The sequence below is a fragment of the Salmo trutta genome, chromosome 6 (genome assembly GCF_901001165.1).
Source record: "Salmo trutta chromosome 6, fSalTru1.1, whole genome shotgun sequence".
Classification (NCBI taxonomy): domain Eukaryota; kingdom Metazoa; phylum Chordata; class Actinopteri; order Salmoniformes; family Salmonidae; genus Salmo; species Salmo trutta.
Genome location: NC_042962.1, coordinates 24,847,181 through 24,919,047, shown reverse-complemented (window position 1 = coordinate 24,919,047; position 71,867 = coordinate 24,847,181). Strand labels below are relative to the sequence as shown.

At 41.0% G+C, this 71,867-nt stretch overlaps 3 protein-coding genes across 14 annotated transcripts; all 3 read left to right on the top strand.

The window, feature by feature from the left end:
* Positions 1 to 14,777: 14,777 nt before the first annotated feature.
* LOC115195722 (uncharacterized) lies at positions 14,778 to 30,177 on the top strand. Of its 6 annotated transcripts, none has more exons than XM_029755886.1 (18): positions 14,778 to 14,809; positions 15,495 to 15,713; positions 15,945 to 16,037; positions 16,215 to 16,445; positions 16,582 to 16,728; positions 17,001 to 17,237; positions 17,439 to 17,543; positions 17,776 to 18,027; positions 18,436 to 18,531; positions 24,491 to 24,715; positions 25,966 to 26,077; positions 26,315 to 26,338; positions 27,383 to 27,432; positions 27,576 to 27,809; positions 29,041 to 29,166; positions 29,425 to 29,661; positions 29,748 to 29,852; positions 30,038 to 30,177. In XM_029755886.1, the coding sequence occupies exons 3-18, from the start codon at positions 15,951 to 15,953 to the stop codon at positions 30,071 to 30,073; spliced, it is 2,304 nt and encodes a 767-aa protein (XP_029611746.1). In that variant the 5' UTR covers positions 14,778 to 14,809; positions 15,495 to 15,713; positions 15,945 to 15,950; the 3' UTR covers positions 30,074 to 30,177. The 6 variants fall into 6 exon arrangements, with proteins under 6 accessions (XP_029611746.1, XP_029611745.1, XP_029611744.1 ...); XM_029755885.1 differs by lacking the exon at positions 14,778 to 14,809 and adding an exon at positions 14,836 to 15,401; XM_029755884.1 differs by lacking the exon at positions 14,778 to 14,809 and having other exon boundaries at positions 14,836 to 15,713; positions 15,948 to 16,037.
* A 10,001-nt stretch (positions 30,178 to 40,178) lies between these two features.
* LOC115195721 (eukaryotic translation initiation factor 4 gamma 1-like) lies at positions 40,179 to 44,235 on the top strand. Of its 7 annotated transcripts, none has more exons than XM_029755878.1 (10): positions 40,179 to 40,828; positions 40,930 to 41,025; positions 41,484 to 41,717; positions 41,869 to 42,028; positions 42,297 to 42,343; positions 42,433 to 42,672; positions 42,797 to 42,937; positions 43,294 to 43,512; positions 43,664 to 43,768; positions 43,957 to 44,235. In XM_029755878.1, the coding sequence occupies exons 1-10, from the start codon at positions 40,229 to 40,231 to the stop codon at positions 43,966 to 43,968; spliced, it is 1,854 nt and encodes a 617-aa protein (XP_029611738.1). In that variant the 5' UTR covers positions 40,179 to 40,228; the 3' UTR covers positions 43,969 to 44,235. The 7 variants fall into 7 exon arrangements, with proteins under 7 accessions (XP_029611738.1, XP_029611736.1, XP_029611739.1 ...); XM_029755876.1 differs by having other exon boundaries at positions 43,267 to 43,512; XM_029755882.1 differs by having other exon boundaries at positions 40,426 to 40,556; positions 43,267 to 43,512.
* Positions 44,236 to 47,405: 3,170 nt separating this feature from the next.
* Positions 47,406 to 64,507, top strand: LOC115195720 (ADP-ribosyl cyclase/cyclic ADP-ribose hydrolase 1). Its single transcript, XM_029755875.1, has 10 exons — positions 47,406 to 47,671; positions 48,936 to 49,066; positions 49,171 to 49,294; positions 59,724 to 59,850; positions 60,079 to 60,217; positions 60,727 to 60,809; positions 60,988 to 61,061; positions 61,153 to 61,245; positions 61,556 to 61,642; positions 64,228 to 64,507. Exons 2-10 carry the CDS (start codon positions 49,012 to 49,014, stop codon positions 64,322 to 64,324), a joined length of 879 nt encoding a protein of 292 aa, XP_029611735.1. The 5' UTR covers positions 47,406 to 47,671; positions 48,936 to 49,011; the 3' UTR covers positions 64,325 to 64,507.
* The last annotated feature ends 7,360 nt before the right edge of the window (positions 64,508 to 71,867 follow it).

Here is a 71,867-nt window from a genome sequence, read left to right as displayed (position 1 = left end):
TTTGGATGTGGCGTGGCTTGCAAACTATCACGAATTACAAAAGGAAACCCAACCGAGAGCTACCCAGTGATGCAAGCCTACCAGATGAGCTAAATGCCTTCTTTGCTCGCTTCGAGGCAAGCAACACTGAACCAGAATGCTGAGAGAATGCTGTTCATTAAACTCTATAGTGCCTTCCTAGATCTTTGCTAAAGTAAGGACCCTGGGACTAAACATCTACCTCTGTAAATGGATCCTGGACTTCCTGATGGGACGCCCCCAGGTGGTGAGGGTAGGCAACAACACATCCGCCACGCTGACGCTCAACACTGGGGCCCCTCAGGGGTTAATCATTTTATTATTATGTTTTTTACTTTTCTATTATTTCTCTATTTTCTTTCTCTCTGCATTGTTGGGAAGGACCTGTAAGTAAGCACCTGTTGTTTACGAAGCCTGTGAAGAATAACATTTAATTTGATCTAAATCATGTTTTTAAATCTGATTTTCTGGTGCTCCTGAATTTGAAATTGTGCTCCTAACTTTTTTAAGTTGGGAGCACCAGTGCTATCTATGAACAATTCTAATTTAGAACCCTGTCAGCACATCACTAAACACTCAACATAAATGCAGATACCACTACACACTCAACATGGTAGTCTTGGCTTTCCCATGTCTCCCTTTGGTTACGTTCCAAATGGCACCCTATTCCCTATTTAGAGCATTACTTTTGATAAGGAGAATAGGGTGCTATTTGGGACACAAGCTTATAACTTTGAGCTTCTAGCCAACCTATTTGAATTGGTATGAGGTTGCAGATTGCCCTTGAGGACCACAAAGGAAACTATACCACCAATGATTTGACTTATCCTGTTGTGTTTTTATGGGTTTTAAAATGGTCTTGGAGGAGTTCACATACCGTATCACATGTTCAGAAGGCTGTGTACCCAAGCGGAAAAAATATATATTTTTAAAATGATATACTTAAATCATACTTTATTAACATATTTTAATATATTTAGAATTATCTAAATATAATTTTTTTAAATACATTTAATGTCAATTTTATTTGTCTTTTATTAGCATTAAAATACACGTATAATTATCTAAATTGGGAGACTATTTTGTATTTAAGTATAGTCTTAGTGTATTAGATAAAGAGCAAAACAAATATACTTTGAATTACACTAAAATGGTATTTGAATTAGAATTTCTGTATTTTTCTTTACAATAAAAAGTGTATTTATATTGTGTTTTCAGTATACTTTTACAAATACACTTCTACTAATTAACCACATCAGCTATTGTAATTAGCCGTGTAAAGGTTAAATTTATTGACCAAGGCATTTTCTCAACCAACATTAACATGCTATTTACAAAGCAGTTGACCCCAGGGCAGCAATTTGCAATTAACACTTTTGAGAACTGTGCACCATTGGTATTTCACACTTTAGTTGTTCACATTATGGTAATAAATTAACATTTAAATAAAATGTGTAATTAAAAGTTGTCACGTCCTGACCAGTAAAGGGGTTATTTGTTATTGTAGTTTGGTCAGGACGTGGCAGGGGGTGTTATGTTTAGAGTGTTCCGGGGTTTTTGGTCTATGTTCTCGGTTAGTGTTTTTCTATGTTAGTTCTAGTCTTTCTATTTCTATGTTTAGTTAATGGGGTTGACCTTCAATTGGAAGCACCTGCTCCTCGTTGCTTCTAATTGAAGGTCTTATTTAAATGGGGTGTTTTTTCTATGGGATTTGTGGGTAGTTGTCTCCTGTTTTGTGTCTGTGCACCTAACAGGAATGTTTAGTGTCGTTTGTTGTTTTGTATATGTGATTTGTTTGTTTTTCCTTCTTCACAATAAAAAGAAGATGAGTATACACGTTCCCGCTGCACCTTGGTCCAATCCTTACGACGCCCGTAACAAAAGTACATTATTCAGTTTGAAAATTAACATCAAAACATTTGACAGGTAAATATGAGGAACAATATCATATTATTAATCAACCTCAGCTGCAGAAAAGGTGCTCGGTAATATGCAAATATTTGTGCACATGTGTTTTTGAAAATATACTTTGCGGGCATTTACAGTTTTTGACAATTGCTTACACATGATTTCTGAAACTATGGCTCCTTTTCTCTAGACTCTACACACAAAACCCCAAAACACACACACAACATGCAAAATGTCACATCTCTTGCAAAACCAAACGTTTAATTCAAAACTATTTTAACTCTTCTCAAAATGTTGTTTTGCATCAAAACTCTACACACAAACCATCAAATGATTAGCTCTAATACACGCCAACTACACACGGATGTGACAAATGTAAAACCCTACTATCTTGTGTCTTTTGCATGTTCAGTGGAGTCCTCGGCAGTTTGTACATGTATGTACACAAATATATACATTATGTATGCTTATTCAGATATGCAAGGGGGGGAAAATTAAATGTATTTCTTTCTCAAAACATTGTATTTTCATCCAGATTTAGGGATGAACAGTAACAGACAAAACAAATACAGCAGAAGATAAACAAATAGGCTTGTCCTCGTCCTCCTCCTTGTCCTCGTCCCGCTCTTACTCCTCTCTCGCTCCAAAATTGGCCTCCATTGTTGTCCAAACCAAGAAAGCCAACCTGAAGCTTATTTATAGTGCTCAAGCTGATTTCTAAGTGAAGAAATGAGCTATAAGTGTTTTCACATGTGAGCACTGGGTGTAGGTAATCGGTAAATGAGTGTAGCATTTGGAATGGCAGCGTTTTCCAAACAAAACACAAGACCTGTTAGTTTTGAATGATGTGTCTAATGTAGAGAACTGTGTTTAGTGTTTTGCAAGAAGTGTGTTTTTCAATTGCAAACTGAGTGTAAAGCAGATAATGTGCTTGTAGTTTTGCAGACTTGGTCTGAAGATCAGGTACATGAGTTAATGGTTTCACTGAGTGTGACTCAAGTACCATTTTTAGTGTGTAAGCGATTGTAAAAAAAACTGTGTTAGATATACTTTTTGAAAGTATACTGAAGTCTATTTTCTTAAGATATGAAAAAATGTACTCTCAAGGAAGCATGTTCCTAAGCTGTGCATGACTCCTTATGTGGAATAAACAAACATTGTCAACTTTTTCTGCACTCTTCTGAACAGGAATTCAGAAAGTACTTCAAAACTCATTGTTTGAACTCAAACTACTGTGCCTTGCAAAAGTATTCATTCCCCTGGGATATGTTCACATTTTATTCTTACAAAGTTGGAACAATCTACACAAAATGTTCTAATGTCAAAGTAGGAGATTTCTATAAATAGTTTTGAAAAGAATGATAGAAATGTATATCATGAAAAGATGGTCGTTGCGTAAGTATTCAACCCCCTGAGTCAATACATGTTAGAAACCCCCTTTGGCAGTGATTACAGCGGCTCCTCATTTGTAAGAGCCAATTTATGCTTGATCCGACAAATGTTGCGGTCGGAGGCACCGTATGGATGGTGTGACGCAATTGCGAAGCCTCTGGAGGCACACAAAGGCCCAACTGAGCTCCGTACTGCATCACCGTGCACCTCTCAAATTTTGTAACAATGCGAACTGGTCCGTATAGCTCCGCATCGGCATGATTGGTTGACGGTAGTTGAGGGCGGGAGGTGGTTCTGTAGAAACACAAACTCACTTCCTGGACAACTTCCTTCACAACAGCTCTGATCAGCTCTGTAAAGCACAAGAAGTATGAATGCCCTGACTTCTGCAGAGGCTGAATCACTGTAAATGCTGCATGGCCAATGCACACCACAGATTGACCATTCAGTGCCTTATAGTCTGTAAGAGCTTTACAAACATGGATTGTACAATATTAGCTCTTTATTGTCTTCATAATTCAACACTTTACATGTCGGGTTAAGATTTCTGTTCAGTTTATTATATCTGTTTGGGTTTCTTGCGATCAATATGAAGTCTACAAATTATTTGTAATTTAGTTCCGGCCCCCCGACCATCCGCTCAAAAAAAGAAATCGGCCCGGGGCTGAATCTAGTTGATTTTTTATTTATTTATTTTTATTTCACCTTTATTTAACCAGGTAGGCAAGTTGAGAACAAGTTCTCATGATCCCTGTTCTAAGGCATTAGCCTCTATTAAGTGAAAGTTAGTATAGTCATTCCACGAGGAGTACACAAAAACTCTCACCTCCCTGACCAAGGCCCTTCTCCCACTTATTGCTCAGTTTTGCTGGGCAGCCAGCTCTTGTAAGAGTCTTGGTGGTTCCTAACTTCTTCCATTTAAGAATGATGGAGGCCACTGTGTTCTTGGGGACTTCCAATCCTGCATAAATGTTTTGGTACCCTTCCCCAGATCTGTGCCTTGACACAATCCTGTCTCGGAGTTCTACGGACAATTCCTTCAACCTCATTGCTTGGTTTTTGCTCTGACATGCACTGTCAACTGTGGGACCCAAGTGTGTCCCTTTCCAAATCATGTCCAATCAATTGAATTGACCACAGATGGACTCCAGTCAAGTTGTAGAAACATCTCAAGGATGATCAATGGAAACAGGATGTACCTGAGCTCAATTTCGAGTCTCATAGCAAAGGGTCTGAATACTTATGTAAATAAGCTATTTCTGTTTTTCCTTTTTAATACATTTGTAACAACAAAAAAATCTACCTGTTTTACGCTTTGTCATTATGGGTTAGTGTGTGTAGACTGATGAGGAAAACAATAAATGTAATACATTTTAGAATAAGGCTGTAACGTTGTAACCGTATTGTTAGAGAGGGGTAAAGATAATGATTTTGTTCAGGCGCCGGCAGGTATTAACTCTGCCAAAAGGAAAGGAGTAGGATAGATAGAGTACCACTACCAGACAAATACACATCAGCAAAAGACACTACTTAGAGTGTAGCCTGTTTGCCAGATAGCCAAAATGTGGAAAAGGGGTCTGAATACTTTCCGAATACACTGTATATTGCTAACAATGCAAGCGTAGGGTGACTCCCCAAGTAGGTGTCGAACCCAGGCCACCAGGCCCAATTATGAACGCCCTAACCACTTTCCCAATAAGGAGATATCACTACACAAAGTGCTTATTAGGCCAATACAGTTAATCCCTGTCCAGAAGCAAACACTAACCCCTTCTCCCTAGTGCCTAGGCACGTGTGTTGATCTAAAACAACTTGATCTGTGTAAGCAATAGTCCCATTGAGATTTAGATGTATTTTACAAGGCAGCCCTGCATATACACAACGTATAAATACAACATAATATACATATTGATCATAGTGATTCAGAAATATCATTAAAACAGGTTAATATGCCCCACCAACACTAGACAACTATACAGAAAGCACTTAAATTGCTGAATTAAGAAAATCAAATCAATGATGAGAGTATAGTCAGATTAACTGATACCTGGTGGCGTAGCAGGAACATCAGAGTACCGTGAACCAAGAGGTTCAAATCCCAAGTGAGGACATGCTGAATAATAATTACTGTATAAATGAACATGCACAATGAAATTATATATGTCAAAGTGTGTGAAATATGTACGTTAAAAACACTATGTTAAAAGCACTGTGTGTCTGTCCTTAACACAGACAAAGAGCTGTGAATGGATCAGTGGATCACCAATCAGTGCTTTGATTTGCTTGGCAACAGAAACAAGGCATTTTCCTAACCCACAGAAAGCTGAAAACATGAATGTTCTTGCAACGTTCCTATGAAACGTGTCTAGAACATTAATATCTTATATTCTGAGAACATGGCAACAATGTTCTGCGTATGTTTGGTGGTACGTTGATGGAATATTCTCCTAACCCTCAGAAAACAAAAGTGCAGCATCATATGATGCAAAATGCATCATATAGGGATGATTTCTGTATTTTGAAAGTCACATATCTTGAAAACCTGATAGTTTTTTGGGTGGAGTTTTCCTGTAAGGGAATGGCCTCTTGGAAACAGTCGTTGCACAGCACTGGAACATTCCTATGAAAACGTTAGGTAATTACCTAATGAGACTTAAGGGAACGTTCTCTTATGTTGTGGTAACGTTTGTTGTTTGCTGGCGTGTGCGTGATGGTGTAGTCCTCAGTGTATTCCCTTCCTTCAGGGGATTCTTTGAATCACCTAGGAGATGCACTCTGCAGTGATTCTACTGCTGGCTATGATCAGCTTCCTGGACATTAGGTTAAATGGTCCTCCAGGGTAGGAGAACAATAAAAGATAAAGATGTTATAGCAAGTGGTCTGCAAGTAAAGCAAGTACAACAGTGTTTTACTCACTTGGGAGAACTTTAAGATGGTGGAAATATTACTAAGATCAATAAAATAATTGACTCACTGGAGGCCTTGATCATGTACCATCTACAATCCACACTTCTTCACAGAAGCCCGCCACTTTCTAGTTACAACTCAATGTCCAATATGTACTATCATGTAGTAGATCCTGTAGTAGCATGGCCGTAGTGCACAGTGACTCACCTCAGATGTCTATGATATGGCTGCAGTACACAATGACTAACCTGAGGTGTCCATAATGGTACCCCCGGCCTCTCTAATGATGGCAGCTCCTCCAGCCATGTCCCAGCAGTGGATGCTCATGTGGTAGTAAGCATCAGCCGCCCCGCACGCCACCAGGCATATGTTGACCGGCGAGCGGATGCTATGGTAGTGTAGTGTAGCTGTGGGACAGCTTGTAAGGGATGACGTTAATAAACAAATTTCTCACACCTGTGCCTGCTTGCAAGACTCTGCCCGGGACTCTGAGAAACTGATATAAGGCAGAGCCGAGAGCGCAGGCAGGTCTTGCTGGGGTAGTTGTGCTTTGATGAACGTTGGGCTTGTAGCCTTTGCTAGTATCTGTATTGCACTCAATTTAACGGGGATGTTGTCGTTCGCAGCTGGGTAGGGCAGCCGGCGACGAAGACAGGTAGTGAGGGGGAATTTGGGGATCCAGATAAGATAGCTCGCACTCCTAGCACTATCTCCCCGGCTTTTGGGAACAGACCATGCTGCGTGATGTAGCATGCTCTTGGACATGCAAATTATTTAGCTAAGCTTTATGTGTTGGTAAACAGAGCGCACCGTGAGTGTAGTGCACTCCTGAATTATACATAATTAATCAGGCTAAAACCTACGGTGATCAACCTGAATCCGAGTATAGCCTAGTTGTTGTTCCTGTCCAGTTCAGTATACTGTGGATATTTATCCACCGCCGGTCTGCCACTAGCCATACTGACCTGCCCAAAAGTGGCGCACATGCCCAGACCCCATGGGGGGTCCCGTCAGCTGGGAGAGCTAATTGTTTTTAAAAGTTACATTTAAATGTTCAATGTTTTGTCTATGTCCTCTTTCGTTGGCCTAGTCTTGTTAAATGTTTTTAGTGTATAGTTAAATAGTGTGGTTTTTGCGGGTAGAACAGAACGGGGATTGCAGACTGTCTAGCTCAGTGGAGGGGGGGGGGGGGGGGGGGGGGGGGGGTTGCATTGAAGTAGTAGTAGAACCTTGAATGTTCAGTTCTCCTTAGCCGTATACTTCACTAGTCTGTAGTGTCACTTTTAAGTGCGTTATTGCACTTGATAGCCTGTGTGCCTTACACCTTCTTCAGTTCATTGCAGCACTTCTGATTGGGTTACAGAGATTGCAGGTATTAAGTAGGTCGCCTAGCATTGCATGCACACTGTTTTATGAAATGGTGTAGTTAATAAAGATCATTGTATGCTATATCTGTATTGAGTTTTACTGCCCTATCCTCTGACACAGGACAATTCCGGTCAAACAAAAGTGACGGCAGTGTCACGCTACTCTGCTCCATACAGCACTTGCCCGACCTCCTGGATGGTCTAGCAAGCATTATTACGTTGGAAACAATAGCATGCTAGCCTTATATATATCTAAACCACTGTAAGTCATCAGGCAACATCCTGTGTTGCTCAGTTTGTAGAGCATGGCGCATGCCAGGGTCGTGGGTTCGATTCCTGCTGTATGGATGCACTACTGTAAGTTGCTTTGGATAAAAGTGTCTGCTAAATGATATATTATTATATTACATCTCTCTTTTTATGGCCTTATTCATGTTTGATAAATTAGAATGGCTCCACCTAGGGCATAGTATTTGAACTCCAACACAGGTGCTCAGCCAGACAGACAAGGCTGTACAACATACCTTCTTGAACAGACACTTTGATGGGTTTCCTGTTACAGAATGCCCCTTTCCCCTTCCATGATATGTACATCTTGTCCTTCTGGCAGCTGTAGACAATGCCAAACTCTATCTGAGTTAAATACATAGCATGGAGAGGTTAACTTAAAGTGCAAAGTTTCATTTTCTACAAAGTCAAACTTTCTACTACAGAAATAAGCCAACAAAGCCTGCTGAATTCCTGCTACTGAGTTATTACTGTGTTATTATTGTGTTATAAATGACATGTTCTGCAAAACTTTACATCACACCAAAACAAATTGACACAGATGGGAATCTCAGTTAAAAGAAAATACAAAATGTGTTAAGGCATTAAATAAGTGAACTCCTATAGGAAGTAAGCACATGACAATTCCAATTTCTATAAAATCCTAATTTTTCTCCAACCCTTGAGGTCACTCCAGGAAGGCTGTAGCTGCTCTGGATATGAGGACATTAGATGCTTCCATCATATGCAAGACTACAGTGCCTAGCAAAAGAATTCAGACCCCTTGGTTTTCTTCATATTTTATTGTGTTGCGGAGGAGGATCAAAATTGATTTGTCATTTTTTGTAACCCAAAATATTCTGTAATGTGAAAGTGGTAGGAACATTCTATTTCTTTTATTAATAAAAATGTAGTAACTAAAATATAGTGCTTAAGTATTCAGCTCCCTGAGTCAATACATGTTAGAAACACCTTTGGCATCGATTACAGCTGTGAGTCTTTTTGGGTAAGTCTTTAATAGCTTTGCACTTCTGGATTGTGCAACATTTGCCCATTATTATTTTCAAAACTCTTTAAACTCTTTATATGGCGGTTGGTTGCCAACCGCCATATAAAGTCCAAAGAAGATGAAGCCTGAAGGAGGAGAGATTACTAGAAGCAAACTCAGTTTACCCTTTTATCTGTGGATTAATTGTCGGAGTAGAGGACCTTGTGCATTTCAGGTAAAATAACAACCCAATGTTTAAATCTAGGACAGTTTTGTCTTGAAGAATGGGCAAAAATCCCAGTGGCTAGATGTGCCAAGCTTATAGAGACATACTCCAAGAGACTTGCAGCTGTAATTGCTGTAAAAAGTGGCTCTGCAAAGTACTGACTGGGGGGGTGAATAGTAATGCACGCTCAAGTTTTCAGTTTTGTTGTCTTATTTCTTGTTTGTTTGACAATAAAACATATTTTGTATCTTCAAAGTGGTAGGCATGTTGTGTAAATCAAATTATACACACCCCCAAAAAATCCATGTTAATTCCAGGTTGTAAGGCAACATAATAGGAAAAATGTCAAGGGAGTGAATACTTTTGCAAGCCACTGTAGGAGAGATATGCGCAAACATGACAGATATGGAAAGCCTGCAACTCCATATTTGGAAGCGCTTAGGTCACCTGACATTTGGCAGGGATATGACAAGAAGAAAAAGACAAAGTTCTCATGTGTAGAATTTATTTTCTCACACATAGAAAAAAGTTATCACGGTAGAAAAAAGTTATCATACGTGAAAGAGATTTGTAGTCAAAAAACTTTTTCGTAACCATAGAAAGTGATTTCTGTAAATCGCTGGCAGCCTCTCGTTCGGCCATGTTGATGCCTGCCTTTCAAGGCTGCAGAAATTATATTATGGTAACCATAATATGTTAACCATATGTGTAACCATGGTATGTCCAACATAAATAACCCTAGCCCTAGATTACTCTATATTTGCAACACTATTGCGGTGTACACCCGTTCATCAACCAAATAGTTGAATTAGCTGGCCAATGTGATAGCACCACTAAATGTGAAGGATACTGTATGTCATACATTGTAAGTGATTATAATCCATCCACTACTATCATTAAGACCTTTAGGAAATAATGTCTGGAGGGTGAAAAACCCAAAACATTCTTATTTGCTCTGAGTATTATTTATATCACCTCCCCTGTCTGATATCTGAACTTTCTCTATGTCACAAAATCTAAAGGTAGAAATGTAATGTTTTAGGACATTAATCCTCAGAAGGATTAGCCCCGTTTTTTCAATTTTCACCTAAAATGACATACCCAGATCTACCTGCCTGTAGCTCAGGCCCTGAAGCAAGGATATGCATATTCTTGGTACCATTTGAAAGGAAACACTTTCAAGTTTATGGAAATGTGAAAGGGATGTAGTAGAATATAACACAATAGATCTGTTAAAAGATAATACAAAGACATTTTTTTTGTACCATTATCTTTGAAATGCAGGAGAAAGGCCATAATGTATTATTCCAGCACAGATGCAATTTAGATTTTGGCCACTAGATGGCATCAGTGTATGTGCAACGTTTTAGACTAATCCAATGAACCATTGCATTTCTGTTCAAATTTTTGTATCAAGACTGCCCAAATGTGCCTAATATGTTTATTAATAACTTTTCATGTTCAAAATTGTGCACTCTCCTCAAACAACAGCATGTATTATTTCACTATAATAGCTACTGTAAATTGTACAGTGCAGTTAGATTAACAAGAATTTAAACTTTCTGCCAATATCAGATATGTCTATGTCCAGGTAAATTTCCTTGTTACTTACAACCTCATGCTAATCGCATTAGCCTATGTTAGCTCAACCGCCCCGTGGAAGGGACACCGATCCCGAAGAAGTTTTAAAGTGTACTGCAACTGGATAATCCCTCTCGTTTCTCCTAATTTAACTTTTATGTTCACTGATTCTCTGTTTGAGAGAAGGAGAGGTTTTACCTACAGTTGAAGCTGGAAGTTTACATACACCTTAGACAAATACAGAGTTTAGACAAAAACAGAGTTTCACAATTCCTGACATTTAATCCTAGTAAAAATTCCCTGTCTTAGGTCAGTTAGGATCACCACTTTATTTTAAGAATGTGAAATGTCAGAATAATAGTAGAGAGAATTATTTATTTCAGCTTTTATTTCTTTCATCACATTCCCAGTGGGTCAGAAGTTTACATACACTCAATTTGAATTTGGTAGCATTGCCTTTAAATTGTTTAACTTGGGTCAAACGTTTCAGTTAGCCTTCCACAAGCTTCCCACAATAAGTTGGGTAAATTTTGGCCCATTCCTCCTGACAGAGCTGGAGTAACTGACTCAGGTTTGTAGGCCTCCTTGCTCACACACGCTTTTCAGTTCTGCCCACAAATTTTCTATAGGATTGAGATCAGGGCTTTGACTTTGTTGCCATTTTGCCACAACTTTGGAAGTATGCTTGGGGTCATTGTCCATTTGGAAGATCCATTTGCGACCAAGCTTTAACTTCCTGATTGATGTCTTGAGATTTTGCTTCAATATATCCACGTAATTGTCCTGCCTCATGATGCCATCTATTTTGTGAAGTGCACCAGTCCCTCCTGCAGCAGAGCACCCCAACAACATGATGCTGTCACCCCCGTGCTTCAAGGTTGGGATGGTGTTCTTCGGCATGCAAGTCTCCCCCTTTTTCCTCCAAACATAATGATGGTCATCAGGGCCAAACAGTTCTATTTTTGTTTCATCAGACCAGAGGACATTTTTCCGAAAAGTACAATCTTTGTCCCCATGTATAGTTGCAAACCGTAGTCTGGCTTTTTTATCGTGGTTTTGGAGCAGTGGCTTCTTTCTTGCTGAGCGGCCTTTCAGGTTATGTCGATATAGGACTCGTTTTACTGTGGATATTGAAACTTTTGTACCTGTTTCCTCCAGCATCTTCACAAGGTCCTTTGCTGTTGTTCTGGGATTGATTTGCACTTTTTGCACCAAAGTACATTCATCTCTAGGAGACAGAACGCGTCTCCTTCCTGAGCGGTGGTGTTTACACTTGCATACTATTGTTTGTACAGATGAACATAGTACCTTCAGGCGTTTGGAAATTGCTCCCAAAGATGAACCAGACTTGTGGAGGTCTACCATTTTTTTCTGAGGTCTTGGCTGATTTCTTTTGATTTTCCCATGATGTCAAGCAAAGAGGCACTGAGTTTGAAGGTAGGCCTTGAAATACATCCACAGGTACACCTCCAATTGACTCAAATTAGGTCAATTAGCCTATCAGAAGCTTCTAAAGCCATCACATCCTTTTCTGTAATTTTCCAAGCTGTTTAAAGACACAATCAACTTAGTGTATGTAAACTTCTGACCCACTGGAATTGTGATACAGTGAATTATAAGTGAAATAATCTGTCTGTAAACAATTGTTGGAAAAATGACAAATGTCATTTCATGCAGAAAGTCCTAACCGACTTGCCAAAACTATAGTTTGTAAACAAGAAATTTGTGGAGTGGTTGAAAAACGAGTTTTATTGACTCCAACGTAAGTGTATGTAAACTTCCGACTTCAACTGTACATAGCACAGCCCACATGGACATTTAATAATGTAGATAACATGGGTGGTGGAGCACGTAAGAATGTAATTTATTTGGAAACTTTTTCCTGTATGTGGATGGCAGAAATATTCACACTTCATCATAGTGTTGCACTGTGCGGAACCTCTGAATTTATAGCTACCATTCGGAAGAGGGCTTAAAAGAGCCTGGCTGATTTTCTTTTGTGGCTGGCAGTTGGCATAGACCAATTTATTGTGTACATTGTGACCTCTCCTATATACAATAAGTGGTGGATTCTTACATTCAGCCGGCAAAGCTGGGTCCGATGATAAAACATGCAAGTGTTTCTTGACAGCATCTCCCGCTTTTCGCGAGTTCAAAGTATATGTGGTTGTGAACATTACAGAGTGTTTTTTAGCTCTAGTGGGTCTTTTTTGTACCAGCTCATCTCGTGTTTTCCCCAATGCCAAATTAAGAGCTTCATCCACACATTGTGGAGAATAGCCTCTTCTTAGAAACCTATTGCGAATCTCCGTTGCTTTTTCCAGATAGTCCTCTGTGGAGTGGCATATATTGTGCAGTCTGAAAAACTGGCTTCTTGGAAGTCCTCTTTTTAATGGCTCAGGGTGGAAGCTGTCCCCCTGTAATAGAGTATTTCTGTCGGTTTCTTTTCTATACAGAGTTGTAAACAGGGTTCCAGTCGATTTCTCAGTCCACATATCAAGGTAATGAACACGTTTAGTGTCACATTCAATAGTGAATTTGAGATTGGGGTCCATGTCATTGAGTAATGTAATTCGATGCGTGGAACGGATGTGGGTGGGGCTAGGTCTACATAAGGGTGCTAATTTTAAAAACTCACGAAAGGAGATAGTATTGAGTCGAGGGTCATGACATTTCGAGAAAGAAGGGGAAAATGGAGTCCCTAGAGAAAGCAAGAACAAGATGGGTGTCAGGAATGGAACAGCAGTATTATCATAAGAAGACGTGTACTTGGAACACAGAGGAGGAATGGAGGGAAAAAGAGAGGGAGAAGAGCCCTAAGAGAGAGAGGGAAAAAGAGGGTGAGCATGAGTCGGATAAAAATGATGGAAAAAAAGAAGAATGGTAGAAGGTGTAAGCAGAGGGAGCTGAAGACAGGAGGAGAAAGGGAAGTGAATGAAGGGTGAAGTATCAGAGGTGGTAGGTGCGGTAAAGTTAGCGGAGACCGAGAAATGTACTGAGGATCAGGATGAAGAAGAGTCTGTGACAGTAGGGGTGAAGTTTATGGGAAAAGTGGACTCTTGCCTTTTGGCTGATCCATTTGTGGTTTCACAGTGGGTGAAAAAAGAGTTGGGTCATGTGGAATCGGTGAGGGTAACTAGAAGTGGTCTAGTGATAATTGTTTATGTTTCTGTTGGGCAGAGGAAGAATGCGCTCAAAGTAAAATGAATGGAGGTAAGAAAAGTGAATTGTTTTGTTCTCAAGAAAAGGGCACCAATGAAAGGAGTGTTAACCGGGGTGGCAGTAGATATAAAAGTTGCCTAGCTGAGGGCAAAGATTTCCGGTGTATGTGATGCTCGTCATTTGTTGCGACGCGGACAGGGTGGTGAGAGTTGGGAAACAGAAGATTCATTGTCTGTTCTTTTGAGTTTTGAAGTTGAGTCTTTGTCTGACAAAGTGAAGTTAGGATATATAAGTTACGAGCGTATGTGCCGAATACATTAAAATGTTACAGTTGTCAAGCTTATGGGCATGTGGCAGCAGTGTGTACAAGGGAGGGTCCAAGGTGTGAGAAATGTGCAGAAGTGCATGAGACAAGGGAATGTGTAGTATTGGGGAAAGTAGTGGAATGTGTTAATTGTAGGGGTGCCCATGGAGCTGGGGATCAGAAATGTCCCGTGCGACAGAGGCAGGTTGAGGTTTCCAGGGTTACAGTAGTGCAGAAGTTGTCATATGCTGAGGCATTGAAGAAAGTAGAGGAAGATGGGTTAAGGGGGAGGAGTGGTGAGAGTAGTAGGAATATACCTGTATAGAGGGATAGGCCAAAAGGTGATATAAGTTTCAGTAAAATGGGATTTTTAGCATTTATAGCAATGGTTATTAATTGTACTGCAGGGATGGATTGGAAGTCTCAGAAAATTGAGGTTGTGGTGGCAGTTGCAGAGAGGTATTTGGGTGTGCGAGACTTGATAGCAGAAGAGTTACAGGGTGTGTTAAGTGGTGATGTCCCATCCTTTCAGGATGATGGCATGAGGTAGGAATACATTAAATGTAATGGAGTTGTACTCTAGTCTAGTAGGTGGCGGTAATGCAACAAATTGGATGCCAACCACCGTTAAACCTCATAGAAGAAGAAGAAACTCACAAAAGCCTTGACGAACGCCGTGAGGCCGATACGTAAGCTCAAATCGGTCACCATACACATGGTTAGCGGATGTTATTGTGAGTGTAGCGAAATGCTTAATAAAGAGCAGTGATACTATCAAGAACAGTGTGCGGGTTCCTCCTTGTTTCACTGTTTCCAAAACTAAAATATGTTACGAACAGAGTGGACAAAGTTTTTTTTTACTTTACCCTTTGCCAGCGTTACTAAAATGTTGTTTAGAAGGAGTGCAATGGCGAATTGAGTTACTGTACACGTTCACTTCCGAGTCGTTTACTAACGGCAATACGCAAATATATGCTAGAACGCGCCAATAGGCTCTCGCTAGCTCGTGCTTGGCTCTGCCCACCTCGTTTGTTTTCCCCACTGGGAGTCATTTGCTCACATTGGAAACTACAGGCGGTGGTCTATATTGTGCTACGCTAGCAGTACAAGAAACAAAACCAACAACTGCGCTGTAGTAGTACAGTAACGTTTTTTATTACATTGCACCGGAAATATCGCACGTTAGTAACCTGCAGTGACTCAACTACTGTGGCTCAAACGATTGATATTTTGAATCAGAAAAAATTAAGCTGTCTAATCTGTGTGGGTTTACTGAATCCGGTGAGAATTCCCTGTGGACAGAGTTACTGCAAATGATGTATTGGTAACTGGGATCAGGATGACCAAAGTAATCCTTACCACATATGCTTCCAGTGCAGAGAGACCTACACCCCAAGACCTGTACTAGACACAAACACCAAGTTTGATGAAATTGAAAAAATAAAGAAGACTGGATTGCAAACTGATGACACTGGATCTGGAAACATAGTCATATACTCCAAGTCATATACTGAGGAAATACTGAGGAAACATACTGAGGAAATACTCAGAAAACATATCCTGAGAAATCAGCACCTGTTTAGCAAGGAAACGGTATGGATAATAACATCTGCAGTGACTAAACTACATGGAGTATCATTGAATGTGGCACAGTATGAAATTAGCCTACGTGTACATTGTTGAGTGAATTAAACAGGCCCCTCCCATCTACCAGAGAGGGCAAAGACACATTTCTATTTATCACAATATAACATTCAGGAAGAGTGTATAATGTTGTAATACCACGGTAGTATTGCCTCAGTACCAGTGCATGTTTGTCCACAGAAGAAGATGAGTGGGACCAAGAAGACATGCAAACAAGAAACCCAGTCATCAGCTCCCTCTTCCAGTGGACAGGCTGTGGAAAAACAGGACTTGGTAAGTCCAGAGTTTGTATGTACACAGTAGGTACATGTGTGTTCAGTGATACCCTCCTGATGAAATTGTTGGTGATATCATACTGCCCCCTAATTGTTTCTCTGACCTCCTTACCCTCTTTAACTTTGATGTCTATGTCACTGCCTCACCTGTCCCCCAATTTATAACTTGAATAAGGAGTTTCAGGATCCAGAGCCAGAGAAGACACAGGAACTGTATGCTCAAATGGATTACATCCTGGATAGGGTAAATCAAAACAACTTCCAGCAATCGATGAAGGCAATTACTGAGTTCACCATTAACACAGAGGCCAGACTGAAGGGCATCATTCACCTCATATATGAGAGGGCCCTGGCACAACCTACCAGGTCTGCGACCTATGCCAACATCTGCCGCTGCCTCATGGGGGTAAGTCTTGTCTCTCAGAGGTGATTGCTATTTTTTGTCAAATGCCAGTGACCACACACCAAGAACAGCAGGAAATCATACATATTGTGCTTTTAACCTGAGTTTTTTTCTCCCTTCTGCATATCCTCCTCCTCAGCTTAAAGTACCCACCGCCAAACCAGGAGTGACAGTAAATTTCCGCAAGCTGTTTCTGAACCGAGTCAAAACAAACTTTGAGAACATGGTGACAAACAGTTGCGAAATCTTCCGGCAAAAACAGGAGATGGTGGATGCCGTCACCAAGGTAGCACATCCATCCTTTCAGACACACTGTCCACTACATTATAGACCAACATTTTGAAACATGTTTTTGAGATATTCTAATCTGATCTAAATTATATTCATTCCTCTGTATGATTTTAATGTTTTGGTGTGCGATTGATTATGTTGTCCTAACTGTGCATTGGTAATATATTGTGGTGCTATTCCCTTCAATTGATAATTGGAACACGGTTTGTTATCTAACTAGTAACAATTTGTGTAGTTTAACTTGTTAACTTTCCTGATTCCTTCCAGGTGGAGGAGCGCCAGCGAGTGTGGGAGGAGCTGGAGGAGGCCAAGACCAAGGAGCAGAGGCAGTCGCTAGGCAATATCAAGTTAATATGTGAGTTGTTCAAGTTGAAGATGCTGACTGAGCACGTCATGCACGACGTCATCGTAAGGCTGCTGAAGAACCAAGATGATAACTCTCTGGAGGGTCTCTGCACATTACTCTACACCATCGGCAAGGACTTGGACATGGAGAAGGCCAGGGTACAGCATTTTGTCTGTCCATCCATCCGTCTGTTTGTTTTTGAACAAAATAAAAACATTTTATTTTTTATCCATGACAGCAAAATCAATGGCATTGCATCAATGGCATTTTTATTCCACATTTTGGGATTGAGCAATCCAATAGATTCAGATCTATAAATCAGTCAACTACATTCACCTGGCCTGTCTATACTTCCACAGCCCAGAATGGATCAGTACTACAACATGATTGTGAAGATTATGAAGAATAGGACAACCTCCCCCAGAATCACAAGCATGCTGCAGGATGTGCTGGACCACCGAAAGGTATGACCATTTATTCGTCTACCTCTTTAAAACACCCGTATCTAACCTATTAGTTGTTTAATTTTCTTGTTCTATGCTATTAAACCCATAGTATGTAGTTTATATGCACCAATTGTAGGAATTACAGTTCTATCAATTCTATAGTATTACAGATTATTGCATTGCCAAAATGTAATGTTTTAGATAAGTGATGTAATGTTTCTGTTGTGTGTGTGTGTATTTTTCTCTCTAGAAAGAAACGGCCCAGCTTGGTAAGTTGGTGGAAAAGATGGAGAAGACCAGGCTGCAAGCTGACAATGATGCTGAGAAATACACTGGACCTGGAGACACAGAACCTGTTTTGCGTCCTCACTATAAGTCATTAGCCATGAAGAATCAGAAGCTGGTCAGCACATCTATACCACTACAGGAGAACACATGTCCTCATCATGATGATAAGCTGAAAGCTGAAGACTCAGCTGCTGCTCGGGGGGCTACCAAAAAGGTATGGATGGGATACCATTATAGGCTTAGTATAAGAGGTACATAGATATGTGGCAGGCTGTTAATTGAAATGCATTCATGACTACCTCATGAAGCTGGTTAAGAGAATGCCAAAAGTGTGCAAAGCTGTCATCAAGGCAAAGGGTGGCTACTTTAAAGATTCTCAAATATAAAATATATTTTGATTTGTTTAACACTTTTTTGGTTACTACATGATTCCATGTATGTTATTTCATAGTTTTGATGTCTTCACTATTATTCAACATTTTAGAAAATAGAAAAAATTAAGAAAAACACGGGAATGAGTAGGTGTGTCCAAACTTTTGACTGGTACTGTATCTATCAGAAAGGGTTGTGTTTTGATCCATTGTGTGATGTCAATTACAACTGTCTGTATGTTTGTCCACAGAAAAAGGTGAATGTGCAGTTGAAGACATGCCAACAGATAATCCAGGAGAGAGAGGAGGAACTACAGAAACTGAGACAGGAAGTGGAGTCTCTAAAGGTGCGACATTAGCTGACTGATGGAGTCATGGGTAACTGCACACATGGAGTGTGTCTGAAAGTGGTCACGTCAACAGAAGTGGGAGGATCAACAGAAGTGGTTGTATGGAAAGCGAATCATCTAATTGGGCAGATTTGTAGCCACTCAAGACCATTTTGCGTGGCTGATTGGGCTGCACGATGAGTCAATTGTTGACAACTGTAGCATTTTAGCTAAGCTTAAACCTTTTCCTAACCTTAACCTCATTCTCCTAACCTGCCACGTTAATTACTCTAACCTGCCACGCATTTTAGCTAACCCTAACCCTTTTCCTAACCTTAACCTCATTCTCCCAACCTGACACTTTAATTCTCCTAATCTGCTACGTTAGTTCTCTTCACCTGCTATGTAAACATTAAGCTGGTCTAACTGATAGTGGAGCACTAATGTTAGACCCATCACAGTTGATCCTCACTTCTTTTGCAACACCCACTTTCAGAAACACTCCCGAGTATGCAGTCACCCACACCATGTGATGAGCTGTTTTAGGGCTCGTCTATGGGTGAATCTCAATTGTGTTTGCTTTTTTTATTTGCATTTATTTTGGGTAACCAACATACAGTGCATTTGGAAAGTATTCAGACCTCTTGACATTTTCCACTTTTTGTTACGTTACAACCTTTTTCCCCTCATCTATCTACACACAATACCCTATAATGACAAAGCAAAAACCGTTTAAAAAAACAACAACATTTTTGGTAATTTATAAAAAAGTAAACTGGAAATATCAAACCCTTTACTCAGTACTTTGTTGAAGCACCTTTGGAAGCGATTACAGCCTCAAGTCTTCTTGGGTATCATGCTACAAGCTTGGCACACCTGTATTTGGGGAGTTTCTCCCATTCTTCTCTGCAGATCCACTCAAGTGCTGTCAGGTTGGATAGGGAGCGTCACTGCACAGCTATTTTCAGGTCTCTCCAGAGATGTTCGATCAGGTTCAAGACTGGGCTCTGGCTGGGTCACACAAGGACATTCAGAGACTTGTCCCGAAGCCACTCCTGCGTTATCTTGGCTGTGTGCTTAGGGTCATTGTCCTGTTGGAAGGTGAACCTTCACCCCAGTCTGAGGTCCTGACCGCACTGGATCAGATTTTCATCAAGGATCTCGCTGTACTTTGCTCCATTCATCTATCCCTCGATCCTGACTAGTCTCCCAGTCCATGCCACTGAAAAACATCCCCACAGCATGATGCTGCCACTCCCATGCTTCACCGTAGGGATGGTGCCAGGTTTCCTCCAGACGTGACACTTGGTATTCAGGTCAAAGAGTTAAATCTTGGTTTCATCAGACCAGAGAATTTTGCTTCTCACTGTCAGAGTCCTTTAGGTGCCTTTTGGCAAACTCCAAATGGGCTGTCATGTGCCTTTTACTGAGGAGTAGCTTCCATCTGGCAACTCTACCAGGCCTTATTGGTGGAATGCTGCAGAGATGATTGTCCTTCTGGAAGGTTCTCCCATCTCCACAGAGGAACTCTGGAGCTCCGTCAGTGACCATCATGTTCTTGGTCACCTCCCTGACCAAGGCCCTTCTCTCCCGATTGCTCAGTTTGGCCGGGCAGCCAGCTCTAGGAAGAGTGTTGGTGATTTCAAACTTCTTCCATTTAAGAATGATGAAGGCCACTCTGTTCTTGGGGACTTTCAATGCTTCAGAAATTATTTGGTACCCTTCCCCAGATCTGTGCCTTGACACAATCCAGTCTCGGCACTCTATGGACAATTCTTTCGACCTCATGACTTGATTTTTGCTCTGACATGCGCTGTTAAATGTGGGATCATATATAGACAGGTGTGTCCCTTTCCAAATCATGACCAATCAATTGAATTTACCACAGGTGGAATCCAATCAAGTTGTACAAACATCTCAAGGATGATCTATGGAAACAGGAAGCACCTGAGCTCAATTTCGAGTCTCATAGCAAAGGGTCTGAATACTTATGTAAATAAGGTATTTCTGTTTGAATTTTTTAAAATAAAAATCCAATTTGTAAGTCGCTCTGGATAAGAGCGTCTGCTAAATGACGTAAATGTAATGTAAATGTAATTTGCAAAAAATGTAAAACCTTTTTTCGCTTTGTCATTATGGGGTATTGTGTGTAGATTGATGAGAAAAAAAAATATTTCATTTATTTTAGAATAAGGCTTTAACGTATCAATGTGGGAAAAGTCAAGGGATCTGAATACTTTCCGAATGTACTGTATACAACAAAATGTACAATGTGGACCCAGAGGGTATCTCTTAAAAGTATTAATTAAAAACGCTTGTTTCCAAAATTACAAGCAGCCATAAATACATTCATTTATTTTGACATCCTAGAAAGTGGCACTATTTTCTGCACTTTTCTCTGACATTAATTAAGAATCAACCATATTCATTTCACATTTCGACCTTAAAAAACAATCAAATCAAACTTATTGTCACGTGCGCCGAATACAACATGTGTAGACCTTACCATGAAATACAGTTCAATAAGAGTTAAGAAAGTGTTTACCAAATAAACTAAAGTAAAAAATAATAAAAAGTAACACAATAAAATAACAATAACGAAGCTATATACAGGGGGTACCGGTACCGAGTCAATGTGCGGGGATACAGGTTAGTCGAGGTAATTTGTACATGTAGGTAGGGGTGAAGTGACTATGCATAGATAATAAACAGCGAGTAGCAGCAGTGTACAAAACAAATGCAGGGGAGTGTCAATGTAAATAGTCCGGTGGCCATTTGTCACACTTGTCGTCGTAGAGAGAAAGGGACCAATGCGCAGTGGGTTTCGTGCTCAACATATTTATTTATAAAATAATGCGAACACCACGGAAGAAAACAATAAACAAACTAACGACTTGAAACAGTGAAAGCAGGCTCCACAAAAAGCAGTGCTCTCAAACAACTACCCACGAAAAACAAAGACAAACATGGTTTTTCGTGGGTAGCCTTTGATTGGGAGTCCTACTATATAGGACTCCCAATCAAAGGCAACTCAACACACCTGCCTTCAATTGAGAGTCCAACCCCAATCAACTAGACATAGAAACACAGACATAGACCAGTGACAAACCCCATAATACATACATCAACTACCCTCTGCCACGTCCTGACCAAACTACAATAACCAAATATACTCTATACTGGTCAGGACGTGACACCATTTGATTAATTGTTCAGAAATCTTATGGCTTGGGGGTGGAAGCTGTTCATTCTATTCATTGCACATCATACCTATCATTCAAATAAATACACCTGACCAGCAGTAGGGAGCACAAGGGGCAGTGGAGTGGTTCATCTTACTTAGACAACCTTGTCCAAAGGAAAATCTTTGCCTGCTTTTTAAAGCAATTTTCTACTTTTTTCTTTGCTTGATCTTCAACGGGAGGCTATTTCATAGACAAATGCCTGTATAGAAAAACCTTCTCATTGCAGTACTATTTAATATTGGTATTTTACAAGACATAACACTAGCACTGGTATTTTAACTGTGCTGGTTATAGACCATATCAATGTATTTTTTTTATATAAGCCATCCTCCTGTAACTCCTGTACCCCTATGTGGGTCCTAGGGGGGACATTAAGCATATACCTGATAACATTATTTTGCATGACCTGCATTCCCCCTTTTCAGCTTTTTTGATAGCCCACTATACCAAGAAGAGCAGGCATAATCAAAATGACACTAAATCAAGGTTGAAACAAGCGGTTTCTTAACTTTGATGTTAACATATCTAGTGTTACGATATAAACATTAACATTTTTTGAAAGAATTTTAGCAGCAATCAGTTCTCCAGAAAGGGATTGATTTAGGGACATACCAAGATAAGTTACACTTGTTTTAGATTCAATCTCCTTGCCTGCACAGTTTACCTTTATCTTGTCAGCCCAAAGCAATCTATGTTTTGTTCCACACAAAATCGATTCAGTTTTTCCCAAATGTAGCGACAATTTGTGGTCAGTCAACTAATCTCTAACAAATTGCAATTCCTTACTCAGGGTCTCCTCTATGTAAACTGTATCTTTCCCTGATACCAGTATGGCTGAGTCATCAGCGTAAAGCATGAGCTTGCACTTTACTGTATCTGACATATCATTGACGTACAGTACCAGTCAGACGTTTAGACACACCTACTCATTCAAGGGTTTTTCTGTATTTTTAGTATAATATTGAAGACATCAAAACTATGAAATAACACATATGTAATCATGTAGTAACCAAAAAGTGTTAAATATAAGAGGCAGCTCTAGCCTTTAGCTCAGTGAGGATGCTGCCTGTATTCCATGGCTTCTGGTTGGGATATGTGCGTATAGTCACTGTGGGGGGGAGGTCGTCCATGCATTTATTAATGAAGCTGGTGACCGATGTGGTAAACACCTCAATGTTATCAAATAAATCCCGGAACATATTCCAGCTTAGCATCCACTTCATCGGACCACTACCGTATTGAGCACGTCACTGGTACTTCCTTTTTGAGTTTTCGCTTGTAAGCAGGAATCAGGAGGATGCAGTTATGATCAGATTTGCTAAATGCAGGGTGAGGGAGAGCCTTGTATTTGTTTCTGTGTGTGGAGTAAAGGTGATCAAAGATGAGTTTTGTCACCTCTAGTTGCACAGGTGAAATGCTGGTAAAAGTGAGCTGAAACGGATTTCAGTTTCCCTGCATTAAAATCACCAGCGACCGGGGGACCCGAGGCACCGCACAATTGGCCCAGCGTCATCTGGGTTAGGGGAGGGTTTGGCCAGATGGAATGTCCTTGTCCCATCGCTCTCTAGCGACTCTTTGTGGTGGCCGGGCGCGTGCACACTGACTTTGGTTGCCAGATGTACAGTGTTTCCTCCGACACATTGGTGCAGCTGGCTTCCGGGTTAAGCGAGCAGTGTGTCAAGAAGCAGTGTGGCTTGGCGGGGTCTTATTTCGGAGGACGCATGGCTCTCTCGACCTTCGCCTATCCTGAGTCCGTACGGGTGTTGCAGCAATGGGACAAGACAGTAACTACCAATTGGATGTTATGAAATTGGGGAGAAAAAGGGGTAAGAAGTACCAATAATAAATACAAAAATCACCGGCCACAAGAAGCACTGCTTCTGGATGTGCATTTTCTTGTTTGCTTATTGCCCTATACAGCTTGTTGAGTGCGGTCTTAGTGCCAGCATTGGTTTGTGGTGGTAAATAGACAGCTACGAGGTATACAACTTAGAGGAGCAAAAACTAGACTTCCTCAACAATAGAGCTCACGCACCAGTTGCTGTTAACAAAGAGACACACCCCTATCCCCTAGTCTTACCCGAGGCTGCCGTCCTGTCTAGATGATGCATGGAGAAACCCACGAGATATATATTATCCATGTCCTTGTTCAGCCAAGACTCCGAGAAACATAGGATATTACAGTTCTTTCTGTCTCGTTGAAAGGATAGTCTCGAACGGAGTTCATCCAGTTTGTACTCCAGTGACTGCACATTCGCCATCAGAACAGAGGGAAATGGCAGTCTATTTGTTCGCCGACGTCTCATTAGCATGCCACCTCGCCTGTCTCTTTTTAGCCGCTGCTTCCTCTTTCAAGTCCCAGGGATTAGGGCCTGGTACAAAGTAAGAAGAACGTCTAGAGCTGCTGACTCGTTGAAGTAGAAATCTTCGTCCAAATTGAGGTTAGTGATCGATGATCTGATCTCCAGAAGTCGTTTTCGATCATAGGAAATTATGGCGGAGACATTATGTAACATAAAGTTAAGATCAGCATTAAAAAACACGAAATAGCAGTATTTGTCAGGAGCCCGTAAAACGTCAGCTATCCACCGCAGCCCATCAATCATGACAGGGAGTATGCAAGTCAATACTTTGGGAGAAGTGCGGATAATTCGGGACGCAGACAATGCTTACCAAAGTTTCTGAGCCAAATGTGTCACCAGACACCTCTTTCTCTCTCTGTCTTTTGATAGTGCTTATCACAGGCTACAATGGAGGACAGTGAGAGGTTCTTCACCAAGCTGATTGAGACAAGGTGCTCAGAGGTGAGAGAGGTGATCCAAGCTAAAGAGAAGGAGATGGTGAGTGAGGCTGAGGGACTCCTACAAACACTGGAGCAGGAGCTTGATGAGCTGAAGAGGACCGAAACAGAGGGTAGACAGCTTCCACACATAGAGGTCTACCCCCATTTCCTACAGGTAAAATCAATAGCGCTCGAATAAAGTGCTACAGATGTTTACAAGAACATTTTAAGAGTGTAACGTTTGAACACTGACATTTAAAACGGGAAATGTTTGTATCAGTTTTGAACAAAGGTATTTATTTTCTCTCTATTGGTCGGTCAATATCATTCAGCACTTATAGACATATATATATAGACAACTTCAGCTGGGGATAAAGACCCATTTGGGAATACAGGAATACTTAACCCTATATCATCATTTACACTAGACCTCTTGTTTTGGATTGTAAAACACAACCTGGAAAAGGAAATCAGAATGTTGAAATGGTTTGCGTTTGATTCAAAATTTAAACCAGGTATCTACGATAAAACATTTAAGGAATGTGCTGAGAGAGGCATGACAGCATTGTGTGCCATTGTAGAGGATGGACAACTCTGTTTTCATTTCAAGGAGAAATATGGGATGGAAAACCAAGGTTTCTTCAGATACTTACAGTTAATGGACTATTTTGAAAAAGAGAAAAAAAATGACAGAACCTTCTTTCAAACCAAATATGACTATCATTATGGGGTATTGTGTGTAGATTGAAGATTTGTATTAATTTAATCAATTTTAGAATAAGGCTATAACGTAACAAAATGTGGAAAAAGAAAGGGCTCTGAATACTTTCTGAATGCACTGTACTTCTTCAAACTCCTAGAATCAAAAGTCAACAGCTAACTATACAACAGCCATGCTGGCAGCTGTGTGGCTATGTGGATGCCAACCACACCCATTTGTTTTGTCCCAGAGAATGTGATGGGCAGTCACAAATACTTGTTAAAAGTCACCTTGCTGCAAGTAAAAAAGCCATTACCAGGAACTGGTATAAAGTAAAAGCCCCAAAATGATAATCCAAGATATATTTAATATGGAAAGCTTGACATACATATACCTTAAGACTCCAAAATCCTTTATTCGAAAGTAACTGGGAGAAATGGATATTATTCACAAACCAGGAAGACTTGATTAATTAATATATTGTGAACCTTTAGTTTATTGTTTTGTTTGTTTTTATCCGTTTTTGCTGAACTTTTTTGAAAAGGTATTATAAATATATATTTAAAAAATAATATAGTAAACTTCTATCTCTGCTCACTACATATAACTATTTATATGAACACCTTATATGTTGACTTTTACCATGTTGCGGTGTATTAAGAAGTTTTTCTGAAATGGATTTGTGGTATGTCTGATGTCCTGCATGTTTCCTTGTCTGTTTGTAGAAATTGCCCAGCATCACTGAGGCTTTTGAAGAAGTGAGGACATGTGCCTCTGAAATGCAACAGCAATTTGAAGACTCCTCCAAGTTGCAATTTCTGGAGTTTTCTAAATCAGGTGCTTATTTTAGGTCTGCAAAATTCCAGTAATTTTCCTAACATGCCCAGATTTTCCAGAAATCCTGGTTAGAGGAATTTAGATTCCCTGCTTATTCCCTCCTTATACAGGGAATCTTCCAACCTGGGAATATTGGTTAAATTACTGGGATTTTTGCAACCCAAGGCCTACTATTTCTGTGCACAAGCCAAATTCCTTCATACATGAACACTTTTTTTTCTCTATTTCTTTCAACAGTTGAAGAAAGTCTGGGACCATACAGTAAGTACCCAGCTAGCACAACGTTCTGAGAACCATATGTTTCTTAGAGCTTGTTGAGTGCGTGGTTGTCCTACGGTTATTTTGCATACAACCTTCCCACAACGTTCTGGGAATGGTGCAGATTACACAACTAGCACATAATGTTCTGATAACCATATGTTTCTTTGGTGGGCATTTCAGTACTTCAGCTTAACATTTCCTACAGGTTTCCTCATGGTTCTATTTCAAATAATGTTCTCAAATTGTTCAGAGAATGTTTTAACAAACAACGTTTTTCTGTGGGAATTTCAGTACTTCATGATAAAGTTTTCTACAGGTTTCCTCAATGTTCTATTTAAAGTCATGTTCTCAGAACATTAAGACAACTTTCTATAAAAAAACACGAAAACATTAGTAATGTTTAAAAAAGGTTCTAAGAATTCTATTTAAAAACATATATATCCTATCATGTTAAGTGTGTTCTTGGCCACACCCACTAATTGGCCACACCTGATTTTAATGAGTGATAGCTCCGTCGTGATGACACTGTGGACTAATTCCATGGATAGACAATAGAAGATCATAGGTTCAAGTCTCACTGACGGCATGCCACAATTAAAAATAAAAGCTTAAGCAAAACAATGTCCATGTGTCCTATCTGTGCTTGGAATTAAAATCAGTTAAATTAAACTAGCAGTGTTGAAACATTCTCGGAATGTTATTTAATTACCTATAATTTTAGTTCTCAGAATGTTAATACCACCTCCCAGGAAAACTTTCAGGGAAACATAGTAAAACGCTCTCAGAACCTCCCTGAAACATTAATGTACGTTCCCTGAACAGGCTACGTTTTCACTTCCATTCAATACTTATGACTTCGTTTCCAGAACCAATGGGAAACCAAAAACGTACGTTCCCACAACTTCCAAGGAACCAAATGTGCTAGTTGGGTAGTACCATCACAGCACAATTACTGGCATAAAGTAAAGGACCTAACATACAGGACTGACATACAACCTCCTCTTCCATCTTGTTTTCATTTCCTCTCTCTCTTCTCTCTCTCAGCTATCAGTTCTCTTAGCACTAGCAGACAGGCAGTGGACGAAAAGGACTTGGTAAGATCTGGTCAGATTAATATGTACATGTGTATACGCTCCTGGTTGAATATCGATGGAGATAATATCTGTTGGTGATGCTGACCCTTTATTATTTAACTCTGCTTACTCCCTCTTCTGCCCCCTTAACTTATTACTTGAAGCAGGACTTTGTGGACCTAGAGACAGTGAAGACAGAGGAAATGTATGAACAAATGGATAACATCCTGAACAGCCTGACTGCCAAGAACTTCCATCAGGCGATGAAGGTAGTGAGTGCATTCACCATTGACACAGAGGACAAACTCAAGGGCATCATTGGCTCTATATATGAGAGGGCCATCTTAAACCCTACCAGCGCTGAGGTCTATGCCAAGGTGTGCCACCAACTCAAGGGGGTACGTATGCATCTGTACAAGTCTCCATGTGTGTATTTGTGTTTGCCTGTCACCAACAGCTGTGTATTGTTTTTAATACGATTTTACCAACTCTTAGGGCAACATACACTGAGTGTACAAAACATTAGGAACACTCTTTCCATGACATAGACTGACCTGGTAAAAGCTACAATCTGTTATTGATGTTCTTGTTAAATCCACTTCAATCAGTGGAGATGAAGGGGAGGGAGGGATTTTTAAGCCTTGAGACAATTGAGATGTGAATTGTGTACGTGTGCCATTCAGAGGGTGAATGGGCAAGACAAAAAATGTAAATGCTTTTGAACGGGGTATGGTAGTAGGTGCCAGGCGCACCGGTTTGAATGTGTCAAGAACTGCAACGCTGCTGGGTTTTTCACACTCAACTGTTTCCTGTGTGTATTGAGAATAGTCCACCACCCAATGGACATCCAGCCAACTTTGTACAACTGTGGGAAGCATTGGAGTCAACATTTTCAAGTATTGTGGTGGCAACATGTTATGGCTATGCTTGTCACCGGCAGCGACTGGGGAGTTTGTCAAGATCAAAATACATTTGAAAGGTTTAAGGAAAACCCGCCGTAGTCTTCTAAAAACTTAACCATGGGATAGAGTTCCTTTTTAGCGGGACAGTTAAGCACATTTTAATGCAAAAAACACACCAAACTGGCTTTCCAGTATGTATTGAGTGTTTCTGAGTGGTACAGTATCAACCCCCTGACCTAAATCTGCATGAAAAATCATAGCCAAGGTTTGAATATTGCTGTCTATCAATGATTCTCAACCAAATTTACTGAGCTTAAGCAATTTTGACTAAAAACAATGCCCTAAGAGTTATGCAATGTTGGTAGAATCTTATTCAAAATAATTCACAGCTGTAATGGCTGCAAAATGTGCTTCCACCAAGTATTAGGCTAACTCTGCGGTGTGAAGACATACGTAATCAATATGTCTTCACATTACAATTTCTATTAGATTTTAAACCCTTTTATTATTTGAAGGCAGCAAAATGTGAAGACTGTGTGCAACGGGTGTAGACCTTCACTAGTGACTGTATATATAACAAATAAGTATCCAATACACTAATGTAATAGTGGTCAACGTTCAGAATCTAATCCGAACTAATTAAAATCTAACTCTCTCTGTCTCTCTCGCTCCAAAATCGGATAACCCGTCAATGAGTTTTTGTCTCCTACATATCCTGCCCTTTCAGCTCAAAATACCTGGAGTGACAGTAAATTTCCACAAGCTGTTGCTGAACCAATGCCAGAAGGGCTTCGAGAAGGATAATAGTAAGATCTTAAAAGAAAAACAGAGGGAACTCGACACCACCACTGAGGTAGCACATCATACAGCAGCATTTTATCTCTGAGATGTCAAAATCCACATTACATAAACTTAATTTCTCTTCATAATGCCTTATTCTTTATAAACAATTGTAATTGATTAAGTTTCCCTTAACTTTACATTGATATTACATTCAAGTATTCCCTTCAACGGATCATTGTAACGCTTGTAACAACTTGTACCTTGTTTAGTCCAATGAAATTTGTATTAGTACAAGGCAGGCTGAACAGGCATCCCGGTTTCCTTCCAGGAGGAGGACCGCCAGCGACTGAGGGAGGAGCTGGAGGAGGCAAAGGCAGAGGGGCAGCGAGAGTTGCTAGGCAACATCAAATTCATCTGCCAGTTGTTCAAGTTGAAGATGATGACCGAGGGCCTCATAGACTACTGCATCGTAAAGCTAATAAAGGATGGGGATGATGATTCGCTAGAGGGTCTGTGCACAATACTCTTCACCATTGGCAAGGACTTGGACTTTGAGAAGAACCAGGTCTGTCTGTCTGTATAGATTTATTGATGTGCGTCTTTTGTTTGTCAGTCAACAGCATTCAATTTAGCCTGTCTATACATCCACAGCCCAGAATGGATGAACACTACACACAGATTAATCTGATACAGGAGAGAAGGAGGACCTCCCCCAGAATCCGCTATATGCTTCAAGATGTGCTGGACCACAGAACGGTATGACCAGCTATCCCACAACCTCCACTACCTGTTATGTTGGTTCTGTGTCTTTTGTTGTCTGTCTGTCTCTCTTTCTCCCCCTCCCTCTCTCTCACCTATCCTCTAATCTTAAAGCACTGATATTAGATTCTTGTTCAAGTCTGATGTAATGTTTCACTCACGGTTCCACTTTCTCTCTCCAGCTCCATTTGTACAAGGGCCAAAAGGAAGACCGTTGAAGACCAGGACCATGTGTTTTTACAATTCCTCTGTCCTGTGTCTGTGTTCTTTTGTCCATCTTAATCTTTTTTCTTTTTATTGGCCAGTCTGAGATACGGCTTTTTCTTTGCAACTCTGCCTAGAAGGCCAGCATCCCTGAGTTGCCTCTTCACTGTTGATGTTGAGACTGGTGTTTTGCGGGTACTATTTATTGAAGCTGCCAGTTGAGGACTTGTGAGGTGTCTGTTTCTCAAACTAGACACTCTAATGTACTTGTCCTCTTGCTCAGTTGTGCACCGGGGCCTCCCACTCCTCTTTCTATTCTGGTTAGAGCCAGTTTGCGCTGTTCTGTGAAGGGAGTAGAACACAGCGTTGTACAAGATCTTCAGTTTCTTAGCAATTTCTCGCATGGAATAGCCTTCCATTTCTCAGAACAAGAATAGACTGACTAGTTTCAGAAGAAAGTTCTTTGTTTCTGGCCATTTTGAGCCTGTAATCGAATGCTGATGCTCCAGATACTCAACTAGTCTAAAGAAGGCCAGTTTTATTGCTTCTTTAATCAGAACCACAGTTTTCAGCTGTGCTAACGTAATTGCAAAAGGGTTTTCTAATGATCAATTAGCCTTTTAAAATTATAAACTTGGATTAGCTAACACAACGTGCCAATGTAACACAGGAGTGATGGTTGCTGATAATGGGCCTCTGTACGCCTATGAAGAAATTCCATAAAAAAATCTGCCCTTTCCAGCTACAATAGTAATTTACGATATTACCAATGTCTACACTGTATTTCTGATCAATTTTATGTTATTTTAATGGACAAAAAATTTGCTTTTCTTTCAAAAACAAGGACATTTCTAAGTGACCCCAAACTTTTGAACGGTAGTGTATAGAGTCCAATCACAAGAACTGAACATAGCCTGTGGTACACTCCTACTCTGTTGGAAAGAGCGACTGGTATCTTTGTCCTTACCGTTTTGCATTGAAATGCATGTTTCTTGTGGGTTACCAGGTTTCAACTCAACCTTTTTATGCAAGTAAAGTACAGATGTAACTCTCGAGGGTCGCAGCAGTCTAAGGCACTGCATCTCAGTGCTAAAGGAGTCACTACAGACCCTGGTTCGATTCTAGGCTGTATCACAACTGGCCGTGATTGGGAGTTTCATAGGGCAGGGCACACAATTGGCCCAGCGTCGTCCGGGTTAGAGTTTGGCCGGGGTAGGCCGTCATTCTAAATAAGAATTTGTTCTTAATTGACTTGCCTAGTTAAATAAAGGTTAAATAAATAAAAATAAAAATGTAGGATCTTAATTTGAGGCAGTTTGTTACAGCAGGAAAATAATCCTGCAGCAACAGTAAATGTGGATTATAGTGGATGTTTTTTGTTGGGGTTGCTGCATTTTACGTTAGGGCAAATCAAGTCTGACATTTTAAAGTGGAAATTACAAACTTTAGAAAGCTTTTTAAACCTTGAATACGTTACAAGTTTGCATTTCCTGCTGTGCAAGAGAATTCTCATCAACAAGAGGGATCAAATTAAGATCCTACATCTGTACATGTCACATAAAAAATGTCACGACAGGCCTGATGGAAACAGCTAGTTTGTTTTGTAAACTTTCCAAAGTTTGACAAAACAAGGTGAGCTTGTTTTTTGTCGGTAAAATGTATTATGTGAGAAATGGCAGTGGAAATGCATTACTGCTTAAATATTGATATAACAAGGCAATATTAAACATTTTGTCCCCCACATTGTCCGATTTCAAAAAGGCTTTACGGCGAAAGCATAAAATTAGGTTATGTTAGGACAGTTCCAACACAAGAAAAACCACACAGCCATTTTCCTAGCAAGGACAGGCGTTACAAATACCAGAAATTCAGCTAAAATTATGCACTAACCTTTGACGATCTTCATCAGATGACACTCCTAGGACATTATGTTACACAATACATGTATGTTTTGCTCGATAAAGTTCATATTTATATCCAAAAACAGCATTTTACATTGGCGCGTAATGTTGAGAAATGTTTTCCCTCCAACCCCCCGGTGAATGAGCACAATGAGCACACATATTACAGAAATACTCATCATAAACTTTGATCAATATAGAAGTGTTATGCACAGAATTATTGATACACTTCTCCTAAATGTAACCGCTTTGTCAGATTTCAAAAAAGGTTCACGGCGAAAGCACAATTTGCAATAATCTGAGTACAGCCCAGAAGACACCAATAACAAGCAAACAGAAACCCGCCATCTTGGAGTCAATAAAACTAAGAAATTACATTATAAATATTCACTTACCTTTGATTATCTTCATTAGAAGGCACTCCCAGGAACCCAAGCTCCACAATAAATGTTCGATAAAGTTAATATTTATGTCCAAATAATCAATTTTGTTCGCGCGTTAGGTTCACTATCCAAATCCACAACACGCATGCTTACTTAGTCCAGACGAAAAGTCAAAAAGGTTATACTACAGTTTGTAGAAACATGTCAAACGATGTATAGAATCAATCTTTAGGTTATTTTTATCATATATCTTGAATACAATTCCAACCGGACCTATCCGTTCTCTTTAGGAGTGAATATGAACTCAGCTCGCTCCCAAGTCATTGCGCGTGACTGAGCCCATGCCTTATAATGGGACAGCTACTTCCTTGTGCTGTAATCCCCATCAAATTCACCATAGAATCTTCAAACACCGTTCTAAAGACTGTTGACATCTAGTGGAAGCTTTAGGAAGTGCAAAATGAACCCTAAGTCACTGTATGCAGTCAAGGCAATCACTTGAAAAAACTACAACCTCAGATTTTCAACTTCCTGCTTGACTTTTTCTCAGGTTTTTGCCTGCCATATGAGATCTGTTATACTCACAGACACCATTCAAACAGTTTTCGAAACTACAGAGTGTTTTCTATCCAAATCTACTAATAATATGCATATTCTAATTTCTGGGCCAGAGTAGTAACCTGTTCAAATTGGGTACGTTTTTCATCCGGCCGTGAAAATACTGCCCCCTAGCCCCAACAGGTTTTAAGCCGTGGAGCTAAAATCCTCTGGTGACACAAATGTAAAGTTGTGTATTGTCTGCATAGCAGTGAAAATCAATGCTGTGCTTTCTGATCACGCTGCCAAGGGGTAACATATATAAACTGAATAGTACCAGACCCAAAATTGAACCCTTGTGGAACGCAACATGTGGTATGTATTTTCTCTGAGTTATGTTCACAAAGGGTGACAAAAAACTCTTGACCGGTTAAATAGAGCCTAAACCAATTTAGAACAGGACCGGAGAGGCCGTCTCTCCAGAAGGACATCATGGTCAAGTGTCAAATGCAGCACTTAAATATAAGAGTACAAGCACAGAGGTGATTGGTATCTGGGTTGGCTCTAAGATAATTTACCACTTTAACTAAGGCTGTCTCTGTGCTGTGGTGGGCACGAAAACCAGATTGGATTTTTTTCAAAAATGAAAAAAAGTGATTAACAATAGATTGCACTTCTTTAGATATGCAATTAAAAAACTATTTTGAAGGTGGTGGGAATAGGATCGAGAAGGCAGGTAGAAGGCTTAAGTTGTGATATTACTTTCCTGAGCATGTCTGTGTCAACCAGGGAAAATAAATCCATAGTGCCTTTGTGTGGTAGGCTAGGGTACATATCAAACTTCTCATCAGGTCTTGCTTGTGAAAGCTTGATTAACTGGCCCAGTGAGCTTGGCAGATGTTGCCGGGCCAGCAGGCAGCCCTGGATGTTGACCGCTGCAGTCTCTTTTGCTAATCCACTCCCTGTACTCCATGTCATGTGCTAAAGAAAAAACACCACCTGCTGGAGAAGACACATTTTGGGTCCAGTTATCACTCTAACTTCACCTCTTCCTCATTTCAGTTAATTAATATAGCTTCCGCCTTGGGCCAATCAGTGTAATTTTGTAAATGCTGGATCTCTATCGCAGGACACATCATTCACCCAAGTTTTGTCGAAATTGAGCCAGTGGTGTCTGAGATCGTGTGTGACAAATGGACAACTGGATTCAGACCAATCCAGTCCCCTTCTCGGTTTCATCATGGGGGACAATAACCATCATATCGAAGTAAACTTGGAGTCACAAAATGACATGCTGTCTGGTCCTCCCACTACGACTCGGGAAAGCATTGAAGTTTATTAAGCTACAGATTAAATCAATTATGGTGAACTTCACAGGGAGGTGAAAGTGCGAAGTGATGAACTTGATGCTCCTTTCCAATCAATATCCAGGGTCTTTTTCTGACATGATGATCGATGCTTGGCTGCTTTTTGAGGAATAACATCTCTCTTTGGCAAATAATAATCTCATCATGTAGGCTATACCCCCACTGTATCTTCGAGCGGTTGGCTACAGTGGATACCAGAGTGGGCACATTCACTCTATAACGCAACATATTTTGTGACAAAACCATCAGTAGAATTGAAAATGCAATGGAAACCCATTTTACTGGTATTTTTCATTTGGTACATGCAAAAATGTAACTGCAAAAGTTGTATTTATGTGCACTATGTCATCACCCACAGCCTTTTATCGGCAACAAGTCAATTTGATGGAAACATCTCTGGTGGGAAAATGCAAATTTGAGAATATGTGCATGAAAATCTGTCCCCAATTGAGTGGAAACCTAGCTTGTGTTGTAATATGACTTATTTCTACTTTAATATGCTAACAAATAAAGTACCTGATGATATAAGCATAGTGGATACTGTGACTAGTCATTTACAGGGGTGACATCAATGTTTATACAGATTAATTACAGGCATCAGTTCCAGAATTAACCTTCTAGTTCCATCCTTTAAAAATGACTTGCCAGGTAAGACCATCTGATAAAACAGTATTTTCCTTTAAGCTATTTTGGCAAAACCTCTACATAGTAGAATTGGATAGAGGGCAAACTTGCCCCAAAGTTTGTTTTAGCATGGACTAGTCAATTGGGTGGGACTTCCTACGGTATTTTTTTTAGGATCCCCATTATCTGTTGTGAAAGCCGCAGCTACTCTTCCTGGGGTCCAGGGGCCGGATTAACAAAACTTTAAGAATACATTTCTTAACTGGCATTTTTTCCCTTATCTTGAGACTTAAGAAGAAAGTTAAGCAAAGTGCTATTCCTCAGTGAAGTTATTAGAAATGTTCTTAAAGTTTTTCCTAAGTTTCTTCCAAAGAAAAAAGTTAAGAAGAAATGGGATTCTTGAAAATAATGCTTTAGGATTTCTTCCTGGAAATGTACTTAACTTTAGGACAGCTAAACCCTTGTTTTGAGACGAATGGGTACTTTTGTAACCATTCATGTTTTCTTGCGCCACAGAAACAGTTGGCTTCAGGATATTTAAATACAGCACGAATACAAATTAAACACGCATTATCTGGCTAGCTAGTAATTAACAATATATTACAATATTCTAGAAGTGTTAAATAGCTGGCGCTATCTCGTCAATTTGCAAAGAAGAACTTAGCTAACGTTAACGTCGTTAGCTATGTTGGCTATAATGTCTTTACATGTTAGCTAGCTAAGGTAGCTAACTAATTTAACGGTCGCGCAGTCCCTCTACCACCATCTCTGATGGATGACACCTTCTCCTCCAGCTGGTCCACATAAATGGTCTCTCAGCTCCCTTCTCCTTAGCAGCCGACTTGATGTCGGAACACTTCTTTTTTACGGCGTCACTGTCCCTTGCCATCAGGGGCGGATATCCCGGGGGGGACACGACCCCCCCATCCTGGGAAAAATATGATTTGTCCCCCCCAATATATCACTGAAACATAACTATGTAATTTTAATAATATTAATAATACGCAATGAAAGCAATTGTGCTGATTATAGACACTTAATAGCGCGTTTTTAAGTTTCAAAAGATTGCGACCCCCCCCACCCTTTGCCTCACAATGGTTTGATCCACTGCCAGTTCCTTAGTTTGCTAGGTAACAGAGAGGTCGTATCTACTGTCTGAGAGGCACTCAATGCATATAACTGACTTGAGGTTAATCCAGTCAATCGCGTACACACACTAGCTGAATATGCAGAGCTAGCGCGCAAATATTAACTATTAAGCTAGCTAGTACCTATTCCATTTATGAGGCGTCGTCAAAGATGGTATCTTTGCTATCGTCAATTTTTTCCAAGATCAGCATGCAGATGATGTAAATTAGTGCTTCAAAGTCCCTGTGATAAGGTTAGCGATAAACTGAAATCCAAACTGAACAGAACTACACTCTTCTACCATTGTCTTAAATATATTTAATGGTCTCGTTGCAAAAGCTAAATTGTCGCAAGGGGACTTTTATTTATTTATTTTATTTCACCTTTATTTAACCCGGGTAGCAAAGATTATAGCAAACACCACTGAAACTGAATTGGTGCTCGCTAGCTTTGCAAATTCAGCTATTGTTGAAAGCCAGCCAATATGAAACAAACTATTAAAATTACAAAAGGTTGCAGCATATGTTGTGTAAATGGTGAACTCATACAGCTGTCAACTCTTGTCATTTTAATCCATTTCACATTTGCTAGCTACCTTTTCGATCGAAGCCCAAATAGAATGATTGAAGATGATAGAAGCCCATCTCCTACTGTAAATAACCTACACACTGTGTGTGTAGCCAGCCAGCCAGTCAGGTAGAAAAATGGCAGAAAAATAAAAGACCAATATCAGAGTATTTTTCAATACACCAAAATGCATAGTAAGAACCCTAGCAGCCTAATATCTCAAAGACTAGTTGATAAAATGTTCATAAGAAAGAAATGAAATTCGAATGGAAATGTTTCACAATGATGTCATTAGGCAGAGCAGGCAACAGATGGCACACAGACAGCAGAGTTGGGGACAGATATGCAGGGACAGACTGGCAGAGACAAGAAGTCTCAGGTAAGTTTGTTGAGTCTTTGTTTGGCAACATTATGAAAGGTTCTCAATTTTTTTGACTTGTAAAATAGGAACATAATTGGAAAATGCCATGGATACCCCCACTCTCAACTTAAACTGGTGACTGAACTAAGATTTGTTAAAGGCAATGGTATTGCTGTTGTGATTAGTTGTGTAGTTTTGGGTACCGGTAGTTAGGAGTACGGCAAACACCTTATTTCTTTGGTTCCTCAATATACATTTACCATATTACAATGTAGGCTATGTGTTACAGCACTACTTTTAGTGTCCCCCTCAGGAATTGCTCTTGAGAAAATTTCATGTAATTGTCCCCTCCAAAGTTGACATCAGATTTTCGCCCCTGCTTGCCATACCCCAGATGGCAGAGACGACTCGGCCACTCTTGCCCATCCTCTCATTTTGGTCTCTGCAGTGAACCTGCTATCAAGTCTCCCCAACAGCAACCTTTTCCTGGCTGCTATTTCCTCCACCATCACTTCAAGCTCTTGTTTACGGAAGTTTTTATTGCGCTTTCCTTGGTTATCCATTTTTGGTTTTGATGTACAGTAGCTAACGTTAGTCTGATGGCTATAATGTGTGAAAAATTATGTTTTTTTGTTTGTGTGTAAAGGGTTCGTGAGCCAACTAAAACATTTTTATTCTCGAGACATAAAGCAAAAAAATACATTTAATAAAATTGAAATATCAACACTTTATTATAGTGGGCCAAATCATCCCTGTCACATAGGCTTATTTATTGGTTTCAAGCACGTCACTAATGTCAATGCCACATAAGAAGATATTTATGAAGTTCTTAAGAAATATATTTACGAAGTTCCTAAGAGAACTACAAATTTCGAAGAACGTTTTGAGGAATTACATTTACGAACTACAGTTGAAGTTGGAAGTTTGCATACACTTAGGTTGGAGTCATTAAAACTCGTTTTTCAACCACTCCACAAATTTCTTGTTAACAAACTATAGTTTTGGCAAGTCAATTAGGACATCTACTTTCTGCATGACACAAGTCATTTTTCCAACAATTGTTTACAGAGAGTTATTTCACTTATAATCACAATTGCAGTGGGTCAGAAGTTTACATACACTAAATTGACTGTGCCTTTAAACAGCTTGGAAAATGAAAGAAAATTATGTCATGGCTTTAGAAGCTTCTGATAGACTAATTGACATCATTTGAGTCAGTTGGAGGCTGGGTCGCGTAACAGAGTTCTACAGTATTAGTAAAAATGCGTCAATACATGTGGATGATCTTGTTCCTGTAGTGTTTGTAAACACCCTGGTAGGTTAATGAATAACCTGAACCAGATTACAGGCACTGGTTACAGTGAGAAGCTACCTCTTGAGCGGACAGCTTGATGAAAACCATTCAATATTCAGGTCCCAAAGAAAGTAGACCTCTCTGTTTACATCACATACACTATCTAGGTTAAGGCAGGGTTATTTGAATCAGCTGTGTACTGCTAGGGCAAAAACCAAAATGTGACCCAAGTGTGGCCTCAGGACCAAGTTTGGGAAACCCTAGGTTAAGGAAGGATCACACAGAAAATAACATCCAGATCAGCAGGAAGTATCAGCTTATGAATTATACTCCTGAGCAAACGTTCCAAAACTGAAGATGGCAGTAAATCACCAACCTTGGCTTAATGCCTGTTCAAACAACACAATCCAGGTGGCAGTATGCACCCTTTCAGTTTGTTTAGCGAGTGTCAATCAACTAATAGAAGTCGATGACGAAGAAATGTACTACTTTAACATGGAGATAAGCCTCAATGGTGCTGCCCATGCTGTCACAGAAGCCATAATGGCAAAGGTGTACCCTCTATCCAACTATGTTCTACACTTGCAGGTAAAGGCCACTCTCCCACTGACTCATTGAAAAACTTTCAGAAATGTGCCACCGTGGTTTTACTCAAGACCACATGTTGATCTTAGCCTGATTGAAGAAAATAAACAGTGGTGTGAAGAAGATAATGTAGGAACAGTAGTGGATCAATATATTAGTAATCAGTTGTATTATTGTCTTGCAGTGTATACAGATGGTTCAAAGGATCCTATGAATGGGAAGACAGGAGCAGGTGTGTTAATTCCTGACTTTAATCTATGGAAGAGACTAACAAATGATTTATCTGTATATTCAACAGAAAGGGTTGTGATAATTGTTGGATTGCCATGGATAGAGAAGGTGCAACCAAGAAGAGTAGTAATATGTTGGGACTACATCAGTTTTATGTAGTTTAAGATCTAGAAAGTCAGAACGTGAGAATTTATGATTATAAATAATGCTGCTGTTGTTGGGGTTATTGGTATTGAAATCCAGTTCTGTTGGATTAGGGGTCATACAGGAGTTTATGGAAATGATATAGTAGATATAATAGCAAAACGACCCGTGAAAAATAATATTGTGGATATACAGGTGCAGTTGGGTAGAGGGGAAATTAAAACATTGATTCTGAAAAATGGGTTAGATTGCTGGCATAGACAATGGGATGAAAGTAGTAAGGGCAGACATTTTTATAGTACAAGGAAATCTGTACGGGATATAGTGTCATATATAATGGAGATGAAAGGGAGGAATTGATGTTGTGTAGGCGAGATTAGGGTTTACGGGGTTTAATTCATCTTTGAAATTGATGGAGTCATGGTACTTGAATTTGTAATGGCTGTATGGTAGAGGAAACGGTTGAACATGTATTATTATTTTGTGAAAATGTATGATGTAGAAAGGGAGATGTTGTTTGAAAGGGTCAGAGAGGTTAAATAATGGTTCAATAAAAAATATATAAAAAGAGAGGTTGAACGGACATGGGGAGTGGCTGGTATTTTGTGTGGGGGTGATGGGAGTAATGAGGTTTGTTGGGAATTTTATTTTATTAGAAACGTAGGGTTAGTTAAGAGAATATAATGGTATAGTTACAAAGAGCTCCCGAGTGGCGCAGCGGTCTAAGGCACCGCATCTCAGTGCTAGAGGCGTCACTACAGACCCTGGTTTGATTCCAGGCTGTATCACAACTGGCCATGATTGGGAGTCCCATAGGGCGGCGCACAATTGGCCCAGCATTGTTAGGGTTTGGCTGGGGAAGGCCGTCATTGTAAATAAGAAACTGACTTGCCTGGTTAAATAAATAAAAGATAGCTTGTGACCAAACTCACACTCCAGTACAGTAGGTGGTGGTGTATGCACCTGTCAGTTCATTGCAGTTCATTGCAAAGAAGAAGAACTGTTTCAGAGAAGTGAAACTGAATGTGACTATTCTTAGTGTTTTTAATGACAGTGACCATGGCAGAGGCCTGTATTTCAGTGTCCCTGGATGAGTTTAGTTGCTCAATCTGTCTGGATTTACTGAACGATCCGGTGACTATTCCATGTGGACACAGCTACTGTAAAGTTTGTATTAAGGGTCACTGGGATCAGGATGATCAAAAGCATAGCTACAGCTGCCCTCAATGCAGACAGACCTTTACCCCAAGGCCTGTCCTGAGCAGAAACAACATGCTAACTGAAGTAGTGGGGAAACTGAAGAAGACAGGACAAGAAGTTTCCCCTTCTCTGCTGTATGCTGGACCTGGAGATGTGCCATGTGACATCTGTACTGGTAAACAACACAGAGCAGTGAAGTCCTGTTTGGTGTGTCTGGCCTCATACTGCGAGACTCACATTCAGCTTCACTATGAGTCAACAGCTTTGAAGAAACATAGTCTGTGTAAAGCCTCCACACAACTAAAGGAGAGGATCTGCCCTCACCATGGCAAACTGTTGGAGGTTTACTGCTGCACTGATCAACAATGTATTTGTTATCAGTGTGCTATAGATCAACACAGAGGTCATGAAACTGTTGTAGCTCAAGCTGAAAGGGCAAAGAAACAGGTATGCCCAACTGCCAGAAAGCTTTTGTCTTTCAATGTAATCTTGTTGTTGTTGTCATCACAGCATTAATACTATCAAATAGGGTTTATGTATATTCACAGGAACAGGTGAGGAAGGTACAAAGGGAATGTCAGCAGAAGATCAAGAATAGGGAAACTGCGATGCTGGACCTGCAAAACATGATGGGTTCTGTCATGGTAAGTTTTGACCTGTAAAATATGGAAACATTAAAGGACAAAACACATTGCAAAGAGAAACATCTAAAAGCAGAGGGTGGCTGCAGTGTGTCAGGGTATCAACAGAAAATCATGTAAGGAATTCTAATGTACTAGTCAAAGCTTTTAATGAACTGTTCGTTGGCACAGGCTGTTGTCGGTAAACGTTTAAGGGACATTTCTTGGCTCATTTCCTGGCGGCTCTCCTGTAGTTAGATTAGCAGAGAAATTAGTCACTCAACCTGTTTCTCACTGGGCAACAGGTTCATGGAGCTCAAGTAGAGCCATATTTGCAATGCTAAAATAAAACCACAGAATGTTTTCAGGAATTATTAAAACTTACAACCAGGTAAGTTGTGAACCGCAACAATGTAGGTTGTAAACAAGTACATTACGATGGCGGCTTCAATTACATTTCTACTTTCTGAATTCCCTATCAGTGCTCTGCACAGGAAGCTGTGGTGGACAGTGAGAGGACCTTCACTGAGCTGATCCGCTTCATTGAGAGAAGAAGCTCTGAGGTGAGAGAGATGATCAAAGCTAAGGAGAGGGATATAGTGAGCGAGACTGAAGGACTTCTAGATACACTGGAGAAGGACAATGTTGAACTGAGGAAGATTGATGCTAACATTATACTGCTGACACAGACAGAGGATCACATCCATTTCCTCCAGGTACTGCAGCATTAGTAACTCTCAGAACCATATTAGAAATATATGGTTCTCATAACTATGCTCCTTTGTAATTTTCATGTACATAGAGAGAAAACAGAAATATTTCTATGTACCATCCTGCATCTCTCTTTTTATTACTGTTTGAATCTAGAGCTGCAAGTCTCTATTTGCCCCCCTTGGATTTGAAGACATACCTAGGATTCCTGTTGGTCATGAAGTATATTTTCAGAAAGTTAAGATGTCCACCTCTACACTGAAAGAAAAACTAGAGGATGTCTGCTCAGAGGAACTGGGGAAGTTCTCTAAAACAGGTACTTATTAAATATGACTCAATGTGTCTCTTAATGGATTGTTCTGTATAGAAGATAATTCCATTCTCTTTTTCCTTATGTCTTCATCTAGACAGCTGAGGATGTGTACAGTGTATTCTATAGGTAGCAAAGCTCAGACAGTGCAAATGTACAATGTCTACAGTCTCCACTAGGACACTACCAGCGGCTCAACATTGATGTATTTATTTTTCTGCTCTCTGTCTCTCTCTACTTATATCTCTCTCTCTAATCTTTGGATCTGATCTAGATATAACTGTCAATCTTGTCAGTGAGGAGTCAGTAGAACATAACCTGGTAAGTGCCTATTGTAGTTGTGTTGTATTACCTTCTAAAATGAATATTTCCAGTGATATTTTGCCATGCCACCCATTTCTGTCCTAAAGGGCTTGAAGGAAACCATGCAAGCTGAAGATCCACAGATGCAGAAGCTGTTTGTCCCTATGTGTCACATCCTGGACAGGCTGACTCCTAAGAACTTTGGGGAGTTGATGGTAGTAGTGACTGAGCTCACCATTGACACAGAAGACAAGCTGAAGGGCATCACTGACCTCATATATGAGAGGGCCATAGCACACCCTGCCAGCTCTGTGGTCTACGCCAACTTGTGCCGCTGCCTAATGGGGGTAAGTCTGTAACTGTGTTTGTGCCCATCTCCCTTTCTTAGCTCTTCTTTGCCAAATGTGAGGACCACTTAAAACATTAATTCACAGGCATTTTTACTTTTGTAACATTCTTTTTACTCTTCAGCTCAAAGTGCCAACGTCATGTAATCCGAGAGTGACTTTGAATTTCCGTAAATTACTGCTGAATCGATGCCAGTTTGAGTTTGAGAATAATAAATCTGAGCTCTTTGGAGGAAAGCAGAAGGAGCTGGACACCACCACCAAGGTACAATAACATATTTTAGGGACTAGCTTAAACTGACACCTTGTGAACTTGGAAAGAGGTTTGGATCTCTTGGTTTAACAGCTAAGGGGTTGGATTGACAGTTGCTAGTTCCCAGGCCTGGTTGTGATTACCCCCTGATTTCACTACAATATGTGTGTCATTAAAACAAATGTTCCTTGGTTACTCCATAGACAGAACACACTGAACACATATTTGACATACATTATATGACATCGGAACTTGCTCCTTACATTGCAGTGGAAATAAATTGTGTTATTCCCAATTAAATTATAATTGTATCAAAAGTGCTTAATTAAACTCTGATACAGCTTGTGAAGCCTGTCCAAACCTTCCAGGGGGAGGTCAGCCAGCGACTGGAGGAGGCCAAGGCCATGTGGTGCAGACGGTCTCTAGGCAACATCAGATTCATTTGCGAGTTGTTCCAGTTGAAGATTCTTACAGCAGCCATTGTGCACGATTGCATCGTAAAGCTATCTAAGGATGGCGACGATAACTCTCTAGAGTGTCTGTGCACAATGCTCTCCACCATCGGCAAGGGCTTAGAGGAGGACAGGGTACAGCACTGTATTGATTTATTGATGTGATCTGTTATATTTATACGAGTACAGTACAGTGCATTTTAATCCCAAATGATTGGATAGATCAATCCAATAGATTCTAGAAATCAGTCAACTACATTCACTTGGCCTGTCTATACTTCCACAGCCCAGAATGGATCAGTACTACAACGTGATTGTGAATATTGTGAAGAATAGGACAACCTCCCCCAGAATCCGCTATATGCTGCAGGATGTGCTGGACCTCCGAAAGGTATGACCAGTAATCCCTCAACCTCGTTTAACGTCTACATAAAAAACGTTGTTTGCTTGCCTATTTTTCTTGCAAAAAAAATTAGCAAGCCATAGTACAGTTTGTATGCATCAATTGTAGGAATGTGATTACAAGAGTGATTACAAGAGTGATGTAATGTTTCTCTCTGTATGTTTTCCGGTCTCTAGCTTCATCTGTAGTAGGGGAGAACATGTGCACAGGACAAGATGGAAGCACACGCACACACACACACACACACACACACACACACACACACACACACACACACACACACACACACACACACACACACACACACACACACACACACACACACACACACAATATGTAATAAGAGTGAATACATGAATTGGATATAATTATTTGTGAAATGAAATATGATAATGTAAGACTTTAAGCTGTTGATATATACAATTAAACTGAAATTAAACATGTATTCCCTACAATATGTGTCACGTCCTGGCCAGTATAAGGGTTAATTAGTATTGTAGTTTGGTCAGGACGTGGCAGAGGGTATTCGTTTTATGTGGTTCGGGGTGGTGTGTTTTGTTGAAGGGGCATTTGGTTTAAGTATTCCGGGGTTTTTGGGCACTGTTTGGTTTTCAGGTATTCTATGTTTAGTCTAGTATGTCTGTTTCTATGTTTGGTTAATTGGGGTTGGGACTCTCAGTTGAAGGCAGGTGTTGTCTATCTGCCTTTGATTGAGAGTCCCATATATTAGGGTGTGTTTGTGTTTGTTATTTGTGGGTGATTGTTCTGTGTTAGCCTTGTGCCTTGCAGACTGTCAGTAAATCGTTTGTTTTCTTGTTTTTGTATTCGTTTTGGAGTGAATAAATGTTCAAAATGGACAACCGCTTGCCTGCTGCGTTTTGGTCTACCTGTTCAGACGACGATTTCGCATTATCGTCAGAAGACGAAGATAATTGTGACAGAATCACCCACCAACTATGGACCAAGCAGCAGAGGAAGGAGCAGAGGGACTTCGAGTTGGACTGGCGGGAGAAGTGGACCTGGGAGGAAGTTCTGGACGGGGCCGGACCTTGGCACCAGGCTGGGGATTATCGCCGCCCGCAGTGGGAAATTGAGGCAGCCAAGGCAGAGAGGCGGAGGTACGAGGCCATGGACGCGCTGAGGGAGAAGCACGAGAGGCACCCCCAATAATTTTTTTTGGGGGGGGCACACGGGTAGTTTGGCTAGGCGTAGGAAGAGCCGGAAGCCAGCTACCCGTGGTTATATGGAGGAGCGTATGGGGTGGAGAGCGCTATGTTTCGCTGAGGAGCGCACTATCTCACCCATACGCACGCACAGTCCGGTGCGAGTTATTCCAGCCCCTCACAGGTGCCGTGCTAGAGCGGGCATCCAGCCTGGTAGGAGGATGCCTGCGCAGCGCATCTGGTCGCCGGTACGCCTCCGAGGACCAGGCTACCCAACTCCCGCTCTACGCACGGCTACCATCAGGCCCCTGCACAGCCCAGTCTGCCCTGTACGAGCACCCCGCTCGTACAGGGCTACTAGTTCCATCCAGCCAAGGCGGGTTGTGCAGGAGGTAAGATCTAGATCGACTGTGCGCCTCCATAGCCCTGGGTTTCCAGCTCCTGTCTCTCGTGCGGACCCGGAAGTGCGTCAACCCAGTCCGACCCGTCCTGTTCCCGCTCCCCGCACTAGCCTTCAAGTGCGTAAACCCAGCCTCGCCAGTCAACAGTCGTCGGAGCTGCCCGCCAGTCAACAGTCGTCGGAGCTGCCCGCCAGTCAACAGTCATCGGAGCTGCCCGCCAGTCAACAGTCGTCGGAGCTGCCCGCCAGTCAACAGTCGTCGGAGCTGCCCGCCAGTCAACAGTTGTCGGAGCTGGCCAGACTGTGCTGAACTGCCGAAGCTGGCCAGACTGCGCTGAACTGCCGGAGCTGGCCAGACTGCGCTGAACTGCCGGAGCTGGCCAGACTGCGCTGAACTGCCGGAGCTGGCCAGACTGCGCTGAACTGCCGGAGCTGGCCAGACTGCACTGAACTGCCGGAGCTGGCCAGACTGCGCTGAACTGCCGGAGCTGGCCAGACTGCCCTGAACTGCCGGAGCGGCCAGACTGCCCTGAACTGCCGGAGCGGCCAGACTGCCCTGAACTGCCGGAGCGGCCAGACTGCCCAGACTGTCCCGAGCTGCCAGACTGTCCCGAGCTGCCAGACTGCCCAGACTGTCCCGAGCTGCGACTGTCCCGAGCTGCCAGACTGCCCAGACTGTCCCGAGCTGCCAGACTGTCCCGAGCTGCCAGACTGCCCAGACTGTCCCGAGCTGCCAGACTGCCCAGACTGTCCCGAGCTGCCAGACTGCCCCGAACTGCCAGAGTGCCCAGACTGGTCCGACTGCCCCCCGGCGATGCCAGAGTGGCCCGACAGCCTGGAACTGCCGGAACCAGAGCCACCTCCAGATATAGGTGGGTTGGGGAGGGGGGGTGTAGCACAGTGCCGTCGTTGACGGCAGCCACCCTCCCTTCCCTCCCTTTAGTAGAGGGGAATTTTGGTTTTGTTGTTTGTTTTTTTGTTTTTTTAAGGTGCTTCCGGGGTTAGCACCTTTAAGGGGGGGGGTACTGTCACGTCCTGGCCAGTATAAGGGTTAATTAGTATTGTAGTTTGGTCAGGACGTGGCAGAGGGTATTCGTTTTATGTGGTTAGGGGTGGTGTGTTTTGTTGAAGGGGCATTTGGTTTAAGTATTCCGGGGTTTTTGGGCACTGTTTGGTTTTCAGGTATTCTATGTTTAGTCTAGTATGTCTGTTTCTATGTTTGGTTAATTGGGGTTGGGACTCTCAGTTGAAGGCAGGTGTTGTCTATCTGCCTTTGATTGAGAGTCCCGTATATTAGGGTGTGTTTGTTTGTTATTTGTGGGTGATTGTTCTGTGTTAGCCTTGTGCCTTGCAGACTGTCAGTAAATCGTTCGTTTTCTTGTTTGTTGTTTTGGAGTGAATAAATGTTCAAAATGGACATCCGCATGCCTGCTGCGTTTTGGCCTACCTGTTCAGACGACGATTTCGCATTATCGTCAGAAGACGAAGATAATTGTGACAATATGTATATTACCCGAAAGTGTCTGTAGTTCTATATTAGAGTTCTGTGTAACCTGGTTTACCAAGATATCAGCAGAAATAAGGATTTGCATGAAACAGACATTAAAATGTATGTGTTCATTTGACCAGGTAAATTGGCTAAGAGAAATCATAGTTTATTTTACAGCAACAACACGGGGGAAGAGTTCTAGGGGAGAGGAGAGGGGTTATAATCTACAAATTATAATTATAATCATGCAATTTTTATTATACTGTATGTGATGGAAGGAACAACTTCCTGGTAATGTATGATTGAAACAGTGAAAGGCTGGGATGGGGATTGAAACCACAACTCGCATACAAACAAGACAATTAACACCATCTACTGGCCACTAAGTGATACTGCACACACCGTATGTTGATTGGCAATCCACCCCTTATCCAGCCTTAAAGTAAGATATATATATATATATATATGTCAATTCAAAAGGCATATCTTTATGTATTCATATGATGTATGTGTGCTTGCCCCTGTCCCTGCATATGGTAAGTGTCCTTCCTGCCCTCTGTGTGGAGACAGTTGTAATGAGAGTCATGCGGGCCGGAGACGGTTGTAATGAGAGTCATGAGGGCCATCTGTCTGTCTGTCTGTGGCAGGAAAAGGCCTAGTCTTGGGAGCCCAGCCCCTCAGGTTTCTTAGTGGCCAAGGGAGGAGGTTAATGTCCACTGCACAACCCCAGGACACTGCTACTGTGCAAGGAGGGAAATGAACACCACTCCTACGGACATCCAGATGTTGTGGAGCTAACTGTTCATCAACTCATCAATGTTTGTGTCCCTTATGCAGTGGTAAGCACTTCTTGGTCTTTGTCTGGTTTGTATGTATTGGTTTTTTGACTGTGTTTCTATAGAATATGTTTGACATGATTACTGATTCATTACCATGTTATTGCTTCCTGTTGATTTATTCTAATCTTAGGTAAGGTATCGGTGTTGAGTTGGTGAGTTTGAACTGTACTGTACTTCATGAGTGATAAGTAAATGGATGATTGGCTTTTAACAAAAAATGTGTCATTCATCAGTAATGTCTGCCTTAATTTGAGTGCGTGTGCTTGATGGACTGTTTACCCTTACATCTACTGTAAACAGCTGAAAGACAACCACCTTTATGACAGGACACAAAGACAGTGGGAAGAGACAGCCACATTCCCTTAGCTGATTAGATGTAACAGGCAACAAACCCTGTGTGTGTTCTCTTGAGAGTAGTGAGAGAAGCAAGTAGCTCTGCCAGCCACTGGTAAACACTGTTACTCTACTATCCCAACTCATGAACTCTAACTAAAGTCATACCCTCCGACTCGCCAACTCCTCGCTATTACACACACTGACCAGAATCTTACACTACCTACCAAAAATGTTAACCTGACCTGTTTGTATGTCTTTCTACAAACTTCTAGTGGTTGACCTCTTCCCCCAGTGCACAAATGTGCCTCCTAGTAGTATAACGTGAAATTATAATTAGATTCACATTTGGGATAACACATGGGTCGTCTCATCTTTTACCTCACACTTGAGGTCACCAAGCATTCAAACACACACACACACATACACACACACACACACACACACACACACACACACACACACACAGAGAGAGCATGAAATGATAATGTCTCCCCCCTCTTTTACACTGCTGCTACTCGCTGTTTGTTAGTTACCTATGCATATTCCCTTCGCCCCCACCTACATGTACAGATTACCTCAACTAGCCTGTACCCCCGCACACTGACTCGGTACTGGTGCCCCCTGTATATAGCCTCGTTATTATTATTGTGTTACTTTTTATTATTACTTTTTATTTTAGCCTACTTGGTAAATATTTTCTTCTTCTTGAACTGCACTGTTGGTTAAGGGCTTGTAAGTAAGCATTTCACGGTAAAGTCTACACTTGTTGTATTCGGGGCATGTGTCAAATAAGGTTTGATTTGATGATACACTGAGTTGGTCTCTTCATTGACTTCACACTCTTGATGTCAATTGATGTCACCAAGCACGTGCACACACATACACACACTTTGTTACTCTCACTCACTCTTTCTTTCTCTATTGACAGTGACAGGGCCTAACTCTGAAAGTTAGCGGGGCCTGGGGCGTACCTTGGAGAGCTCCATCCATGAGCTCTGAACACCATGACCTTTCAGAAGTCTTCGTCGACCTCTAGCATATTCCACATGCTCATATTATGTGAGTTATTTTCTATAGTACCTCCATAACCTGAGTGAAATAACACCTTTATAGACATTGATGAATACATTGAAAGAGGTATTGTGTTTTATGTATTTCATCAGGGTTTGCCAATGTCCTGTTCTGCACTGATGGGTTGAGAGCTGAGATGGGGACGACACCTAACCTGAAACACATAGTGATTGGTCGATGTTACAGCTACATAACACTAGTTTGCCCTAATTCCAGGTAAAGTGTGGGTAAGACATGAAAAAGTAGGCAGTTTGACCGACTTAGTGTCTTGACAAATCAAATGTATTTTTAACATAGAATCCCTTACGGAAAACCACATGATTTCACATGTGGAAAATAACATGATTTCACATGTGAAAAAGTGTTTGTGGAACATAGACAAAATAGCCACCTTTTATAATAAAGTATTGCAGGCTAACAATAAAATACAACTGCTTACAGTTGCCAAAGAAAACAATATGAAAGCACACATTTACTTTACCTGTAGAAATACTTTTTTGTTGTTGTTGATATTTTCATCTTTATAAGTGAATTCATACTTTCTCATCTTTTGGACCCAGTCATTCGTTCGTTTAGTTCGATATTTATGGACGCGACCCAGCCATTCGTTTTTTATGTTCCATTGCCATGCTCGCTGGCAGCGTTCTTATTCCTTGCTTGCTAGCTATCCAGCTAGCTACGGCTAACACAGTCACAACCTTTGCAGGTAGAGTAACAGCAAAGTAGCTGTTTTCTGTTGACATTCATTTGGATACATCCATAACAATGAGCTGATAATGGTTGATTTTGCCTGGCATAGGTAGAAAAGTTTGCCTTCTCGTCAGGACACTCAACACTTCATAACTAGGAGATCGCATTGTATATCCAACACTAGGCTAGAAATTTGGAAAATTGTTGCTAGCAAACCTGCCTATATGACAACCAAATTAAAAAATATCAGTTGCTGAAAACAGCTGGTCAAACTAGAAACGTGGAAGTATTTGACAGCAACAGTAGGGACCAGATACATTCTTGTTCATCACTCACCACGTTAAGTCACCAGACGTTCCCAAAATATGTCTCTGCAAAAACAAATCAATGAAAGTCTGCAAGCAAAGTTTGTTCCTCGTAAGACCTGCATTTACAATTTTTCTAAATCCATTTTGTGTGGTTGTTGGTTTAGCATTCTGTAACTTTGTCGCAAGTAAGGTCTGCATGTGTAGGCGCTCATTGCGTCATGATTGCAAGGTGTCCCGATATCTAACTGTCCAGTTATCTGGTTTTAATGTCCATTCTAGAATGCCCTTTTAACCAATCAGAAACGAGTATTCAACAATGAATTATAAACTGGGTGGTTCGAGCCCTGAATGCTGATTGGCTGACAGCCGTGGTATATCATACCGTATACCATGGGTATGACAAAACATTTATTTTTACTGCTCTAATTACATTTGTAACCAGTTTATAATAGCAATATGGCACCTCGGGGGTTTGTGGTATATGGCCAATATACTACGGCTAAGGGCTGTATTCAAGCACTCCGCGTTGCGTCGTACTAAGAACAGCCCTTAGCCATGGTATATTGGCCATATACCACACCCCCATGTGCCTAATTGCTTAATTATTAACTGGGTGGTTCGAGCTCTGAATGTTGATTGGCTGACAGCCATAGTATATCAGACCGTATACCATGGGTATTACAAAACATGTATTTTTACTGCTCTAATTACGTTGGTAACCAGTTTATAATAGCAATAAGGCACTTTAGGGGTGTGTGATATATGGCCAATATCCAGGCACTCTCTCTGTGTGTGTGTGTGTGTGTGTGTGTGTGTGTGTGTGTGTGTGTGTGTGTGTGCCTGTGTCATGATTGCTGAGTGCAAACTGCTTCAATGTGCTCACACTTGATTTATTCATTCAATTACCCTTCATTTTCATTGGAATGATCACAACGGTGGAATGCAAGTGCTCATAAAAACATACAAGTTTTACTGTACCTCCTTTACTGAGTAAGCAATGGGGTTCACAGTCACAGTCAATGCATCCTTCGCGTGTGGGTTTTCGTCAACCTCTAGCAATGAGCCTTTAAAGTACTTCTTGTTTCGGTACGGAGTTATGGTGGTTAATCTGCTCTTATGACTATCAAAGCAGGCAAAGTTCGAAGCAGGTCTGAAAACATGGTTACAGTAGCTAAAAAAAGAAGCGTAATATGTACAAATGTACAATGAATGACAATAACCTCATGTGAAACCAGACGTCAATTTGTAAAAAGGACATGTCATCTCGCCACCTTCCACTCCGATGTAATTATACCGCAAATCAATCACATCAGTGGCCATGCAAAACAAACACAAAGCACCTAACATTTCACGAATGCATATACACTGCTCAAAAAAATAAAGGGAACACTAAAATAACACATCCTAGATCTGAATGAATGAAATAATCTTATGAAATACTTTTTTCTTTACATAGTTGAATGTGCTGACAACAAAATCACACAAAAATAATCAATGGAAATCCAATTTATCAACCCATGAAGGTCTGGATTTGGAGTCACACTCAAAATTAAAGTGGAAAACCACACTACAAGCTGATCCAACTTTGATGTAATGTCCTTAAAACAAGTCAAAATGAGGCTCAGTAGTGTGTGTGGCCTCCACGTGCCTGCATGACCTCCCTACAACGCCTGGGCATGCTCCTGATGCGGTGGCGGATGGTCTCCTGAGGGATCTCCTCCCAGACCTGGACTAAAGCATCCGCCAACTCCTGGACAGTCTGTGGTGCAACGTGGTGTTGGTGGATGGAGCGAGACATGATGTCCCAGATGTGCTCAATTGGATTCAGGTCTGGGGAACGGGCGGGCCAGTCCATAGCATCAATGCCTGTCCATAGCATCAATGCCTGACACACTCCAGCCACATGAGGTCTAGGAGGAACCCAGGGCCAACCGCACCAGCATATGGTCTCACAAGGGGTCTGAGGATCTCATCTCGGTACCTAATGGCAGTTAGGATCACCACTTTATTTTAAGAATGTGAAATGTCAGAATAATAGCAGAGAGAATGATTTATTTCAGCTGTTATTTTTTCCATCACATTCCCAGTGGGTCAGAAGTTTACATACACTCAATTAGTATGTGGTATCATTGCCTTTAAATTGTTTAACTTGGGTGAAACGTTTCGGGTAGCCTTCCACAAGCTTCCCACAATAAGTTAGGTGAATTTTGGCCCATTCCTCCTGAAAGAGCTGGTGTAACAGAGTCAGGTTTGTAGGCCTCCTTGCTCGCACATGCTTTTTCAGTTCTGCCCACAAATTTTCTATAGGATTGAGGTCGGGGCTTTGTGATGGCCACTCCAACACCTTAACTTTGTTGTCCTTAAGCCATTTTGCCACAGCTTTGGAAGTATGCTTGGGGTCATTGTCCATTTGGGAGACCCATTTGCGACCAAGCTTTAACTTCCTGACTGATGTCTTGAGATGTTGCTTCAATATATCCGCATAATTTTCCTCCCTCATGATGCCATCTATTTTGTGAAGTGCACCAGTCCCTCCTGCAGCAAAGCACCCCCGCAACATGATGCTGCCACCCCTGTGCTTCCCGGTTGGGATGGGGTTCTTCGGCTTGCAAGCCTCCCCCTTTTTCCTCTAAACATAACAATGGTCATTATGGCCAAACAGTTCTATTTTTGTTTCATCAGACCAGAGGACATTTCTCCAAAAAGCATGATCTTTGTCCCCATGTGCATTTGCAAACCGTAGTCTGACTTTTTATAGCTGTTTTGGAGCAGTGGCTTCTTCCTTGCTTTGCGGCCTTTTAGGTTATGTCGATATAGGACTCGTTTTACTGTGGATATAGATACTTTTGTACCTGTTTCCTCCAGCATCTTCACAAGGTCCTTTGTTGTTGTTCTGGGATTGATTTGCACTTTTCGCACCAAAGTACGTTTATCTCTAGGAGACAGAACGTGTCTCCTTCCTGAGCGGTATGACGGCTGTGTGGTCCCATGGTGTTTATACTTGCGTACTATTGTTTGTACAGATGAATGTGGTACCTTCAGGCATTTGGAAATTGCTTCCAAGGATGAACCAGACTTGTGGAGGTCTACAATTTATTTTCTGAGGTCTTGGCTGATTTCTTTTGATTTTCCCATGATGTCAAGCGAAGAGGCACTGAGTTTGAAGGTTGGCCTTGAAATACATCCACAGGTACACCTCCAATTGACTCAAATTATGTCAATTAGCCTATCAGAAGCTTCCGAAGCCATGACATCATTTTCTGGAATTTTCCAAGCTGTTTAAAGGCACAGTCAATTTAGTGTATGTACATTTCTGACCCACTGGAATTGTGATAGAGTGAATTATAAGTGAAAAAATCTGTCTGTAAACAATTGTTGGAAAAATTACTTCTGTAAGTAGATGTCCTAACCGACTTGCCAAAACTATAGTTTGTGAACAAGAAATTTGTGGAGTGGTTGAAAAACAAGTTTTAATGACTCCAACCTAAGCGTATGTAATCTTCCAACTTCAGCTGTGTTTACATGGCCCACCATGTCTGTCACAGCCTCACAGGCAGAGAGGGGGCTGTATTGGAGAGGCGTGAGTGATGTCTCTGTACTTGTTGAGAACGAATATGTCACAGCTAAGATAAATGCACTCCCTCCTGTTAGAGAGTGATGGGCTAGCGACATAATGCGTGAGACTTATGAGGAATAACTGCGTGGCTACATCTAGCACCCTTTTGGACACTGCAATCCATCCATTTCCTTGACTCATAATTCTAATCAGGGCGTGAAAACAAAGGCAACCAATGTCTTCGGTCATAAAAGTTTAAAGGGGGCAGTGTAATTGGTAGTGCGTCATAAAGCTTTGGGCTCTACACAGCTTCTTGTGACAGACTCTGCACCTCTCCTCTGAGTCCCACATCATCCTCCCTTTCTCTGGGAGTTGGACTGTGTGTGTGTGTGTGTGTGTGCCCTCGGGCCTTATTGCTTAAATAACTTGTAGAAAATACACTTTATGACACTGTCATGAAGTATTATGACCATCATGTGTCGTTTTACTTGGACAAAAAAAATAAACTTTTGGATTCTGCCAAGAAGCATTATGACCATCATAATCATATAAGCCAGATAGGCCTATCACGTGCATGCCCATATGTCAGTCATCAGTCAAAAAGTAAGTGTCTTGTCCTGCTCCTGAAATCTGCTCCTGCATTCATCCCAGTCATCAGCAACAGATCATTGGGGCACAGTAGGTACATGTCTGACATCAGTGTGTGCACAATTACAATAATTGAATATGGTACATTTCAGAAAATGTTATATAACATACACATGATGCTTTCAAGTAGGCAATGGTGTAATCTGGTAGGCTTTGTGGGTTTTAACACTCTTATGTAGGTGTCATAACCAGCCATAAAATAATGCAATAAATGTCACAACAGGTCTAAATATGTGTCATGAGTTATGACTGTACTGTGACAGGTTATGACAAGTCATGTCTACTGTTATGACATATTATGACATGGTTATTACTGTGTCATAATGTTTTATGATGTTTGGTGTTAAGAAAGTAGAAGTGGAAAACTATTGCAAGTACTGCTCCAGATCACTTAATATCCACCTCAAGGGGGAGAGAGTGAGGAGAGTGGGAAAGAAAAGGGGGGGAGGGAGAGAGACCCGACTTAACTCAAACTAAACTCTCTATAAGGGGAAAGGGGGATACCTAGTCAGTTGTACAACTGAAGGCCTTCAAATGAAATGTGTCTGAATCAGAGAGGTGTGGGGGGCTGCCTTATAGTACAGCAAAGCTCGGGTCCAACTCCAGACACGAGCTTTAAAATTTAAAAAAGGACCTCTGGTCCCTCAGATTGCAGTTTGTCCTCCCATTATACTTACAAGGTAGCGAACTGTACCGTGTGAGTTCATATGTGTAGCTGTGAAATCAGTGGAAGCTTCTCAGAGGAGGAAGGGAAGAACCATCCTCAACAGTGAATTTCATTTTTTTTATTGTGAAACATTAAAAAAGTTATCCTTTTTAGATAAAACTATACAAAATATATTAGTGTCACCAAATAATTGATTAAAACACATTGTTTTGCAATGAAGTTCTACAGTAGCCTCAGCAGCACTCTCTGGGGTAGCGTTATGGTGTAGCCGGAGGACAACTACACTACACAACCAAAAGTATGTGGACACCTGCTCGTCGAACATTTCATTCCAAAATCATTTGCATTAATATGGAGTTGGTCCCCCATTTACTGCTATAACAGCCTCCACTCTTCTGGGAAGGCTCTCCATTAGATTTTGGAACATTGCTGCGGGGACTTGCTTCCATTCAGCTACAAGAGCATTAGTGAGGTTGGGCACTGATGTTGGGCGATTAGGCCTGGCTCGCAGTCGGCGTTCCAATTCATCCCAAAGGTGTTCGATGGGGTTGAGGTCAGGACTCTGTGCAGGCCAGTCAAGTTCTTCCACACCGATCTCGACAAACTATTTCTTGTATGGACCTCGCTTTGTGCACAGGGCCATTGTTATGCTGAATCAGGAAAGGGCCTTCCCCAAACTGTTGCCACAAATTTGGAAGCACAGAATCGTCTAGTATGTCATTCTATGCTATAGCGTTAAGATTTCCCTTCACTGTAACTAAGGGGCCTAGCCCAAACCATGAAAAACCGCCCCAGACCCTTATTCCTCCTCCAGAGAATGTGTTTCCACTGCTCCAGAGTCCAATGGCGGCGAGCTTTACACCATTCCAGCTGAACGGACTTGATGGAAAGGTGGCATCCTATGACAGTGCCACATTGAAAGTCACTGAGCTCTTCAGTAAGGCCATTCTTCTGCCAATATTTGACCGGGGCAGCTTTAGCAGGGCAAAAATTTGACGAACTGACTTGTTGGAAATGTAGCATCCTATGACAGTGCCCCATTGAAAGTCATTGAGCTCTTCAGTAAGTCCATTCTACTGCCAATGTTTGCATGGCTGTGTGCTCGATTTTATACACCTGTCAGCAACAAGTATGGCTGAAATAGCCAAATACACTAATTTGGAGGGGTGTCCACATACTTTTGTATATACAGTGCATTCGGAAAGTATTCCGACCTCTTAACTTTTTCCATATTTTACCTTATTCTAAAATTGATTACATTGAAATGTTTTACCCTAATCAATCTATGCCCAATACCCAACAAGGACAAAGCAAAAACTGTTCATTTTTTATTTTTGCAAAAAATAAATAATAAAAAACACGAAATATAACATTTACATAAGTATTCATACCCTTTACTCAATACGTTGTTGAAGCACCTTTGGCAGCGATTACAGCCTTGTGTCTTCTTGGGTATGATACTACGAGCTTGGCACACCGATATTTGGGGAGTTTCTACCATTCTTCTCTGCAGTTCCTGTTAAGCTCTGTCATGTTGAATGGGGAGCGTTGCTGCACAGCTATTTTCAGGTCTCTACAGAGATGTTCGATCGGGTTCAAGTCCGGGATCTGACTGGGCCTCAAGGACATTCAAAGACTTGTCCCGAAGCCACTCCTCCGTTATCTTCACTGTGTGCTTAGGGTTGTTGTCCAGTTGGAAGGTGAACCTTCGCCCCAGTCTGAGGTCCTGAGCGCTCTGTAGCAGGTTTTCATCAAGGATCTCTCTGTACTTTGCTCCATTCATCTTTGCCTCGATCCTGACTAGACATCAAAACTATAAAATAACACATATGTAATCATGTAGTAACCAAAAAAGTGTTAAACAAATCAGTTTTAGATTCTTCAAAGTAGCCACTCTTTGCCTTGATGACAGCTTTGCACACTCTTGGCATTCTCTCAACCAGATTCACCTGGAATGCTTTTCCATTAGTCTTGAAGGAGTTCCCACATATGCTGAGCACTCGTTGGCTGCTTTTCCTTCACTCTGTGGTCCAACTCATCCTAAACCTTCTTAATTGGGTTGAGGTCAGGTGATTGTGGAGGCCAGGCCCTCTGATGCAGCACTCCATCACTCTCCTTCTTGGTCAATTAGCCCTTACACAGCCTGGAGGTATGTTGGGTCATTGTCCTGTTGAAAAACAAATGATAGTCCCACTAAGCGCCAACCAGATGGAATAGCAGGTTGCTGCAGAATGCTGTAGCCATGCTGGTTAAGTGTGCTTGAATTCTAAATATATCACCGACAGTGTCACCAACAAAGCACCCCCACACCATCACACTTCCTATTCCATGCTTCACGGTGGGAACCTCACATGTAGAGATCATCCGTTCACCTACTCCGTGTCTCACAAAGACAAGGCAGTTGGAACTAAAAATCTCACATTTGGACTCATCAGACCAAAGGACAGATTTCCACCGGTCTAATGTACAATGCTCATGTTTCTTGGCCCAAGCAAGTCTCTTCTTATTAGCGTTGTCCTTTAGTAGTGGTTTCTTTGCAGCAATTTGACCATGAGGGCCTGATTCATGCAGTCTCCTCTGAACAGTTGATGTTGAGTGGTGTCTGTTACTTGAACTATGTGAAGCATTTATTTGGGCTGCAATCTGAGGTGCAGTTAACTCAAATGAACTTATCCTCTGCAGCAGAGGTAACTCTGGGTCTTCCTTTCCTGTGGCGGTCCTCATGCGAGTCAGTTTCATCATTGCGCTTGATGTTTTTTGCGACTGTACTTGAAGAAACTTTAAAGTTCCTGGAATTTTCCGCATTGACTGACCTTCATGTCTTAAAGTAATAATTGTCTGTCATTTCTCTTTGATTATTTGAGCTGTTCTTGCCATAATATGAACTTGGTCTTTTACCAAATAGGGCTATATTCTGTATACCACCCCTACCTTGTCACAACACAACTGATTGGCTCAAATGCATTAACCTGTTGGGTATAGGGGGCAGTATTTGCACGGCCGGATAAAAAACGTACCCAATTTAATCTGGTTATTACTACTGCCCAGAAACTAGAATATGCATATAATTATTGGCTTTGGATAGAAAACACCCTAAAGTTTCTAAAACTGTTTGACTGGTGTCTGTGAGTATAACAGAACTCATATGGCAGGCAAAAACCTGAGAAGATTCCTTACAGGAAGTGCCGTCTCTGACCATTTATTGGGCTTCTACACTCTCTTTATTGAAAACTGAGGATCTCTGCTGTAACGTGACACTTCCTACGGCTCCCATAGGCTCTCAGAAGGCGGCAAACCGGTGAATGATGTCTTTGCAGGCCCTGGCTGAAAAACATTAGCGCATTTGGATGGTGGTCGATCAGAGGACAATGAGACTGAGGCGCGTGCACGAGGCGACACCATGTTTTTATTTTCTCTGTCTTTCAACGTAAACAGGGTTTCCCGGTCGGAATATTATCGCTTTTTTACGAGAAAAATAGCATAAAAATTGATTTTAAACAGCGGTTGACATGCTTCGAAGTACGGTAATGGAATATTTAGAATTTTTTTGTCACGAAACGCGTCGGGCGCGTAACCCTTCGTCACCCTTGGATAGTGTCTTGAACGCACGAACAAAACAGAGGATATTTGAACATAACTATGGATTATTTTGAACCAAACCAACATTTGTTATTGAAGTAGAAGTCCTGGGAGTGCATTCTGATGAAGAACAGCAAAGGTAATCCAATTTTTCTTATAGTAAATCTGACTTTGGTGAGGGCTAAACTTGGCCGGTGTCTAAATAGCTAGCCCGTGATGGCTGGGCTATCTACTCAGAATATTGCAAAATGTGCTTTCACCGAAAAGCTATTTTAAAATCGGACATAGCGATTGCATAAAGGAGTTCTGTATCTATAATTCTTAAAATAATTGTTATGTTTTTTGTGAACGTTTATCGTGAGTAATTTAGTAAATTCACCGGAAGTTTGCGGTGGGTATGCTAGTTCTGAACGTCACATGCTAATGTTAAAAGCTGGTTTTTGATATAAATATGAACTTGATTGAACAAAACATGCATGTATTGTATAACATAATGTCCTAGGAGTGTCATCTGATGAAGATCATCAAAGGTTAGTGCTGCATTTAGCTGTGGTTTGGGTTTATGTGACATTATATGCTAGCTTGAAAAATGGGTGTCTGATTATTTCTGGCTGGGTACTCTGCTGACATAATCTAATGTTTTGCTTTTGTTGTAAAGCCTTTTTGAAATCGGACAGTGTGGTTAGATTAACGAGAGTCTTGTCTTTAAAATGGTGTAAAATAGTCATATGTTTGAGAAATTGAAGTAATAGCATTTCTAAGGTATTTGAATAACGCACCATGGGATTCCACTGGCTGTTGAGTAGGTGGGACGATTTCGTCCCACCTACCCTAGAGAGGTTAAAAAGGAAATACATTCCACAAATTAACTTTTAACAAAGCAGATCTGTTAATTCAAATGCATTCCAGGTGACTACCTCATGAAGCTGGTTGAGAGAATTCCAAGAGTGTGGAAAGCTGTCATCAAGGCAAAGGGTGGCTACTTTGAAGAATCTCAAATATTAAATATATTTTGATTTGTTTAACACTTTTTTGGTTACTACATGATTCCATATGTGTTATTTCATAGTTTTGATGTCTTCACTATTATTCTACAATGTAGAAAATAGTAAAAATAAAGGAAAACCCTGGAATGACTAGGTGTGTCCAATCTTTTGACTGGTACTGTAGGTAAATGTGCTGTGTGTGTTACTGTAGCTATGACTGTGAGGAGATCTGGAGGGAGTTTGAGGAGGCTGTCATGAGGAAGTCTCGCTGTAACGTGAAGGTTAAGGACTACAAAAGGATGTTCCATGCCACGCCACAGACTCTGACATGTGGTAAGGTGAGTATCACCATGGCAGCACTGGATTCTCATCTGAGACAGGTGGGACCTGATCCTAGATCAGCATTCCTACCCTGTGACGCTTTATGAATACGGGCCCTGAATCCTCTGAGGATGTAACTGACTGTGTTGTGTTTTTGAGTATCTTTGATTTCTTGAGTATCTACTGTATGATTCCTCTGATATCTAGTATCTGGTTTGTGCTTGTTGCCCTTGTGGTTTTTGTAGTTGCTGTTCTGGAGTAAGACCAGGGAGCTGATGCACAGCTATGCAGCTGTAACACGTCGTTTCTGGACCCTGGAGGACACGCTGGTGGGATACATGTTTAATGACCTCATCTGGTGCGGACAGGAAGAGAAAGACAGAGGTAGGATTCATCATGATCTGAGAGAGAGAGAGAGAGAGAGAGAGAGTTATGATTCCTCTCTTCACATTGTTCCCAAAAAAACTGAAGGAACAGTTGTTCCAGTGGGCGCCAAGCCATCACTCCAAAGCCCCTGATGAGGAGAGAGGTCACAATATGACAGGCTCGGGCTCTGTGGTTGGCCACAGATTTAATGTTTGGGTCAGTGCTTACAGGAAATTGAGACAGAGTGGGGGATATCGCACACATAGGGTGTTATGTAGCGCAGCTGTATCACAACACCATGTTTTACACCCCCATCTCTGTGGTAAACTCTTCCAATTTTGCACCGGAGAGACCCCCCCCCCTGCTCTGCACACAAATCAAACAAGGAGAATTACTTTGCTTTTCCTTAGAAGGATAATGTAATCTTCCCAGTGGATGTCATTGACTTTGTCTCTGTGGTGGTTTTTCTATGTAAAAAATGGCTGGCTCTTTCTTATGAAGCTCCTTCATGTGTTTCTCTTTGTTAGGCTTTGATTTCAACTCTTGCCCAGACTGGTCAACGTGTGTAAACCATCCTGTCTATTCCTTGTGGAGACAAGCCTCACAAAACGTAAGCTCACTCACAAAATGGTAGCCTAAATCACACGAATGCCACTAATCTCATGGCAGTATTTTTGTGGTAGGGATATGCCTTGTGATTCTGAGATACTGGGTGACTGCATGACATGTCTACTGTATATTGTGGACTATGTCTGGCTATGATTGCCTCATCTCTGTATGTTTGCCAGTTTGCTGCAGCGGCATGTGGCAACATCACAGTGCTGCTCAATGGATCCATAGAGAATGCTTTCAACAGGAAAAGGTAAGACGAAGACGTGACAGCCACTGACAGTACATAGTGGTCTAACAGTGGTAGTGATTGTTTCACTCTGGTCCTTTTCATCTTGTTCTAGCATGTTTGGGAGTGTGGAGCTGGACAGCCTGAACCCCAGAATGGTGGATCATGTCAACATCAAGGTGGTGGCCAACCTGGAGGGACCCTTCATGTGAGAATGACTAGGAATGCGTCCCAAATGGCACTCTATTCCCTACATAGAGCCCGTTGGGGCCTGGTCAAAAGTAATGCTCCACATTAGGAATAGGGTGCCATTTGGAACGAACCCTAGATAAACACCCAAGTTACGAACTGGGCATATCTTTCAATATCAACACAAAATAAGTTTATCTATGCAAATGTCATGCAAATTATGTTATTGTCAAGTTGCATCAGATACAAATGGTTTGTCTACAATACACCAACCTTTAGAAATACTGTATGTTATGTACTTTATGTATCCTCGTTCTATCCTCCTTTAGAGAATCCTGCACTCAGGGTTCCATTGTGGATTTGATCAATGTCCTAAAGACCAGAGGGTTCCGCTGGACCTGCACAGACAGTGACCTGTAAGTCACATCACCTATACCTCACTTTCTCCTTCACTAAAACACAATTTGTTTTGAACATTTCGGTAACTTTCTAGTTTTCCAGAAATCCTGAGTATTCCTGCTTATTAGGTATGCTTGCTGAAAGCAAAGCAAATTTTAGAAACTGTTCATACTTATTATTATTTGCCATCTGCTGGAACCTCTAACGCCAAAACCGTAAAAGCTACCAACACCAAAGCAATTTTAAAACGTCCAGACTACCACTGATTGTCATGTGTGCTCCCTGTCCGGCCTCTAGGTCACCAGGCTGCTCATTATTGCCACACCTGTCACCATCGTTACGCGCATCAGCTCATAATGACACTCACCTGGACTCCATCACCTCCTTGATTACCTGCCCTATATATGTCGCTCCTTTTGGTTCCTTCCCCAGGTGTCATTGTTTCTGTTTGTTTCATGTCTGTGCGTTGTTCGTGTTTTGTATTATGTTTCGTTCATTTATTAAATTATTCACTCCCTGAACTTGCTTTCCGACTCCCAGCGCACACGTTACAGAATGACGCCTCACCAAAGGGAAGCATCAGAGAGTTTTTTGGTTTTTGTGTTGGAGGTGATGTCGGGTCTGGGGGTCAGAACTGGAGCTACCTGGGAGGCCTCAGCCGGTTTGTAGGATTCCCATACCTCGGCGGGTTCGAGGGGTTTCCCTGCCTTTGCTGGCTCGACGGGTTTCCATACCTCAGCGGGTTCGATAGACTCCTATACCTCAGCGGGCTCGATAGGCTCCTATACCTCAGCGGGCTCGATAGGCTCCTATGCCTCAGCTGGGTGAACAGGTTCCCGTGCCTCGACCAAGGCAACCAGGGAGGTCTCAGCCGGCTCATCAGGCTCTCACGCCCCAGCCTATATATGTCACTCCTTTTGGTTCCTTCCCCAGGTGTCATTGTTTCTGTTTGAGTTTGATGTCTGTGCGTTGTTTGTGTTTCTTGTTTTGTATTATGTTTCGTTCATTTATGAAATGATTCACTACCTGAACTTGCTTCCCGACTCCCAGCGCACACGTTACTATGAGACTGTTGTCTGAAAAAAAATGGGGAATACTACTGATTATTTTTGACACTACAACCATATTTGCATAAATCCCAATGCATTTCAATTGGCATAGGTTATTAACATGGTAAAAGTTTGGACTGTAACTAGTCTTCAACCTTTAAAGCTAGAAACGCCATTTGGATTTTCCACTGTTCTTGAACTGTTAAAGCTACAAAGACCAAACCAACTTTGACATGTTACAGACTGACTCAACTTGTAAAATGAAATAAAATATCCCAGAAATGTTCCACACGCACAAAAATCTTATTTCTCAAAAATGTTGGGCACAAATATGTTTACAACCCTGTTTGTGAGCATTTCTCCTATGCCAAGATAATTCATCCACCTGACAGGTGTGGCATATCAAGAAGCTGATTAAACAGCATGATCATTACACAGCTCCACCTTGTGCTGGGGACAATAAAAGACCACTCAAAAATGTGTACTTCTGTCACACAATACAAGGCCACAGATGTCTCAAGTTTTGAAGGAGCCTGCAGGAATGTCCACCACATCTGTTGCCAGAGAATTGAATGGTGATTTCTCTACCATAAGCCGCCTCCAACATAATTTTAGAGAATTTGGCAGTACATCCAACTGGTCTCACAACCGCAGACCACGTGTAGCCACTCCTGGCTCCCCAGTGGGTGGGCTCCCAAGTGTGTGGGCCTATGCCCAGTCATGTGAAATCCATAGATTAGGGCCTACCTAATGAATTTCTTTCAATTTACTTTCAACTGTAACTCAGTAAAAAAATTGAAATTGTTGGATGTTGCGTTTATATTTTTGTTCATTGTAGATTGCTTGTCAAAAGATTGTTGATGCTATTTGTACTTTTTGAACTATAACCGTTTTAAATTAGGATAAAAGCTCCATAGACTTCAAAGGCAAAACAAATATTTGCCGCTGCCTTGATCCGTTCCAGCTAGAAACACCGCCCCAACATTGTGCTGACTGACTCAACTTAGATTGCCTTAACACCGCTTTTTGGAAGCATTCATACTTTATAATCTATAAAGTTTGTTGTATCCCCATTCATTTCAATGGCGGAATGGAGGCTTCAACATTCTAAACTGAAGTCACTGCCACAGAACTATCATAATGTTCCAACTAAAACATTTTGAGAGCTTAAAAACACATGATATGGCTTAAGATGCTATAGTACTCCCGCTAGCCTACTATACTAACCCACAAAAACCCTCTTCAATAACTGCACCTACAAACCACCCCAAAATAACTAACTTTAACTAACCCATAGTTTATGAAAACCTTATTACTACCATTACTACTACTACCATTACTGCAGTCACTGACACTACTATTTCACAAGCATAAACACTTTAAGACTAGCAAGCATACACATTTTCCTTAGGAAATGTCCTTTTCTAGTTCAAACCTGATTCTGGGAAACATCCAGCCAGGATTTCTGGAAAACTTGGGAATTTTGGGAAAGTGAACAGAACCCTAAGCACAGTAGAGTGCACATTGTTATTTTGAATCTTGTCTCCTCACAGAACTCTGATGATCCTCCAGTGCATCCGAAACCCTCAACAGTTCTCCTGCCTGCCCTGTGCTAACAGCCTACTGCACAGACAGAGGCTACATCTATAGATAGGTTACATCCACCCTAAAAATTACTCCCATAGTAGGCTATGTGTCACCTTTCAATGCATTATACTCTAAGTTGTCTTTAGATATACAGACACATTTTGCTGTTTGTTTACTATGTCTGTTGATTTTTAACTGAAATAAAGACAGATTAATTATATTTAGGTGATAATGACATCATCAAAACTCTGCTCTCTGATTGGTTCATTCATAATGACATGGTCATAACCCTGCTCTGTGATTTTTCCTTTCATAATGACATCATTACAACCCTGCTCTCTGATTGGTCCCTAATCTTGTTTACTTATCAAACCCAGTTATTAGTCTATTATGTACTTTGACAATCAAGTTCTATTTTATCATATATTCCAAAACCATCACCACTTGTTCACTTGTAAAACTGTGTACACCCAGCTCAGAGCAGACATGGGATTTGTACACCTCAAACGATCACATTCACATTGATAAATACACATCTTTGCGTGAAAATGACCACAAGGCTATTTTACAGTCAGATTAGATTGTACGGTTGGTTGATAAATGAGGGACAGACAGAAAGATTTTCCGCCGAGCTGGGCCTCTCGCTTCCTCTTACTCTCTGGTTTAGGTCAACGCTGATTGGCTATTACACTTCATCAAGGAATGCCAAATGCTGCTGGCTTCCCTTGCATTCAATGCTACAGGTGGCAACAATGTCATACTCTTTTTGACCAGTCAGCATCAGATAGATGGGCTACACATACAGAGAGGGGTGTTGTTTTTATGACACAGAGACGAAAGATACATTTTATATGATTTAAAAAAATGTTTTTGAAATATTTTTGGGGGGAAGCCTGGCTTCCCTTGGCATCCATGAATACACACCACTGGCTTAATATTAAAGATTCAGACTTTTCTCGTCAATACATCTTCAAGGAACATGCCGGGATGATAGAAATATCATATTCTAAATCAGCTGACGATAGCAAACAATTTACACCCCTTGTTTTTGGTGTTCAGTTCCGTAAAAAAATAAGGTCAGGGTACTTGGTGGAAGCCGGCTTGTGATGGCTATTTAACAGTGTGATGGCCTTGATATAGAAGCCAGCTTTGTTGTACCTGTACTGACCTCACCTTCTGGATGATAACGGGGTGAACAGGCCTTGGCTTGGGTGGTTGATGTCCTTGATGATCTTTTTGGCCTTCCTGGCATGAATACTGCCAACTATTGTTGATTCAGGGACCTCCTCTGTACAATCTACGGCAATTAGTTAGTATTTTATGATTTTCTATGAATGCAAATGGACTTTAAATACAAAATACTTCCTTAAAACTCCAATAGCTTCCACCCCATATTACTTTCGTAAATACAACCAACTATTGGTTCAGGGACCTCTTCCCTTAACAACAATGCAGAGAGAAAGAAAATAGAGAAATAATAGAAAAGTAAAACATAAAAATAAAAGTTATAATAAATACGCAATGAGTAACGATAACTTGGCTATATACAAGTGCTACCAGTACCGAGTCGATGTGCAGGGGTACGAGGTAATTCATTGGCGGCTCCAATTATGTTGTCCCGAGTTGTAGCTGGTGACCCTGTCAACGCGCACCTCACGCGGCATGCTCCTGCCTTCTTCCCTTCTTCTCCCTCATTAACATACCTTGAAACCTGTGAGCTAACTTTTAGGCTAAGTAATCGAACAGTGGAGTCAATCTGAAAAAGGCATATAGAAAGAATATGTTTTTAGTCATGGAAAAAGTTTCTAGTGTGAAGTGTGGAGATGCGCTTCTTGCATGAGTACTATTTCTCAAAACGCAATAGTTCTATTCCGCTCAAGTTTGTGATTGGAATGACAAATTTGGCTGTATTACATACTTTGACATGCTTTTCTAGTATATGCTACAGAATTAGAGACACATCTTTGGCGATTTAAGTTCAAATCTGTTTCCGACAATCCGACAATTATTGTGTGGGTCTATAGAAAACAAATTTGAAGGCCAACATTGTGGAAAAAAATCATCAATCATGTAGCCTATTTTCAACCGAATCATAATATCCTTAGAATACTTCAAGAACCACAATTATTTAGGATTTCAATTTCAGAAAATCTGCAACAGAAATTAGGCTACCCTTTTTATGTTGTCATAACACATGGATTTTTTAACATTTTATTTTACCTTTAGGCAAGTCAGTTAAGAACAAACTCTTATTTACTGGGGCAGAACAACAGATTTGTACCTTGTCAGCTCAGGGATTTGAACTTGCAAAATTTTGGTTACTAGTCCAACACTCTAACCACTAGGCTACGCTGCCGCCCCGGATTTGATCAAATTCATTATTATACAGTGCCTTCAGAAAGTATTCAGACCCCTTGACTTTTTCCACATTTTGTTATGTTACAGCCTTACTCTAAATTATTATTTTTTTTTTTATCCTCAGCAATCTACCCACAATACCCCATTATGATGAAGCGGAAACAGGATTTTTGACATTTTTACAAATTTATTACATTAAAAACAGAAATACCTTATTTACATAAGTATTCAGACCCTTTGCTATGAGACTCAAAATTGAGATCAGGTGCATCCTATTTCCATTGATCATCCTTGAGATGTTTCTACAACTTGATTGGAGTCCACCTGTGGTAAATTCAATTGATTGGACATTATTTGGAAAGGCACACACTTGTCTATACAAGGTCCTACAGTTGACAGTGCATGTCAGAGGAAAAAACAAGCCATGAGGTCGAAAGAATTGTCCGTAGAGCTCCAAGACAGGATTGTGTCGAGGCACAGATCTGGGGAAGGGTACCTAAAAGATTCTGCAGAATTGAAGGTTGTGCCAAGAACACAGTGGCCTCCATCATTCTTAAATGGAAGAAGTTTGGAACCACAAATACTCTTCCTAGAGCTTGCCGCCCGGCCAAACTGAGTAATCGGGGGAGAAGGGCCTTGGACAGGCAGGTGACCAAGAACCCAATTGTCATTCTGACAGAGCTCCAGAGTTCCTCTGTGGAGATGGGAGTATCTTCCAGAAGGACAACCATCTCTGCAACACTCCACCAATCAGGCCTTTATGGTAGAGTGGCCAGATGGAAGCCACTTCTCAGTAAAAGGCACATGACAGCCCCCTTTGAGTTAGCCGAATGGCACCTAAAGACTCTCAGACCATGAAAAACAAGATTATCTGGTCTGATGAAACCAAGATTGAACTCGTTGGCCTGAATGCCAAGCGTCAGGTCTGGAGGAAACCTGGCACCATCCCTACGGTGAAGCATGGGGATGCTGTGTGGATGTTTTTCAGCGGCAGGGATTGTGTTATTGTGTGTAGATTGATGAGGAAAAAAACAATTTAATCAATTTTAGAATAAGGCTTTAACATAACAAAATGTGGCAAAAGTGATGCGGTATTAATACTTTCCAAATGCACTGTAATTCTGTGGACCTAATTCAGATAATGCATGTCATAACAAGATGTCCAGTGCTTCAAGACTTCTCAACCCTCTCTCGCTCAAACCTGCTCCTCAACCCTCTCTCGCTCTAGGCTACACTTGTCTGTCCATTGTGCATGTAAACAAATATCTTGCCTACTCTATCTGCACTGATTGGTTAAGTAGCCTAAGTAGCCTAATTTAATTAGCTAAAATGGAGAGAAAAAAAACGGTTGATTTGAAAGGTTAAAAAAGGAAAAGAAATGAACGATATAAGCCAGTACTTTGTTTTGTTTCGAACTGATTCAGAACTTTATCTTGCTGGTTGGAACAGTGGCAACTGAATAGAATAAATAGTGCTTCTGTTCAGAACTAAAAGTTTGAAAAATAATTTTGGTTCCAACCCCTGCTTTTAGTAGTTGTTTAAATAAAAACAAATATAATGGTGAGTGGCGTTACCCCTTTCCTTTCAGCTATGATAAAATGTTTTAGTTGCACCTTGACTCACATTGGTTGCACGCCTTCCACTTCTTTCTACATTTGAATACTATCACTTCATAATTTAAGGTCACTTTATTACCACTCTGCAACATTCAATCCCTTGCCTCTGCATGTAGTCAACTGGGTCCTGAAAGTGGTGTATGGCCCAATCCCAAATCGACCCTATGCAAAACTCGTTCAACGAGGGTTCTTCTAAGATCCAAGAACCTCATAGGAGGTGGAGTTCATCTAGGAACCTCCTTAGTTGGTGAGGTTTCTTGCAGGAGCCTACTGTAATTGCCCAACTGAAACATTTGGATTTGAATTTGAAAGGACAGCAGGTGCAGGCAGTTAACTGAATTTTTTTTTTTAAATCTCCTACATTTAAGGTAAGGTTTGTCCCTTGTTTGATCTAAATTGATATTGTTTGATGATGATACCATCTACCTTTTCATATTTGTGAAAATGGACGCAATTCAATGGTTATCAATCAACAAAGAGGTCAGGCTAGCTGTATTGGGTGCAGATGACTGAACTGCTCACTTTTGTGTCTGTGTCTGCAGGCATATATAGATGAGGAGGCATACAAAGGTATGTCAATTGGTATTGGTATGTTATGCAGATCAAATGTACCATCCTCCTCCCCTACCTCTTCAATGAAAATCCCATAGGCCTCTACATTAAGGACATGGTACGTGTATGACAACCACTATCGAAATAGTTTTTTTCATTCACATTCACCACAAGAACCAATGTATGAATAATGTTTAATTAAACATTGTATAATTGCTATTTATTGGATTCACAGACTTCACCCTCCCTACACCTCTGATGAATATAACAGGAAACCTGTTCGATCACCATACACTGCAAAATCATTCTGGCTATGGATATGGAGAACATCAACACATTAACATCAACACAACAGAGGATATACCCATTGGACTTGGGGATCTGCTGGGAGTTTACCTCATATTTAGATTTTTTTATTCCGCTTTGCCACTAAAATCATAATAAACACAGACAACTAAAATATTGTGTTATTGTTGTTATTAATATGCGTATTATTATTATTATTATTATGAATAATAATAATAAAAGGGGTGGGGGGGTAGTTAAAAAAATTTACCCCAAAAGGTTCTTCAAAAGGTTCTTTGAGGATCCATTAAAAGGGGTTCTTTGAAGAATAATTTTAAAGGGTTCTTCAAAGAACTTATATGGGTTCCCCCACAGTTTAAATTTGAAGAACCCCTAAAAGATACTCCAAAAACATTTTATTTTTAGAGTGTGGAGATCTGAGTGGATTTGACAGGTGTAATCAATATGTCAATAGCTCCAACTTGCCCTCTGATAGGCTAGGTGGAAGTTTCACCGTACAATCAAATCCTTTCTGATCTACACAAGTGCATAGGGAATAGGTTCTAGCGGTTGATTTGTTATTGGGCCTATGACATTGTCCTCTAGAGGATGCTGTCTTTCGGAAGGGGCTTTAAAGCCTCTTAAGGATCACACCCTTTTTTTTCAATTTCCGCCTAAAATTACATACCCAAATCTAACTGACTGTAGCTCTGGACCTGAAGCAAGGATATGCATATTCTTGATACCATTTGAAAGGAAACACATTGAAGTTTGTGGAAATTAGAAATTAATGTAGGAGAATATAACACATTAGATCTGGTAAAACATGCGTTTACAAGGACAGCAGGGGTTCAAACTGTAGAACCCATTTCCTACATTTTAATATAAAAATAGATTTTATCAAATGCTACATTTTATCTCTGGGACCCCCAGGATGACAAATTAGAGCAAGATTACTGAATGTAAGTACATGATTTACCTTCAGTGAATGTATCAAACCAGCTGCCGTGATAAAAGTGCACTCTCCTTAAACAATAGCATGGTATTTTTTCAATGTAATAGCTACTGTAAATTGGACACTGCAGTTGGATTAACAAGAATTTAAGCTTTCTGCCCATATAAGACATGCCTATGTCCCGGAAAGTTGACTGTTGTTTTCAATGTCATTCTATTCACATTAGCGCACATTAGCAACAACCATCCCGGTTTAGGGACACCTATCCCGTAGAGGTTTTAAACGGGTGTCTTGACTCTCTAGTCATTGAAGATAGCTTAACATGATATGCTTACTTCTCGTAAGAAAAGAGGTGCTTGTCCCATTGTCCTGGCTAAATTCCCAATTTGGACCCATAATGGGCTCCCGAATTTGGACCCATAATTGGCTCCCGAATGGTGCTGCGTTCTAAGGCACTGCATCTTAGTGCTAGAGGCGTCACTACAGACCCTGGTTCGATTCCAGGCTGTATCACAACCGGCTGTGATTGGGAGTCCCATAGGGCGGTGCACAATTGGCCCAGCGTCGTCCGGGTTAGGGTTTGGCCATGGTAGGCCGTCATTGTAAATAATACTTTTTTCTTTACTGACTTGCCTAGTTAAATAAAGGTTAAATAAATAAAATAAAATACACAATAAATGTAATCATTCCCTTGACAAGTAATTAGCTCCTTATTCCACTCTCTCTGCCCGATGCAGCTACAACTTGTTTTGGCCACTAAAAATAGATTCTTCTCATTCATCGGCCTATAATATAATGTCAAAATGCTGCCAAAGTTGTCTTTCAAATCACAAACTTCATCTGAATAGAACTGTTACGTTTTGAGAAATAGTACTCATGCAAGAGGTGCATTGACACACTTTGCACTAGAAACTTTCCATTACTGAAAAATATATTTCCAGTAAAAGTGTTAGTCGTGCTTAATTTATAGATATACCTTTTTCAAATTAACTCCATTGACTTCGATTACTTAGTCTGCAAGTTCACAGGTTTCAAGGTATGCTAATTGAGAGAGACGAAGGGAAAAGAGCAGGAAGAGCACCTAATGCGTGAGGTTCTCATCGATAGGGTCACCCATGACAACATAACTGGAGCCACCAATTACGTTGTCGAGAGCCACAACTAGCGGCTCAAGCGTTAAGACGTTAAGATAGAAAAAAAGTACCAGCTTTAATTGGGATCAAGAATCAAGTTGATTTGCTATTGTAGGTGTTACAATCCCCCCCCCCCCCCCCCCCCCCGTGTCCGTCCCCCGTCCCCCTCAGGGGTCGCACCCCACAATTCGGTAAACGATGACTTAACGGATAATTAGACACTTCAAAGGTAGCCTATAGAGACAAGGTCGTACAACCTGTGCATATGTTTATTAAACTTTAAATTGCACATTAAATATTTATATTGATGGGTGACACCTGGAGGGGGTGGAGACAATCACAAAGACCGGTGAAACAGTTCAGGGTGTGACACAACTCTTGTGTTTATAGTCATTCTTCATTGGGGCAAATACTTATTCACCCCTCCCCCTGAAGGATTGACTTGAACCCCCCCCCCAAAAAAATGTTTTTATCATTGTATTTACATATTCATTGTAGCCCTATACTTGGTTATGCACATTGGAAATATTGGAAGATAGAAGAATGCAAGAATGTTAATGATATATTGAAGTGTAAATAATTATTTAGATTCACTGTTTAATATTCTTTTTTAAATAGATTTGAAACTTCCTCACTGTGTAATTGAAAAATATGTTACGGCATTCTTTTATTTTCTAGCTCGCAATAAACTTACAGTTTTTTGTTGA

Coding starts and splice junctions, on each gene's coding strand:
- LOC115195721 (XM_029755876.1), top strand. CDS start 40,229: ATGACAGTGACCATGGCAGAGGCCTGTATTTCAGTGTCCCTGGATGAG. Junction 41,026..41,483: donor ACATGATGGGTTCTGTCATG/GTAAGTTTTGAC, acceptor ATTCCCTATCAG/TGCTCTGCACAGGAAGCTGT. Junction 41,718..41,868: donor ATCACATCCATTTCCTCCAG/GTACTGCAGCAT, acceptor GTTTGAATCTAG/AGCTGCAAGTCTCTATTTGC.
- LOC115195720 (XM_029755875.1), top strand. CDS start 49,012: ATGACCTTTCAGAAGTCTTCGTCGACCTCTAGCATATTCCACATGCTC. Junction 61,062..61,152: donor AATGCTTTCAACAGGAAAAG/GTAAGACGAAGA, acceptor ATCTTGTTCTAG/CATGTTTGGGAGTGTGGAGC. Junction 61,246..61,555: donor AACCTGGAGGGACCCTTCAT/GTGAGAATGACT, acceptor ATCCTCCTTTAG/AGAATCCTGCACTCAGGGTT.
- LOC115195722 (XM_029755886.1), top strand. CDS start 15,951: ATGAGTGGGACCAAGAAGACATGCAAACAAGAAACCCAGTCATCAGCT. Junction 18,028..18,435: donor CTCGGGGGGCTACCAAAAAG/GTATGGATGGGA, acceptor GTTTGTCCACAG/AAAAAGGTGAATGTGCAGTT. Junction 18,532..24,490: donor AGGAAGTGGAGTCTCTAAAG/GTGCGACATTAG, acceptor GTCTTTTGATAG/TGCTTATCACAGGCTACAAT.